This window comes from Nuphar pumila, chromosome 6 (genome assembly GCF_984573655.1).
Source record: "Nuphar pumila chromosome 6, dmNupPumi1.hap1.1, whole genome shotgun sequence".
NCBI lineage: Eukaryota > Viridiplantae > Streptophyta > Magnoliopsida > Nymphaeales > Nymphaeaceae > Nuphar > Nuphar pumila.
This window is the reverse complement of record NC_143254.1, coordinates 29,688,571-29,760,659: the sequence shown is the minus strand read 5'-3', so window position 1 is coordinate 29,760,659 and position 72,089 is coordinate 29,688,571. Positions and strand designations below refer to the sequence as shown.

The 72,089-nt window shown below is 38.8% G+C and overlaps 2 protein-coding genes across 2 annotated transcripts; both read left to right on the top strand.

Annotated features, from left to right (window-relative positions):
* Nucleotides 1-30,300: 30,300 nt before the first annotated feature.
* On the top strand, nucleotides 30,301-59,342 carry LOC149834520 (protein SUPPRESSOR OF FRI 4-like). The gene is made up of 7 exons (XM_090011460.1): nucleotides 30,301-30,719; nucleotides 42,470-42,570; nucleotides 46,604-46,730; nucleotides 47,132-47,556; nucleotides 57,862-58,019; nucleotides 58,138-58,191; nucleotides 58,962-59,342. The coding sequence occupies exons 1-7, from the start codon at nucleotides 30,529-30,531 to the stop codon at nucleotides 59,037-59,039; spliced, it is 1,134 nt and encodes a 377-aa protein (XP_089867586.1). The 5' UTR covers nucleotides 30,301-30,528; the 3' UTR covers nucleotides 59,040-59,342.
* A 9,430-nt stretch (nucleotides 59,343-68,772) lies between these two features.
* LOC149834519 (ethylene-responsive transcription factor 11-like) lies at nucleotides 68,773-69,974 on the top strand. The gene has a single exon (XM_090010166.1). It carries the CDS (start codon nucleotides 68,925-68,927, stop codon nucleotides 69,666-69,668), a length of 744 nt encoding a protein of 247 aa, XP_089866292.1. The 5' UTR covers nucleotides 68,773-68,924; the 3' UTR covers nucleotides 69,669-69,974.
* The last annotated feature ends 2,115 nt before the right edge of the window (nucleotides 69,975-72,089 follow it).

The window sequence follows — 72,089 nt, the reverse complement described above, 5'->3', positions numbered from 1 at the left end:
AAATTTATCGCTAAATGGATTTGCGATGAATTATTGTCGGATAACGTCTATCGCTAATCCACAGATTTCTTGTAGTGCTCATGAGTTTTTGAAAATTGAGAAATTGTCGATAAAAAAGTTTGTCACTATGCCTGGTAGTATAAAAACTCTGTGGGAAGACCGAGCCAACACAGCTAGGTCTCTGATCTTGTGACCAGTTTTTTATAAATATAGACCACATTTTGTAAAAAGTTAGTCTTATAAAAACAAAACCAAAAAAACTAAAACACCGAGAATACGAGTTTAGACATGTCAAGGTAGAGTGGCAACATGTGTAGATAGACTTCTCAACTGCAGCCTGTAGCTTATTTAATATTTATTAACTCATTTGATTTGGTATGTTGTTTGGACAATAAGCTAAACAAATATATGATGAAAAGAAAAAGCTTTTTGTATTTTAACAGAGGTGGCCATAAATCTGGTTGGCTGAGTCGAATAAGAACTAGGTTGGGTGTGTTCCCTATATGTAACTTGATACTCAATGTCAAAAATCTTGTATCCAAAAAAAAATCTTGCTGTATTTTACAATTTTGATTGATGTTAGTAAAGTAGATATGTAAAAGTGAATGTAGAAAGCTATGTCACAAACATACGGGTATAACTCGACTCGTGATTCGAGTGTAACACATGAGATCGAATTTTTTTTGAAAAGGATATTGTGATAAGGATTTTTTATTTTAATGAAAAACAAACTAATCTTTGATATTATTATATATAGAAATTTATTATATTAGAATATTACAAAATTATCAAAATAATACTAAAATTATTAAAATAATGTGCTAGGCCATCCTCAAGATCCGGTTTTAAAGGTACAAAACTTGAATCTAATGGGAGCCGCAGGCTAACAATAGACGAGTTCTATAGTCTGAGCTTGATAGAACCTGATGTTATTGGCTCTCTGAGACTAGGCTGGACGTATCTGGAGTGCAGACTTTCAGTGAACACGATGGAGCAATGGTCTATACATATGGTAAAAGTTTTAGGAGGTTATGGGAAAAGGCACATAGAAATTAAAAAAATCGGTAGGCTAAAAATGAATTTAAAAGACAATCGAGAGAAGATTTCTGTTCAGAACTGATATTGACTGAACCAAGGATTTGCTAGTCACCTAGGGACATGTATCAAGGTTAGAATAGGCTTCTATAGGTCAAGAAACAGTAAAATAAGTCATTGGAAGGGAAGAAATGTCAAAAAGTGAAAACATGATTCTTTATGCTCTTTTTGATCCATGTAAAATGAGTGTTGAGGGACATGTATCACCTGAGTACATGTATAGTTGCTTCATTTTACATGGCACTAGGAACTGAATCCTTCATTTTATCTTGCACGGGGATTTGGAATTGCCTTGGAAAATAATATATCTGCGGTTTATTTCCTTAAGATCTACTCGCAAATTAATCTGAAACAAAATGCTCTACAATTCACTGGCTGTTGTGCTATGTGCTGATGCGAGATGAATGCCAAACCTATTTATTCTGGCTTTGCTCACCCTTTCAAGAGCTGTTCAAGTCAACTTGGCTAGATTTGGTGGTGACCATTCAATCTAGCCCTGTCAATGGGGTCTTTTGTTAGGCCCCTGGGTTAGATCTAAAGGGCAAGAGGTGGAGATTAAATGGAGGCAGTGATTATCATTGCCCTGTGTCACGTGGACTCTCAAAAGGGTCAAAGCACCCATATCAATACAGTGCAACATGAGTGTGGGTGCGGGCGCAGCACGAACACAGCTCTGTGTGGGTCAACATGTGTCAGGTTCCTGTGGGTCCAATTTGGATTCTGCGAAAATTGTCTAGGTTAAAAGAAAACCTTAAAATAAAAAAAGAGATTATAACATATAGTTACATATTAATAACTATGTGACATCGAAATTGTTTTCAGTTTATTTATATATTTGTAAATGCATTTTATGACATATCGCAGCACCTTCACACCCTTGTTTTCTGAAATTGCTGTCATACCCGCTGCACCAGCACCCACCCGCACCCATCTGTAGTGGAGTCAACGGGCCTGGTTTACCTGGATCCAACCAGAACCAAACCCTATAGAGTCCGTGATAAATAAGAAGACCCGATTAAGACTCGAGTCCGGACCCGAAGGTCCGATTAATACATGGACCCGGGTATAATTTGTGAAATTTTATACTAGACCTGCACCCGACCCAAGTTCCGAGACCCCCCGCAAATTTTCAATGTAAAATTGACAAAAAAATATGGTTTTACTGGGTATGGTTCAAGTTTGGTTTATGTGGTTCTTATCGGGTTTGGTATGGTTTTTCTTATAGTGGACCTGATTGGACTCAGATCTAAACCCGATACTATACCCAAAAATATGGTCCAAGTCTGGTTTCATCTGGGTCATAACCAAACCCAACCCGTTGACAACCCTACACATGTGACAGGCAATGGCTTGGTGGTTCTATTGATTGAAGAAGAACCAGAGAACCTCTCAACTAGCTACTGAAATGAGGAGAAGAGGGAAGAAATGATATCTAATTTTGAGGTGGTGTCTCCTTCAAAATTGGTCAATGGTCTTGAACAAAGTTACAGTCTTTGAAGGAATCAACAGGCTGAATGATTTTATTCATCTACTAGTTTAGAAAGAGGACCTGATCTGGGTAAGGTTGTAGCTCCTCATGACTAAGTGTTTTTTCGACTAACATTATTGGACTTGATCATCTAGAATTGGATGTAGCCGTTGGCATTCATTGGCGTGGCCTTTGACTTTGTGACTTTTTTGCATGCTAGGAGCATACTATGAGGCTATGAGCAATGTAACAAGGGTAGTGTCAACGGGCCTGGTTTACCCGGACCCGACCTGAACCAAACCCTGTAGGGTCTGGGTATGGTGATAAATAAGAATACCCAATTAGGATCCGAGTCTGGATCCGAAGGTCCTATTAGTACACGGACCTGGGTATAGTTTGTAAAATTTTATACCAAACATTGACCTGACCGAGTTCCAAATAAGACCCACAATTTTTCAATGTAAAAATGATAAAAAATATGGTTTTACCTGGTATGGTCCAGGTTTGGTTCATGTAGTTTTTATCCGGTCCGGCTATAGTTTTTCTTATAGTAAACCTGATTAGACTCAGATTTGAACCCGATACCATACCCAAAAATCTAGTCCAAGTCTGATTCCACCTGGGTCCTAACCAACCCCGACCCGTGATATCCCTAAACAAGGGTGACACAAATTGTCTAGTTTAATACAACTAAATTTTGGTTAAAGCATATAATCATGACATTGTAGCAGGACCATATAACTGTCAGAGGTGCCACGGAGACGGGCAACAGATCTGAGAGGAACAAAGAAGAGAGATATAGAACATTCACCATTCAACATTACCAAAATATATCCAACAGAATATTGGATGAGAGAGGAACATAATTAAGACAACCACAATCTAGATGGTGATTGTGCACAGTTCAAAGTACAAGCATATCCAACCCCCCGTCTCTACTATGTAATTTAAGAGCCAGATACACATTAGACATAACCTGCTGGCGAAGCCTTCCAAAATCGAATTTGATGCCCCTGAAAAAGATGTCATTTCTTTCAGTCCAGATCACCCACCATGCTGAAACCAATCATATCCGCCACAATAATCTCCATTTTTTGTGTTGTAAAATCATGAGACCAAGCAAGAGGTCCTGAATAACGAAACTTGAACGAGTTTGAACAGACGGTGCACCCCAAGTTTGAAAAAATAGGTCTAGAACGACCTGGCAAAACCAAAATAGGTGAGTTGTGTCCTCTACTACCTTCTCGCAAAGAACACACATGCTGAGAAATTAAAGCCCCTGTTTCCTGACATTAATCTGGGTTTGAACACGATCCAAAGCCACTAGCCACGCCAAAGCTTTTAGCCTTGGAGCGAGCCCCTTACCCCATATACAATTAGTGAGAAACCAGTCCATCCCAGATGGCAACAAGGAATGGTAAACTTGCTTAGTTGAGAACCTATCTCCGCTCGCTATGGCCTAGTGAAGCCACGAGCGGCCATGGCCAGGCCTAAGATCCCTGCCACTGAAGGAGCGAAGTGTCTTCTGCCACTCCAACCAGAGAGATGAATGAAACACTGAACTGAGTGTCGAAAGAAGGGAGTCAAGTAGACTACCATATTTTTGCCAAACAAACGTAGCCCAAGGAGATGGAGATGTGGAAGCGATCCAGGCCCACTTCAAGACTAAAACGATGCTCCTCTTTCTCAGAGATGGAATCTTCAAGCCAACTCACTGCCTTATGAGAACGATATGCTGCCAAGAAACAAGTGGGTACTTTTTGTGAGACGCATTCCAAGACCAAAGGAAGTGCGAAAGCAAACAGTTAATCATTTGTTCTTCTATCGTTGGTATAATGAACATGCATATACGAAAATCTGGTAATCGAGCCAAAACATGGTGAATTAGCGTCAATCATTCCGCAAAAGATAAATATCGGGCCTTCCAAGACTGCAATCTCCCTTGCATCCGCTCTATATTAGACAACCAAGACGAAGTTCCCGATGGCTACAGCGAGTGCAACGATAGACCCAAGAAATTAATAGGAAGGTCAGATATCGGGCAATTGAAGATCCTTGCAACAGTCGATTGGAGAAGAGGGTCAGCATTTAGTAATACCAGAGCACACTTACTCTCGTTCAGGCGAAGGCCTGAAATTGCAACAAATACTTTAATAATGAAGCACAACCTGGACATTTGATTAGCATTCGCATGACCAAATATTATAATATCATCTGCATATTGAATTATGTGACCAACAAAACCAAGAATGCCCAAGGAATCCAAGAAGCCTGTTGTTCTTCCATTTTCATGAGAATAGGTATGTCGCGATATTAAAAAGAATAGGGGCTAGGAGACAACCCTGACGCACACCTATATCCAACTTGAATTCTTCCCCTCTCAGTTCGTTGATGCAAACCAATGACGCAGATTTTGTGACCAGCTCCTGAAACCATGCTATAAACCGGCTGCCAAACCCTATATTTGTTAGAGATTCAAACAAAAAATCCCATTCCAGACTATCATAAGCCTTGTGAAAAACCAATTTTAACAAGAAGTACGGTGCTCCAGTCGACTGTAAAGAGTGAAGAAGCTCAGTTGCACAAATAAAAGACCCTTGCACAGTTCGACCTGGAATAAAAGCCCTCTGGTTCAGAGAGACAAGTTGATCAATGATAGCGCACAACCGATTAACCAACACTTTAGATATAATGTGATACAGAGCACCCATCACCAAAATCGGCCTCAAGTTGGATATGTTTGACGCCCCTTGCCTCTTAGGAATCAAAGAGAAGACTGCCACATGGTATGGTTTAGGCAGCCTTGCATTACGATAGAATTCATCGAACAAGTGGAGCAGGTCAGCTTTAAATATTGACCAAAAAGCTTTGAAGAAGTCTACGTGGAAACCATCAAGGCCTGGGACCTTTCATCCCAAGAGGCCGCTAATAGCATTAGAAATCTAAACTTCGGTGAATCAAGACTGCAGAGAAACAAATTGGTTTCCCGCCAACCGCTTATAACCCATATCGCTGATGACCCCCTCAACACTTACATCGGTCGAATACAGCCTGAAGAAATAAGAAGTAATAGCTGGCAGTCAATTTTGCTGACCAAACTGGCATCCATCGATCTCAACCGAGAGGAACTGGTTCTTACTGTACTTATTTGATGCGTTCATATGAAAAAATCGTGCATTATCATCGCCATTAGCCAACCATGCAACTCTGGCCCTCAACTTCCATCTAAGCTCATCTCACGCTCTATATTCTGTAACGAGGGCAGAGAGGACGACAATACGCTCTTGCAATTGAAGCACTTGACCCTTTGGCACACCTACAAGATCGACCTGATGTTGGGCCAGAAAGGAGAGCTCAGCTTCCCACTGGCTGATGAACCTAAACTTGTTCAAGTTATTAAAGTTGAGTCATTCCTTAATACGTTGCCGAAGACGAAGAAGCTTTGCATGGATGCGGATGGCCGCCCAAGATCCTATAGCAGGTTGAGCCCACGATTGTCCAACCAGCTGTTGAAAGTCTGGCACACGAAGCCACCACTTCTCAAAGAAGAACCTACGACACGCTTTGAAGCCTGCGCTCCAAGAAACAATAAGTTGTCCATGATCGGACATGGTTCGTAGCAACAGGCATGCAGTGACATTTGAGACTGCGTGAAATATATTTAGTGAGAGAAATACACGATCAAGTATCTACAATCAAGAGCAATACCTCATATTTGACCACCAGAATTGCTCCCCCACATGAGGTACTGAGTAAAGCTGGTTTCGTCGAACAAACTCCTGAAACCCCCTAATGGAGGGGTTGAGAAGAACCGGTAGACTAGAATCCTGCGTGGATAACAGGCAATTGAAATCTCCTCCTAAACACTAAAGAGCTCCAAAAGTAACCAAAACTCGATCCAAGTCAGCCCAGAAAGTTGGTCGCGAGGCCGACACGACAGGGTCATACATAAAGGTGAAGACGACATCTTGTAGCGATAGCAGCAAGTTTGCAGAAAGAGAGATGAAATAATGACCAATATCCACTATTGTCACCTTAAGAGAAGCTTTCCAAAGAACCAGGATGCCTTCAGCAAACCCAACGGTTGTTTTAAAAGCATATGCCGCATCTCTTCATAAGTAAGACACCACTAATAACGAAATATCCTCCATTTTGGTTTCACATTGCAACGACGTTCAGACTTTTATATCTAATCCAATTAGCTAAAAATAAGCGCTTGCAAAAGCAATTTATGCCCCTAATATTCCAAATACACATCTTCATGATAAATAATCAGGAGCATCAATGGATGTACAACCCCCACCTTCAAGCTTTAATAGAGGTATAAATCTAGGGTTTGAGGAAAAAGATGGTTGAGAGAGTGAGAGGGGAAAAATTGAGTTAGGGGTCTCATTCTCTCCTTTTATAGATTTCCTTAGAATCTATCTCCTAAATAGACTCTATGGAAGTTATATGAAAACTTTAGCCTTGTAGGAAGCTTACAGACATAAAAATTCAACTAAATTTGTTTTTTCAACAGTCAATTTGATTGCCCTATGAATGTAGATCATCGTGGTTGTCTTAGATCTAATCATACGAGTATACATAAAAAAATAAATAATGCCCAAAAATATTGATTTTTGACCTACAATTGGGCATAGACTTCGATCGATGATAAAATGCTTAAATCAACACCAATTTGAGCATATAAATTATAAAATCCAGAAATTTTGAGAATTTTCCTCATTAATAAAAGGTGATTTTTTTTTGTAAAGAAACATGGTGATATCAAATTTGGAATGATTCGACGAATTGTTACTGGATCCAAACTGGACCATGTGGGTTCAATAAATTGGATTCAGTTTTGGAAAATTAGATTCAAACTCCAGGGAGATCCGAAAATCCAACCTGAATTGCAAGGGGATCGCAAAGGATTTGAACATCTTGTGATCTTTATTCGAGACCCGAAACACAATAAATGAAGTCTTGTAGGTATGTAAGAGGAGTTGGGAGAACCCACTTGGAAACGGGAAACCCCATAAAAAGGGAAACGCTGAGCAAGAGCTTATATAAATTAATTCAGATAAAATATGCAATGAAATAGAGTTTGGTGTTGTGGAGAGGCTCATTACCTCTTGGGGTTTGATGCAAGATCAAAACCCACTACATGCACATACACGTTGCTGAAAAAAAAATCATAGTTTCATTTTGACCAAAAATGACTTGAGTCTAGACATGCATAAAGGTATTAAAAAACACACCAAATTCTATGAAAAGAAGTATAGTGTAGTGGTGGGGTTCATTGCCCCTTTGAAGACCAACCCTGGTTCAAAACACCCGGTGCATATAGCTTTTTAGCACTTTGGCCTTTTGAACCTTTTTACAAAAAAAACTAAGATCTCTCCACTTTTCCATGATTTTAGAAGAGTCCTCACCACAAGAGTAGTAAGGGTACCACAAAAGAAAATAAAAGTGGTTGAAAAATCAAATGCTCCATTAAAGGGGAATGACAACATAGAAAATGTGAGTAAGAATTTTAGAAAAAAGAAAATCGTGCATGGGCTGGACGGTTTCCACCTTTTTTTTTCAAATTTTTTTGAAGACCTAACTAAGTGGAGATAAAGTAGGAGGAGGAAGCCGCCTTTGCAAAATCGTGAACCATGATTTGCTCCCTCTCTCTCATTCTCTATCTCTTTTTCTCTCTCTCTAAACCTCTAAAGCCTCCTTTTTTTTTGCTTGTTGAGTCCTTTCCTCTCCTTACGCGGGGCTTCAACCGAGAAGGAAGGAAGTAACGTCATCTGCAGGCACGATTCTTCGAATTAAGGTAAGGGATTAGATTTCTATACCTATGTTTGGTGCCTTGTAGCACAAATATACTGCAGCCCTTCGTGTTTCTCCTTGACGACACCATCTGCATTTGCTGGTGTTTGGCATCATGAGGCACGTGTATGTGTTGGACCCCATATTTGTGAGGCACATGTATGTGCTGGACCCCCTATTCATCTATACGACAATACATAGAGGTTCAGCCAGCAGCCTTCGCCATGGTTGACGCAAAGATCTCATGGTACTTCTACAAGTATGCATGTGGTTTTTGCACCAAGCTGCATACAACCATTAAAGGGGAAGGGCAACATAGAAAATGTGAGCAAGAATTTTAGAAAAAAGAAAATCGTGCATCGACTGGACGATTTTCAACTTTTTTTTTCAAATTTTTGTGAAGACCTAACTAAGTGGAGATAAAGTAGGGGGAGAAAACCTCCTTAGCAAAATCGTGAACCATGATTTGCTCCCTCTCCCTCTCTTTCTCTCTCTCTCTCTAAACCTCTAAAGCCTCCATTTTTTTTTGCTTGTTGAGTCCTTTCCTCCCCTTACGTGGGGCTTCAACCAAGAAGGAAGGAAGTAACATCATCTGCGGGCACGATTCTTCGAACTAAGGTAAGAAGATTAGATTTCTATGACTGTGTTTGGTGCCTTGTAGAACAAATATGCTGCAGCCCTTCATGTTTCTCCTTGACGACACCATCTGCATTTGCTGGTGTTTGGCATCATGAGGCACGTGTATGTGCTGGACCCCCTATTCGTGAGGCACGTGTATGTGTTGAACCTCCTATTCATCTATACGACGATACATAGAGGTTCAGCCAACAACCTTCGTCGTGGTTGATGCATAGATCTCGTGGTACTTCTACACGTATGCATGTGGTTTTTGCACCAAGTTGCATACAACCATTAAAATGTTATGGCGAAGGAGAGATTGGGTCGTTTCACAGTATCATGATTAATGGGTTGGTGCTTGCGATGACTGAATCCCATAACTGAGGATGTCGTTATGCCCTTAAGACGACTATTGCAGGTATCATCCCAATAATTATACCATGCCCGGTAGATCATGTAAGTGCCATTTATATTTAGTTCCTAAAAAATGAAAGTGTGAGATACGATTTTTGTTGTCTTTGACGCATCTCTTTAAATGAATCTAAACATGTTGTTCTGCCACACATGCTAGTATGTTTAGAGATACATATATATATTTAGTTTATAAAAGAAAATAAAAGAAATCGTGAGGTATATAAATATGATTTTCTTATCTTGCTGCATATTTTAAAATGAATCTCAACATGCTATTTTGTCGCATATACATTTAAAATAAAATTCTTGCATAGGCTGAGGTTAGCATGTATCAAGTTTTGTTTTCATATACTATTATAGTAACGTGATCTCCTTATACAAAAGAAGAACATTACTCTTGTGAAGACGCTTGTGTCTACATGATGTTCTTGGTAATACCTCAACGTGTGGTTGAAAAAATTGTTGTATAAAAAAAATGCATAGTCGTACACGGATAATGAATCATGGGGTCCATACAGTTATGCAAGCAACAACACTAGTGAGCTGTTAGTGCTCGTGCACCTTCTCGGTCATGCTTGTCACTCGTAGCAAACCTGTGTTGTTGGGTTGAATCGAGGTGACCAAGGAAGGAGAGCATCACTGGAACTGTAGAATCATTATCTAGATTTGATGCGTCACCTACACTAGATTTTTGAACGTCATGATTCGTAAGTAGGGTGTTGCGTGTTCTCCCCCAAACACGCACTGTAGCTATAGTGCATGTTCGGGGGTCTCGACTGAGCATTGCATGACGCTCAGTCGGGTGTATGGTGACACTGTACTGGCATACGATGGTGTACGGTATTACACTCGACTGAGCACCACGTGATGCTCAGTCGGTACCCCCGAACACACACTGTAGCTACAATGTGTGTTCGAGGGGTGCACATATAACTTGCCCCACATTAAATTATTAGAGAATGATGTGAAAAGTCTGGAAATGTTACAAACGGTTCCTACTTGTTCCTTATGAGGTTTACGTTAAGAAAAAAAATGGACTCACCCATTAGCAGACTATCAAAATGAGATCGGGCAGGGGTGGTTGGACCCCAGCCTCCATTTTTGGTACACTCATGACCACAGACCTAGTCGACCCTATTGGTTGACCTGCTCCCTGCCTGGTTTGGTTGGATTCTGATCCGAAGAAGGTTGGCCAAGCTCTAACGCGGCCTCCACGGCAAGTACTGTGGGCGTTGTTGGCCATGAGTGAACTGCAAGTCCTGAAAGTGTTGCGAAAGTGCAGCCAAGAAAATTTTAATTATGACGCAGAACCCCTGGAATCATTGCAGCCCAGTGACTTCCCATTTTCAGGTGGTAGTTGGGGCCGCACACATGCAAGTGTGGCAATTGGACTAATGGGTCTGGCTCCTCACCGACCGTGGGTGACTGGTAGGACAATACCTTGGTCACGTTACCTCATGGTGGCAGCCACGAAGCAATGACAAGTCAAAGGCTCCTTGCAACCCGAGTACGTGCTATGATTCCACGAGACTATGGCAAGAGCATTTATGAAAAGAAAATACATCACATGAGACATGGCACGTGGACAACATGATACATGGGGTACAAAGGTGTACACCCTAGCTCAGAAAGAAATAAATGAAAGTTTAATATATGCACATACAACTAAGTTGCGAGACTCTGGATATACCTGAAAGAGGGTATATGTTACCAGATTCTCAGGGCTCTGGGTACACCTGAAAGACGATGTATGGAGAAGGTAGAAGGTACAAGCTCTATGGGACAATTGTATTTTTGTGAGAGCTAGGTATGTCACCCGGTCCCCAGTCCATGGAATTAAGGGGCAGGACTACCAATGTGTCATAGGTGGTAGATCCAAGTCTTCTACAGAAGTTACATGGGTGCATCATAATTTTAGTTTTTAGCCACTGGAGAGTACTCTCTCAGTCACGGATCGTCTCCTTTGGATATCCGTACGGCTAGTCATAAAGGTTATTAAATTAAAAAATATAATAGACCCTCATATGATCTCGGTCTGATACGATGTCGAATGCCTGTGCGTACTAACAGGGTAAGTAAAAAGAGAAACATAAAGACCCTTTTTCTTTTAGATTTTGTTGAGTACACTCTTGTAGTTCCTCGCTTTAGAAATTTACAATCGCAAGTGATTCATATAAGAATGTGACTGTATCTGATACATTTCATTATGGTCTAGTAAAGTGGAAGTCGTGCTAGCATGCTTGTCTTAGTAAAAAAATTATTTCTAGCAAGTTGTAACACTTGTATTTTTATTTTCATGACATGTGATAAATATTGCATATATATGTCCACGGGACACTAAGCACATGCATATGAATATAATGCTTCTTACGCAGACGGGGTAGTTTGACCCTTTCTGATTTAACATTTTTAGGTAGAGAATAAATTGGAGCGATCATGGGTGTCACTGCGGGAGAGGCCATGAGATCTCAATCTTTAATGATCTTGCATTAGAACTCTGATAAATTGTAATTGTCTTTGCATTAATGAGTTGTAATAAATAGATCTGATGTATTGAATGTTCTTGAATGCTTCTCTGTGTTACCCTGTAACTCGCCAAACTTTTGGACTCGTTATTTCTGCTGTTTCAAAAAAAAAATCAAAATTTTTTGTCCAAATTGTTGGGGGCATTACATAAATAATCGATTATGCCCTCAAAATTAGAAACATCAAGGTCTAAGCCGATATAATATGTTATCTACGGATCGGTCAAAATGTTCACCAGACAATATTCGGGGCATCCTACACTTGGGTCCCCATTGGGTCTAAATAACATATTAGACTTAATTAAGTTTTAAATAAGTATTTAAACTTAAATTAAATTTAAATATCAATTTAAAAACTTAATATAATTTTAAATCACCATTAAGACCAAATTTTATTTTTATCTATTTAATAATCATAAAATATTCATAAAAAATTATCGGGTATTACACATAATGTCTCATCTAGAGATTGAGATAGGATGAATGTAAATAGGTGTGTGTATGTATGTGCATGAGGGATTGTAGTGAGGATGTCTTGTAAATTATGTGAATATTTTATTAATAAAATTATTTATTTTCTATTTCTTGTTCTTGGCTATGCAGTGTTTGATGTATTCATCCAAATGCATTGTGAAAAAGCATTTGGATTTATTTGTTTTAAGTGAGATTGTTATCTTTTATCTTTGTGTTTCGAAATTTGTGCCACTTCATGACAGCTAAGACAGCACAAAGGAAAATTTTAGGGCAGTATTTGAATTTGTATGGATCAAAAGCTTGCTCCTCAACTTTGGGGAATGTAGTTTTTCTGTCAACTATATTTTGTGGTAACAAAAGTGCATTGCCATTGGCTGTTAATCCAGTATTTTGTAACAGATCAAAGAACATAAATATTGTCTGCATTTTTGTGTTAGAAAGTCAGAGAATGACGAGATAAAATCAAAATTTATGATGTCAGAACTTCTGGTTGTAGTCTTGTAGATGTATTCACAAAGGGTTTATGAGAAGAAATACTCAGCTTTTTTAGAAGCAGGCTGTACATACTTGAACCCCGTGTACAACTTGAGGGGAAGTGTTGACCAAGTGGCCAGAGGCATCATTTATTTTACATGTTTGCTTCTTAGTTTCATGTCCCATGGCATCTTAGTTATTTTCCCTTTCATTTGATGTGTTAGAGTTGTGAGTACTTGTATAATATCTTTGTATTCTTGGGACACCACTGCAGAATGACATGGCTGTTAGATCTATTTTATTACATGTTTCCTTTGTAAAGTGCCCATTAGGGCATCTCTCATAAATAAAGCTAATGTGAAACACTTGGGACTTTGTGTGGCTTTTCCTCCTAGGGAAGCCATTCTCCTCTCTTCAAATTACTATGTCTGTATGTGTGCACTGGTGATATATGACCAAGGTGGGATCCTTTAAATTTCAATTGGTGTGTTTGTGTTAAATGTTTTTTAACTGTTATTTTATTGTTGTCTGCAACATGTAGGAGGCGTAGGCAAGGTTGCTTGCTCTTGTTGAAGGGGTCCTTGCTGCCAATATCTTTGACTGGGGAGCTCGTGCTTGTGTTGATCTTTATCACAAAGGAACAATTATTGAGATATACCGTATGAATCTCAACAAGATGTAGCGGTCTTGGAGGGTTAATTACTTCTTTTTTCTAGTTATGATGGTTCTTGGATGTGAAGTCTATTGTAAAACTGCTTGAAATGGAGGATTATCTTTTTCTACTATTTTTTCTTTGTTAGTGAATTTTATTTATTCAAGACAGGAATGTTAGGATCTGCCGAAAACAAGCCCCTACCACACAAAAGAGCTCTGCTCTTTGTGGAGAACTCTGGTGCAGATATAGTTTTAGGAATGCTTCCATTGGCACAAGAATTGCTATGGCGTGGAACTGAGGTATGTCATATAATAGGGAAAATGAGCATAAGATGAACGGTATGTTATATAGAAGCTAGAAGATCATGTTTACCCATGCGGACAAACAAAGTAAAACAAAATGGTAACAGGCAAAACATGTTTCCCTTTTTTTGTTTTTTTATAATGATAAGTTCATTATCAGTGGTAGTTCTCAGATTTTCCATCAACTGTGATCATTCTATGATGTTAGGATATCTTTGCCTTAACCAAGCATATACTGAACTATTTTATTTAAATTTAGAAAAGAAAAAGATTTCAAATTCTCACTCGAATACAGTCATGGAGTACTATTAGTGCATGCAGGGGCAGCTCAAGAGAAGTTGAGGCCCTAGGGGAACCCTTCAAATGAGGCCTTATTTTTTTCATTTCTCCTTCAAAATAGAAAGCCCTAAGCGGTGGCCTCAAATCTCAAAGAGGTCAGCCCAGAGTTACCTAATGCTTCTAAGATAGGTGGGAAAATCACTTCTCAGAAATTTGCTTCGAAAGTGCACTACTCGCTTTCAAAACTTGATGAGAACCTTGATTCCCCCACGCTTCTCCAATGTTTTCTACACACTTGTTCTCTTACTCAACTTTTCATGCTTTTTATGTGATTTCTCAAACTCTTCTCACTCACTTTCACGTGCTTTTGCTAAATTGGTAGTCATCATTTTTAAATTTTGTTACAAATTTAATTCTTATACTAAATAATCATGAAAATTAATATTAGTCACTTTTATTTTAGTTTTTATTTGTGTTTCATTTTGATTCTCATTCAATTCTTATATATATATATATATATATTATTCCTCGCTTCCCGCTTTCTATATATTTTAAAATGCATTGGCCAGCCGGCCCTAGTACATGTATAGTTGCTTCATTTTACATGGCACTAGGTACTGAATCCTTCATTTTTATCTTGCACGGGGATTTGGAATTGCCTTGGAAAATAATATATCTGCGGTTTATTTCCTTAAGATCTACTCGCAAATTAATCTGAAACAAAATGCTCTACAATTCACTGGCTGTTGTGCTATGTGCTGATGCGAGATGAATGCCAAACCTATTTATTCTGGCTTTGGTCACCCTTTCAAGAGCTGTTCAAGTCACCTTGGCTAGATTTGGTGGTGACCATTCAATCTAGCCCTGTCAATGGGGTCTTTTGTTAGGCTCCTGGCTTAGATCTAAAGGGCAAGAGGTGGAGAATAAATGGAGGCAGTGATTATCATTGCCCTGTGTCACGTGGACTCTCAAAAGAGTCAAAGCACCCATATCAATACAGTGCAACATGAGTGTGGGTGCGGGCGCAGCACGAACACAGCTCTGTGTGGGTCAACATCTGTCAGGTGCCAGTTGGTCCAATTTGGATTCGGCAAAAATTGTCTAGGTTAAAAGAAAACCTTAAAATAAAAAAAGAGATTATAACATATAGTTACATATTAATAACACTGTGACATCGAAATTGTTTTCAGTTTATTTATATATTTGTAAATGCATTTTATGACATATCGCAACACCTTCACACCCTTGTTTTCTGAAATTGCTGTCATACCCACTGCACCAGCACCCACATGCACCCATGTAGAGGTGTCAACGGGCCTGGTTTACCCAGATCCGACCAGAACCAAACCCTATAGAGTCCAGGTATGGTGATAAATAAGAAGACCCGATTAAGACTCGAGTCCGGACCCAAAGGTCTGATTAATACATGGACCCTGGTATAATTTATGAAATTTTATACTAGACCTGCACCCGACCCAAGTTCCGAGACCCACAAATTTTCAGTGTAAAATTGATAAAAAAATATGATTTTAACAGGTATATATTGTTCAAGTTTGGTTTATGTGGTTCTTATCGGGTTTGGTATGGTTTTTCTTATAGTGGACTTGATTGGACTCAGATCTAAACCCGATACTATACCCGAAAATCTGGTCCAAGTCTGGTTTCATCTGGGTCATAACCAAACCCGACCCGTTGACACCCCTACACATGTGAGAGGCATTGGCTTGGTGGTTCTATTGATTGAAGAAGAACCATAGAACCTCTCAACTAGCTACTGAAATGAGGAGAAGAGGGAAGCAATGATATCTAATTTGGAGGTGGTGTCTCCTTCAAAATTGGTCGATGATATGTCTTCAACAAAATCACAGTCTTTGAAGGAATCAATAGGCTGAATGATTTTATTCATCTACTAGTTTAGAGAGAGGACCTAATCTAGGTAAGGTTGTAGCTCCTCATGACTAAGTGGTTTTTCGACTAACATTATTGGACTTGATCATCTAGAATTGGATATAGCCGTTGGCATTCATTGGCGTGGCCTTTGGACTTTGTGACTTCTTTGCATGCTAGTGGCATACTATGAGCAATGTAACAAGGGTAGTGTCAACCACTGGCGGAGCCAGGGGTGGGCATGGGTGGGCAGTCGCCCACCCCAGAATCTGAAACCGAAAAAAAAAAATACTGTGCCTCCAGCGATATTTCCTAAAGAAACAAAGAATTTGATTTTAACTCTTGTATGCTAATGCCTACCGCTGTGTGTTTTAATTTGTCTGGTGTGTGACAAACAAAAAATAAGTGTATGTTTACTTTTAATCCAGCAATCTGTTTTGGATATTATCGTCCGTGGTGTGTTGTCATTTAGATGCAGTTTGTTTTAGGTGGCGAGCACTCGCCCAGGACAACAATCAGCAAGTGGTGCTGACACATTTATGTCTTCCCGTGGCAGCGGTATCACATACACCCTAAGCTTCCATCTAATCTGGACCCGCGTCTGTCACTTCCCGAGTTCGAATCTGCATTCAACCGGATTCTGGATTGTGCGTTTTAAGCTTTAGAAGCTGCTTTCGGAAAGCAGCGTAATGTTCTGGTTCCTTGCTGTTTATTTGAGCTGAATGTATGCAAGACTGATCTCAAATGATTTGAGTATATTGTGATAAATATTGTTGTTTTTTTTACATTGATAGTCAATAGATTTCAATATAATTCAAAGACTTATTTAAGTTTTATCTCTTCACCAACCAAATTTTTTTGGCCCCTCCATTGATCCGAAAAAATGGATCGTCCTTCAAGACCATAGCATTGTCCCCGAGACCCGAGGTCTGCCCACCCAAGGAAAAACTCCTGGCTCCGCCACTGGTGTCAACGGGCCTGGTTTACCGGGACCCACCTGAACCAAACCCTGTAGGGTCTGGGTATGGTGATAAATAAGAATACCCAATTAGGACCGGGGTCTGGACCCAAAGGTCCTACTAATACATGAAGGGTATAGTTTGTAAAATTTTAGACCAGACCCAGACCCACCCCGAGTTCCAATTAAGACCCACAATTTTTCAATGTAAAAATGATAAAAAAATATGGTTTTACCTGGTATGGTCCAGGTTTGGTTCATGTAGTTCTTATCGGGTAAAAATCTAATTCATATGGAATCAGGGCTGGGCTTTTACATTTTTTTTTAACTGGGCCGGAAGGCAGGACTGGGCTACAGCCCAGTTCTGCAACGCCTCCCCCCCCAGCTCCGCCTATGTCTGGATCCAACACAGAATTCTCAACACGCCCTCTCAAACTGTGTTCTATTTGATTAAAAAGATAGCTTTTGTTGGAAGATGGTACTGGCATTTGATGGTGGGATTTTTCATAATGTTGTTTTATGCTTGAAACAATTGTAGGCTACTATTTTTTCTTCTTTGGTGTTTGATAGGGATGTAAATGGTTTGGATTTGGGTCAGATTGTTACTAATACCAAATCCAATTAATTAGATACTGGATCCAAAAATACATGTAATTAGATTCAATATCTGTCAGATTTGGTCATGAAATCGTTGTATCAAATCCTAATTCGATTACTGATTGGATTCATGTTTCTTAACGGAATCCGACAAATCAGATTCAGAATAAGATTGGATATCAGATATATCTAGATGGGAACTAGCACTACAACAAAGCAGTAGATTAGCGACGACCACATTCCGTCGCTAATCCGTCGCTAACATGGTTAGCGATGGATTAGCGACAACGAGGCGACAGTATGCTTACGTCGCGAATATTTTGACGCTAACTGGCGACGGAATTATTCCATCGCTAATTGCGACGGAATAACGAGCGCTATATTCCGTCGCCAATCCGCTGGTACTAAACGGCGACCACGGCTTGGCGACGGATTTACTTCCGTCGCTATGCCGTCACTAGATTAATATAAATAGCGACGGATGGTTCCGTCGCTAATCCGTCGCAAACACGAAAAAAAATTAAAAAAAAATTATTTGAAAATTAAATACCGAGCAATTTCTATTTCCTGTACAATTTATATTTCCTGTAAATAAAAAACAAACCACACAAAAAATTTCATATAACAAGAATCTACAACAATTAATCGTTCCACCTTAAAATTAAGAAGTTTAATTATTTACAATTCAACAATTATAATTAGGAAACATAAAAAAAATAGAACTTCTTCAACACAGTCCTCTAATCATCGCCAAGATTTTGTGCGTCTTCTTGTTCATTGTCTTTATCTGTCCCTTCAGCTCCACTACACTGATTATCGCTAGCAGCCTACACAAGAAAAGAACAGTCAGTATTGATAAACAAAATATAATGAAATAAATTACACACTATATGTGATTCTATCATGTGCTCATGTGTGATCTAAGGCAATAAAAAAACTCTATATGTGATTCTATTATGCTCATATGTGCTCTAAGGCAGACAAAAAGTTATATATATATATATATGTGATTCTATCATGCTCATATGTGTGCTAAGGCAGTCAAAAAATTGAATATGTGATTATAGCATGTTCATATGTGTTCTAAGGCATCTAGAAAAACTCTATATGTGATTCTACCATGCTCAGATGTGCTTTAAGGCAGGCAAAAAACTATATATGTGATTCGATCATGCTCGTATGTGTGCTAAGGCAGTAAAAAAATTGAATATGTGAATATAGCATGCTCATATGTGCTCTAAGGCAGGCAAAGCAAAAAATTTTATATGTGATTCTATCATAAATGATATATAACATGTTCATATGTGTTCTAAGGCAGTAAAAAAACTCTATATGTTATTATAGCATGCTCATATGTGTGCTAAGGCAGTCAAAAAACTGAATATGTGATTATAATATGCTCATATGTGTTCTTAGGCAGTCAAAAAACTGAATATGTGATTATAGCATGCTCATATGTGTTCTAATGCAGTCAAAAAAACTTTATATGTGATTCTATCATGCTCATATGTGTTCTTAGGCAGGCAAAAAAACTTTATATGTGATTATAGCATGCTCATATGTGCTCTAATGCAATAAAAAAACTCTATATGTTATTATAGCATGCTCATATGTGCTCTAAGGCAGTCAAAAAACTGAATATGTGATTATAACATGCTCATATGTGTTCTTAGGCAGTCAAAAAACTGAATATGTGATTATAGCATGCTCATATGTGTTCTAATGCAGTAAAAAAAACTTTATATGTGATTCTATCATGCTCATATGTGCTCTAAGGCAGACAAAAAGTTATATATATATATATATATATATATATATATATATATATATATATATATATATATGCGATTCTATCATGCTCATATGTGTGCTAAGGCAGTCAAAAAATTGAATATGTGATTATAGCATGTTCATATGTGTTCTAAGGCATCTAGAAAAACTCTATATGTGATTCTACCATGCTCAGATGTGCTTTAAGGCAGGCAAAAAACTATATATGTGATTCGATCATGCTCGTATGTGTGCTAAGGCAGTCAAAAAATTGAATATGTGATTATAGCATGTTCATATGTGTTCTAAGGCATCTAGAAAACTCTATATGTGATTCTACCATGCTCATATGTGCTTTAAGGCAGACAAAAAACTATATATGTGATTCGATCATGCTCGTATGTGTGCTAAGGCAGTAAAAAAATTGAATATGTGATTATAGCATGCTCATATGTGCTCTAAGGCAGGCAAAGCAAAAAAATTTATATGTGATTCTATCATAAATGATATATAGCATGTTCATATGTGTTCTAAGGCAGTAAAAAAACTCTATATGTTATTATAGCATGCTCATATGTGTGCTAAGGCAGTCAAAAAAACTGAATATGTGATTATAATATGCTCATATGTGTTCTTAGGCAGTCAAAAAACTATATATGTGATTCTAGCATGCTCATATGTGTTCTAATGCAGTCAAAAAAACTTTATATGTGATTCTATCATGCTCATATGTGTTCTTAGGCAGGCAAAAAAACTTTATATGTGATTATAGCATGCTCATATGTGCTCTAATGCAATAAAAAAACTCTATATGTTATTATAGCATGCTCATATGTGCTCTAAGGCACTCAAAAAACCGAATATTTGATTATAACATGCTCATATGTGTTTTTAGGCAGACAAAAAGTTATATATGTGATTCGATTATGCTCATATGTGTTCTAAGGCAGACAAAAAACTGAATATGTGATTATACCTGAGAGGGACCTGGAATCGAAGATCCCCTATCCTGAACAGCAGCCTTGATCTCCTTTCGGAGAAAGGGGGCGACGGTGTATTGGAAGTAGTTATTCAGTGATTCATTAATGATCTCGCGTACATCATCACTAGAAAGAATAGTCGTCTGCTTGGAGCTTATGTCGACGCAAGAAGTCGGTGAGCCGTAACTGAAAGAACCAATAACTGGTGAAGTGTTCATATTACTCCCAAACCCGAACACGCGACCTTTTTTGGGTTCACCTGCTGCAGTCACCCATGTTGTAGGATCAAATGATGGATGTTGAGTAGCGTCATCGCCATATCGCTCTACCATCTGTTGCTCATATGCCTCCTACAAAATAATGTTTAAAGTATTCATTAATAATTAATGATAACATTATGATAACTTGCATATATATTGCAATGATTATTAATAGAATTAATACATACCGTTGTCGTTCTCGCCTTCTCTGATACGAAGACTCCCGTGGTCTTCCGTTTATGTGTTTCTACAAACACATCTTTATATGGTACACTGCCTCCTTTTTCTGCTTCCTACGAAGTTAAATGATAAAAGATTTAGTACACAAGTTTGCAACAATAGTTATAAAATTAATATTATATATTGATGAGTTACCATTTTCTTTAAGTGGCTCCCAAATGTCTTAGATCCACCTGTGTGTAGATGGGCTTCGAACATCTTCGATCGATTTTGTGCAGCCTTCGCAGAGCGATTTCTAAATGCATCTCTCGCCCACTTATCGCACATTTCATCCCAGTAATCTCTCCTGATAGTAATAGGACCATGGCCCTTCCACAGTAATGGATCATCTACTACGCCAGATGCTTTTTTTGCTCCAGTCTTCATAGTGTGCAGCATGTCTGCAAATCGATTGGCAGCCACCTTCTGCCACACCTTCCTTGCATCATTTTCTTCCACCGTAGTTGCGAAGCGATTCGAAGCCTACAAATATTTTCAGTCATTTTGTAGACATTGCTTAAATAAATTAACTATGAAACACATTAACTATGAGGAACAACTGTATACCATGAATAAGGACCACAATCTGTCTAACACCTCCTTTGAGTACTCTTTCTATTGAGCAACTGGTCCTGGTAGATGTTGAAGAAGTGAATTCCCAATCTCTCGTACTACTTCTTGTGACTCAAACCTTGTGCTGCACGTGAATTGTTACACAGTAAATATCAATATAAAATATTTAAAAGATATGCAATAATTGAAAACAAAATACTTACGGTCGATTATCGATATACACTATTCGAATGAGTCTTCTTGTGCCAGCCTGAGAAGACCCTGTTTCCTGTGTTGGCTCTTGACTTGTGTGATCAACTGGTGTAGGTGGGTCGTGTACAGGCGCAACATCATCTGTAAAAAAATACATTAGAAATTCTCAGAATGCGCATTTGAACTAATCAAGCATCCAATTAGTTATATGATATACCTATCACAGGAGCCCGTGAAGATGAAGGCTGAGCCTGGCTACTACTGGATGAGCGACCACTATAACCTCCACGAACCATATTCTAACAAATAACATATGTCATACAATACATTCAAATAATTCACATCAAGTATTACAATGCATTCAAGTCATTCACATCAAGCATTGCAATGCATTCAAATAATTCAAATCATTCACATCAAGTATTGCACTAATTCAAATCATTCGTTGCATAAATTATAATACATTCAGATAATTGAAATCATTCACATCAAGTATTACAATGCATTCGAATCATTCGTATCAAGTATTACAATACATTCAAATAAAATTTTTAATCATTCACACCAAGTATTGCAATACAACTCACATCAAGTATTACAATGCATTTAAATAGAGGTTTGTAGTATAAGATTTTGCTCACTAGTTTGAGAATTCTTCCTCGTCACTAGTTTAACTTTCTTCTTCTTCTTCTTCTTCATTGTTTGCCCATCCACTTGGTACATCATTTGGATCACATTCCTCTATGAATGTTTCATCGGCCAATGGAGATATGACATGCATATCATGCGCAACATCGTGACCATAAGCGAAGTCATAAACATCATCTGATTGATAGTAATCACTGTCTTCAGCTAACTCATCTTCCTGTAACTGATCATACTCGGGGTATAGTTTGGATTTCACCTTGCAAACTGCCCACCATTCATTTCTATCTGACTTTTTTATACTCGGATATGAAGTATAATAAACTTGTTGAGCTTGCGAGGCTAATATGAATGGTTCATATGTTCCAAACATGGATTTATGATTCACTTCCACAATGCCTGAAGCTTTGTCGAGTCTTGTTGCAGTTGGATCAAACCAATGACACTTGAATATCGTAACCCTGTTATTCATGCCTAAGTAAGTCAACTCCATTATTTCCTCTATAACACTGTAGTAATCATGTTCATTTTCACCGTAGCTGCTACCCTTGACACACACGCCACTATTTATCGTTGATTTGTTTATACCGTAGTCTTTTGTATGGAATCAATAACCATTTACGATATACCCGTTGTAGCATTGCACACCTTTGGTCGGACCATTTTCTAAATCACATATTCCTTGATCTTTAACATCACCATGGCGAACCTACGCACAGACATAAACAATGATTGTGATCACGATCAATTAAGTAACTTAGTGTTGTTTATAAGTACAAAATGTATGTTAGCTTCTTTACCAACTGTTTCAACCACTCCACAAACTTAGTTTCACTTTCTTTTTGTACTTCTGCATCAGTGAGATGTGAAACTTCGCTTTGCAACTCCAGATCAAATCGTCTGCAAACCACAAATACTTATATTACCGAGCCATGTATCCACATATAGAACATAAAAGGATTTATAATTGAGTTGCATATACATATACTTACTCGATGTATGGGTCGATCGCTGAGCAATTAAAAAGAATATAGATGTGTGTTGCATCTTGCTCTCGATTTGTCAATAGCCTTGATCGGCAACTACCAAATGCATGCCCAAGTGGTTGAAATATCGACAGCTTGCCAGCTACAGTTACTTATTCTCCATCATCGTTACGGGGCGGGCATGTGTAACGTGTTGGAATATGAGGTTCGAAGTACATAGATGAGAAATTTGAAATCTCTTCTAAAGTGTACGCCTCACAAATAGAGCCTTCTACTCTTGCTTTATTACGAACCTTTTTTTTTAGGTCGAACATGCATCTGACAAGAATATACATTTCAAATTTTAAATATCTGTCATTAAAGAGACAAATATAAAAAACATATACCTTTCAAATGGGTACATCCATCGATATTGCACAGGGCCACCAACCCTTAGTTCATATGGCAGATGTATGATCAAATGTTCCATAACATCGAAAAATGCTGGCAGAAATATCTTTTCTAACAGACAAACAGTGGTGATGACAGAGTCCTCGAGATTCTTTACATCTAATACAACGACCTCCGATGCGCACAATGTTCTGAAAAATCCGCTCAACTCAGACAATACCCCCATATAGGTTTGTCTAACATATCATGGAATGCTAGGGGTATCAATCGTTGCATAGAGATATGACAATCATGGCTCTTCAACCCATATAACTGTCCATCGTCAATCTTCACAGTCCGAGCAATGTTAGAGACATATCCATCTGGAAATCTCAGTTGTCTCAACCATTGACATACATGTTTTATTTGATTAGGTCCGAGCACGTACTTCGCCTTTGGTTTCAGTACTTTGCCATTATAATCTTTGAGTTCCAATTCTGGTCTTTTACATATTAATTTTAAATCCATACGGGCCTTCGAATTATCCTTCGTTTTTCCTTTAATATTCATTACTGTATTGAACACATTATCAAACACATTTTTCTCTACATGCATCACATCCAAATTATGTCGTATAAATAGGGTCGGCCAATACGGTAGTTCCCAAAAAATAGATTTTTTCGTCCAATTGTGATCCTTCTCAAATCCACGGAAGGGTGTAGGACTGCGGGCATCTGTTAATACATCTGGAAAGTATCACAATCTTCTTAGAATCTCTATGCTGGACAATCTTGAGGATAAACCTTCCGTTTCAGTTGTGCCTGCTTTAAATGCATTCTTTTGACGTCGGAACGGATGATCGCTGGGTAGAAATCGACGATGGCACTAAAACCAGCAAGGCTTCCTTCCATGCCTCAATCTAAAAGCTTTGGAATCCTCCATGCAGTACGGACAAGCCAACCTCCCATGTGTGCTCCAACCAGATAACATACCATATGCAGGGAAGTCACTGATTGTCCATAGAATAGCGGCCTTCATGTTGAAATTTTGTTTTTTGTGGGCAACATACGTGGTAACACCGTCATCCCACAGTACTTTTAATTCATCAATCAATGGCCTTAGATATACATCAAGATTTTGGCCAGGTGAGGTCGGACCAGGGATCAACAGAGACAAGAAAAGATTTGGACGTTTTATACACAAGCTTGGTGGAAGGTTGTATGGAGTTACAAATACTGGCCAACATGAGTATGGAGTTGATCTACCCCCAAATGGATTAAATTCATCTGTACATAGACCGAGTTTAACATTTCGCACTTCCATTCCGAAGTTCTGATGAGTACGATCAAAATGCTTCCAAGCTTCAGCGTCAACAGGATGCGTGATCTTGTTTTCATCGTGTCGAACTTTATTTGCATGCCATCTCATGTGTTTAACTGTCCTTGAAGACATATACAATCGATGCAATCTAGGAGTGATAGGAAAGTAGCGGAGCGACTTGTATGAAACTTCCTTTGATCTCGTGCTACAATTGCCTCTTGTCTTTGGCTTGAACTGAGGATGCCCACATGACGAGCATGATATGTTGTTTTCCTGCTCCTTGAAATACAACATGCAGTGATTTGGACAAACATCAATCTTTTTGTAACCCATACCTAGAGCGTTGACCATAACTTTCGCACGATAGAAATTTTGTGGCAATTTCTCATCTTTAGGCAACATACTCTTCACAATCATGCACAAACGGTCAAAACATGATTGACTCAAATTATACTCGGACTTCAAATTCATTAGTTGAAGAACTGCAGACAAGATAGTGTGACTCTCACAACCGTTCTAAAGTGGCTCATCAGCATCTCTAAGTAAATCATAAAATCTACTAGCTGCATCGTTTGGTGATTCTTCATCTATGGCAGTTCTTACATCACTAGAACTCATAGCAGAACCCAGTTCTGTTCCTGCGGCATCAAATATCAAATTCGTATATGGATTATCGTGCACCACATTCACCCGTGCATCAAAATCGTTTCTAAATTCTTCTCCATGAAACGTCCAGTTCTGATAATCACTCACAAAACCCTTCCTGTATAGGTGATGTCTAACGCCATGAGGTTCTACAAATCGATTATTCTTACAAATCTTGCAGGGACACCTAATCCGACTTGTGGGATCTACTGTACTGACACTTGTCGTTGCAAATTCAATAAAACTGTCAACACCATCCATATATTCATACGATAACTCATTGTCCACTATCCTACGGTACATCCATTCACGGTTTGCAGTCAATTTGTCGTATGATGTTGCGAATAGTATCCTAACCAGTTAAAAGAGAACCATCAGAATGCTATGATGAAGAAAATATCAAATTTATCATGCAATATATGATGTCATACAGTCACAAGAATTATGATGCATGCATTGATAACTTAATATTTTCATGTGCAAACTATTCATGACACGATACATTCATTTGAAGCATGCTTTCAGTATACAATTTCACATGGTAGACATAATCAAATTGAAAGTAACTACATGTAAGCATGGATACAATCACATCAAACATTGCAATACATCGAAATAATTCATATCAAACAAATCTCAAACATGTACCTGCAGCAAACACACTTCAATATCCCACTAACTACTACCATGCCTAGCATGGACTCCGTACTCCAAAAATAAGAACACTTCCATATTCATACATTAAAATCATGCTTAGCATGATCTCCGAACTCGAACAAAGCAGTCCTAGATATCAACAACTAAGTGAGTGTGTGAACAATAAAGTGTTACATTCAATAAATTAAATAACATGTGATGCGCTTGCATCACTTACTCACCACGGGTATTTACCCGATTTGCATTGTTTTTGTCACTTACTTACCATGGGTGGCGGGGCACAAGCGAGTTCCGTTGAGAAATCTGCACAAAAAAAATGATGTTTTAAAATGAAGTCACCATGAAAAAAAACTCACTCTAAACAAATGATTTATAAAGGTAACTATTTAGTTACAGGAGGTGAATCAAATACCATGAAAAAAAATGGTATCTCACTCTAAACAAATGATTTATAAAGGTAACTATTTAGTTACAGGAGGTTCATAGATTTTGAAAACATTCATAAACATGATTTGCGAATGTCGTATTATATATGCGAACGTACGTTGAAAAAACTAGTTAAAAGAGATTCACATATTTTAGGTGAAATTTGCAAAAATGATTTGCGACAATCATAGCATATTTGCATACATACGATGAGAAATATAGTTAAAAGAGGTTTGCAGATTTTTGATGACAATCACAAACATGATTTGCGACAATCGTACCATATTTACAGTCGTACCTCAAGAGTGTTTATTTAAAAAAGGTTCACATTTTGAACGACATTCACAAAAATGATTTGCGACGATCATACCATATTGGTGGACATACGTTTTGGAGTATATGTTAACACATTTTGGGTGATGCAAAAAACTATTTGGGAAGGTCATACCATATTTTCGAGCATACGTCAAGAGTGCTTAATTAAAGAAGGTTTACATATTTTGTGTAATGTTCACAAAAATAATTTACGATAATCATACTATATTTAATTGCAGAACAAAAATATCTTTAAAAAGTCGAGAATAAGAGGATTTTGGGAAATTGTTAAAACATTTCAGAGAGAATGCACCATTTTGAAACACTTTATTGACCCCCGGCTGGACACGGCAGGGGGTCGACCCCCTGCCGAACATCAAAAGGGGTTGACCCCCTGCCGGACAAGGCAGGGGGTTGACCCCTGGCCGGACACGGCAGGGGGTCGACCCCGGCCGGACACGGCAGGGGGTCGACCCCGGCCGGACACGGCAGGGGGTTGACCCCCTGCCGGACATCAAAAGGGGTTGACCCCCTGCCGGGGTTGACCCCCTGTCGGACACGGCGGGGGGTCGACCCCCGGCCGGACATGGCGGGGGGTCGACCCCCCCCCCCTCCCCCCCGGCCGGACACGGCAGGGGGTCGACCCCCTACCAGGGTTGACCCCCGGCCGGACACGGCAGGGGGTCGACCCCCTACCGGGGTCGACCGCCTGGCGGAGTCGACCCCCTGCCGGAAAACGCAGGGGGTCGACCCCCAATCCATTTAACGGTGAAATACCTGCGGTTGCTCCGGGCAGCGGCGGCGGCAGCGGAAGGTTGACGGAGATCGACTTCCGGCGAACGGTGGGGGCCGGCAGAGAGGTCGATGGGATGTATAGGGCGGCCGAAGGAAGAGGGCGGCAGGAGGGAGAGGGCGGCGGGCGGGAGCAGCGAAAGGAGAAAGGAAAAAGAGGGCTGGGATTAGGGGTAATGCGACATTTAGCGCCGGCTTATCACTAAGCCATCGTAATTCAAAAAACGAAAAGGCGACAGAAAATATTTCATCGCCTAGGTCGTCGCTATGTTGCGACGGAATTTTAGCCGTCGCAATTCCGTCGCTAACTGTCGTATTTATTGCGACAAAATATTCTCTCGCACAATCCGTCGCTACTTAGCGACGGAATATAATCTGTCGCTAGTTTCGTAAAATTCTACAAATATAGCGACGGATTCATTTCTCTCGTTAATCCGTCGCTAAGTAGCGACGATATAACTCCGTCGCTAAATTCCGTCGCTAATCAACTGTTTTTTTGTAGTGTAGAATGTCATTAGATTTTCTTGACCTTGTTCCTGTAAAATGTTAAGCTCAAAAACTAATGTTGTTACTTATACCAAATGATTTGACCTCAAATCCTTGGTGGCAATCAGACATGATATTAGGGATCCAATATTCTAACTCATTTTGCAATCGAAACAAGCTTTGAAATCCTCATTATGGTCCTAGAATCTTAGATCACCTCATATTAGAGGTTTAAGACTCTTAAGTAGGGATGTAAACGGTTTGAATGAAACTAAGGATGCACACGAGCCGAGTTTGAGTCAAGCCTGGGCTGTTTGAACTCGGCTCGGTTCAAAATGTTTTTGTCCAAGCTAGAAGCTAGCTGAACTTGTATGGCATTGTGCAGACTGGGCTTGTTTCTGAGCTCGAGCCAAGCCAAGCTTCAAAGATATTCCATAAAAGGATCTTGTAAATAAATTTTTTTTGAGAAGGTGGGTTTCAATCCCCAGCCTCTTTATCATTAACCAAGTGACCTACCACTAATTGAGAGCATGTCTTTTAACTAATGTGGCTGTGACCGAAAAAATTATATACAAACTATTTTTTTTTTAAGATTAACGTACAACGAAAAAAAGAAGAATACGAGTTTTGAACTCAATACCTTTTGAAGAAAATTCTAACAACCTACTCATTACAATAACAATGACCTTTGATTTTATTTGCAAACATATAATATATATATATATATATATATATATGTTTATCTGAGCCTTATCGAGCTTACTGAGCTTTATCAAGCTCAATAGGCCGATCAAGCTCAGCTCATTCACGCCTTTGAATGATGTACAAGATCGGCTCATTTAAAAGCACAGACGAGCTTCGGGCTGAGCCCGAGCTGGCCTGGTTCTTTGTGCAACCCTAGGTGAAACTCGATACCTGACCCGAATCCGAGTCCATTAAGTAGGTTTGGTAGCCAAATCTGGATCCTATTAACATTGGGATCCTGGTTTGTTATTAAGTTTTGCATTCCAACCCAAACCTGAATCCAACTAAAACCCAAATTCCACTAAAAACCCCACCTAATTAAGTGTAAATAACAAGTTTTAAGCTAGTCAGATCTATATTTGGTTTTATCTTTTTTCATCCAAACCCAAATCTGACTCCTAACTTGATTAAGTCGGACTTGATAATGCATAGATTTGAGCTGAATCTGAACCATTTTACCTCTCTACTCTTATTAAATCATTAGAATGCACAACATTTTCTTTAGTTTTAAGGTTTTCAAGTTCTCAAATTTTCTGACTAAACACAAGGTGTTCAAGTTTGGCTCATTTACCATTAAGGGCTTGTTTGGAATCTAGGAACTGAGATAGGAGTTAATGCATATTACCAAAAGTTGATCAAACTACCACCTTGTAGCTGTTTGGAAACTGGTAGCTGGGATGAAAGTTAATGCATTTGGGATGGAAAGTGACATTATATTTACACTAAAGCATATGAAATCGACAGGTATCAGCCTATCACCTTAGCAGACAACCATCCTTCCTGAAATGCTATTTTCCATTCCAGCTACTGGTTTCCAAACAGGTTTAGACTTGTGTTCGTGCTCATGTCTGGATAATCCTAGCCAAGAACCAGGTCTCTTAATGAGCTCACCTCCATTTAGTCATCAACTTAGACAAAATCTTAGCTAAGCCAACCCATAGTGAAATTACCTGGCCTTTCAATCTTCATTTGGACTTGGTTGCAAAGATCCAATTCACCAACTCGTGATCAAGTTGTGACCGCAGCACCATGGGTCCGGATCAATGGAATACCACCCACACAAGTCAACCCTCATCTCCATAATCTGCAGACCTAGCCAGACCCCAAAAAGTGGCAGCGGTCATGGTTTTTGACTTGGTCAATCCAAAACAAGAAACAAGATGGCATCCCAACATGCACTTTCATTGGCTCAACCCATCATTACTGTCGGCTCCAGCTAGAACCAAAGACTTAGCCCAGTCGGCTCAACCAACTCCGGCTTAGGCGAAGCTTGGGTTAGCTCATAACACAGTCAACTCAACCAACTCCTACCTAGGCTAGCCTAGTCAATGAGATTGGTCAACTCCAACTCTCATATGAGGAGGAGGAGTTTGAGAGCAGGAGGAGGAGGAGGAGGAGGACGACGACGAGAGGAAGAAGGGAAAAAATTTCTCACTTGGGTCGTGACCCAAAAGCGGAAGAAGACAGAAACCCTAAATTTTCATCTCCATTTTCTCTTTGTTTGAGGAGGAAGGAGAAGAGAGAAAGGGGGAAGAGGTAGGAGGTAGGGAAGGAGAAGAGGAGAAGAGGAGAAGAGAAAAGAGAGGAGTAGGAAGTAGGAAAGGATGGGGAAGAAGAAGAAGAGGGTGGAGAAGGTGTGGTGTTACTACTGCGATCGCGAGTTCGAGGACGAGAAGATCCTGGTACAGCATCAGAAGGCGAGGCATTTTAAGTGCCATGTCTGCCACAAGAAGCTCTCGACCTCCGGGGGGATGGCGATCCACGTCCTACAGGTCCACAAGGAGACCGTCACCAAGTATCGTGCTCTATCCCTATGCCTTTCCATATGATTTTTTTTCGTTTTTTTGGTAGTTTTTCATCTATTCCCTGATGCCCCATCTCTGTAGGCATGCGTATCCCTAGGGATTTTGTCGATTAGTGGTACGATTGCGGCTTATTGATGAATTGGGTTTTCCCTCTTTTGGGAGTTTGTTTTGGATCCGGTTGGTTGGTGTGCTTGATTTGAAGTGATGAATTTCTTTATTTTACTTATTTAGCGATTTTTTTCTTTATTTCTGTTATTGATGCTTAGTTTACAAAGAATTAACAAATCTTAACATGATTGGAAGTTTCTTTTATTAATAGGTGATCAAAGACAAGATTTATGTAAAAATTTCAGAAGAAACCGAATTGAAATTTCTGTTGATGTTTACTTTTTTGGAGATTGTGGTAGGATTTGTGGAGGTTATTTAAAGAGTGCCAATATTTGAAAATTTCGTGAGACATTCTCTGCCAAGACATTCTGCGATGATCTCCTAAAAGTCTTTTTCTTTTTTAAACTTCTGATACATGCTCGTTACTATGTAAATCTCATATCAGCATAGTTTTATTGAGAAGGGTACCTTTGGCTGCCGATGTATTTTTGTTACGCATGGTTTTTATGCATTTTTATGTTATTCTCTTTCAAAAATATGTATACATACGTTTTGCATTATTCTCATATGTTGTTTTTGCCAAAAGATAAAGCGCATGATAATAGGAAGGCCATAGTTTATTGTTGTTAACGGGGATTTAGAAAAGATATCTGATCATGACGCTTCCTAATGTTTTTCTTGTAAGGGTAGATTCTCTCTATTGCAGAATAATGCCATTCTTTTCCTCCTCATCCATGGCACAGTCCATGCATCACTAGATTTTCTTGACTGACTGGATATCAATTTGCACCTTTAGTGATAGGCTATGTTGTAAAATGTGTATGATAATTTGTATTTTAATTTCCAAAAAATAGTACTACGTTGTAATGTGTTGTCAATATGACAAGATTGTAAATTTGCATAACATAATCTTGAAAATTTAAAAAATAGAAAAAAAATCACATAATGGTGATTATGAATAAGGCTACCTAAGGCAGTAAATGTGCAATAGCGTAGAGTTGACAAACATAATCATAAGTAACTTAAGCACAATCTTAACATTCAAGCCTATCTGAATGGTCATAGTTCATGATGCATAAAACACATTTGGGTGGTAGACAAAAGCTACACGTTACATAACAATCAAGCAAATTTAAAACATATTAAGTATCTGATATTCTAATTCACTGTACATTAACTTCTTTTCAAAGTTTTCTAAACTATAACTGTGAACAACTTAACATTATACTACTTCCAAATTTTTTAATAAGTTGTTAGTATTTCTTTTTGAGTTACCCCATGATTCTTCATAAGCTCGGGAACATTCTCCAATTTTTGAAGTTGGCAGCCTTGATGATGGTCACATTGTTCAGACATTTCATATTCAGAGTCTGTTATGACTTCAGTGGTTGTGCCCTTCCACTATTCTTTTCTTGTAAGATAGCAATAATCTCTGGACGAACATTACTGAAATATTTGAAGAACTGCATCATTATATAGAGTTGCCTTGATTTACAACATGACATCTGCATTTATATATCCTCTTATGAATTGCAAATCCACAAAAATTATCACTAATCTCTTCCAAATCTCAACTGGTTCGCGATATCGCCTCATTGGGTCATTTTTTAAAATTAGGTTGCTTCTCCCTTCCATTAATAGATTTAACTGAAAAGCTCCAAAGCAATGAAATTTATATGATCATGCAAAAAACTAGAGTAATAAACCATTTATGCCCTCTTTTACCACTCATGAAAGTTCTTGGGGCTATTATCACTAATATTACTTTTGGATCTAACCAAGAAACCAGGATTTCTTACCTTAAAATGTAGATTAACAGAGGAGCAGAGTGGATATAATTTTTTTTGTTCACAACGAGTATAAATCAACCCCCTTTCCATGTTGATTTGGATTATAGAGAGAATAGGAAGGGAGAACTTCAAAAAAGCCCAAAACCCTAGCTCTAGAAAACCCTAAGTCACACTCTCAATGTGAGAAAAATGAAGTTGGGTGTGTTAAGAAAAAAAAAATCTAATGTACTTAAAGAATCTGACGAATTGTTAACAAAATTGTTCTGTCAAGAGTGTATTGCTGATATGTACCTTACACTATAGAATATAGGTAGGATACCTCTTAAAAGTTGTTTTAGGAGTGTATCATTTTTTTCCTAATTTTACAACTGTATTATAAATTTATAATGTATTGTATGATACATTACAACACTTACAGCATTGATTATAAGAGTTTGATAGGGTCTTATTTAGTAAGTGGTGGTCAATGGTCCTATTAGATCAAAAGCCTGGGAGCCATCAGCCACAGTACAATGGAGTCTAATTATGGCTAATTGAATCACTATATTGCAAGTCTGCTAGCTCAGTTGGAAACTGTGTACATCTGTTGGATAAACTATCATCACTCCCTGGATTACCAAGTATCAAGATTGTTCTTTTTGTCCATAATCTGGTTCTGGTACCAAAATACCTCTTTCTTTTTTTCCTTTTTAGGTGGATATGATTATCCCATCACATACTAAAAGCAGTGCTTCTGTATTACTGCAGTGAATGTGCAGGTTCTTGTACAATAACTGGTGAACGTTTAGAGTTATATTCAATTAACTGTAGCCATTAAGTCTTCAAGATTGAAACTGAACCATTTGGCTCTCTTAATTGCTATAAACGTTTTTTGTTTGCCAAGGGTTTCACTCAGGAGGTTAGTCTGCCTATGAGAACCACTTTGCTATTATTCGTATGATTGGCTTTGGTGGGGACTTAAATGGTTGTGGTGCCATGCGATACTGTCCTCTTCATACTAATTGATGTTTAATTTGATATGGCGGTTGAATGATGTTTGGTAATTTGGATCATAATGAATTGCATATTTGTTAACAGTACTCAGGTTTGATGAATTGCGGCTTTCTGCAAGTTCACATTAGTTTGGCAATGTAATCTTGTAACTGTAATAGGATCAGAATTGTTAAGTGCTTGTTGTATTTTGTTGTGTATTCTTAGTAGCTTTGAACTTTATGTTTCCTGGTTCTTTTATATTTCTTATTCGCCATGTCTGCATCTCTCCTGAGGCTTTATATGAGCCAAGACAAACTGAGCCCAAGCCTGAGCCTGAGCCTGTGTTTTTTATTATAGAAAAAAGGATAAAGCAAGATCGAGCTGAACCAATTTTCTTGCGAGTTTTTTGAAGAGACAGGTGGCAGGATTTGAATCAACCACCTCCCATTTCTAAGGCAAATACATTTTTAAAACAAAAGTATTTTCTGTTGTTAAAACATTCATCGAACGGGCATAGGCACACAAACACATTTGAGTAATTGACAGGTCCTGACCAGTTTTATCTCCCAACCATCCTAACCACTTTGAGGAGCATATTTGCCAGTGTTTTTTGCTTAATCTAAACATGTAGATGTGTTTATCATTGCTGTTTACTAAAATTCATGCTTTTGATTAAATTAATTTAACCAGAAAATTTTATATTTTTATCAAGTTTTAATGCAATATGCGATTTTGATCTATTATCATTCTAATGTCATATCTTAACATGAAAAATATCTCATCTAATGCAGGTTTTCTACTAATTAAGTTGATAGAATACATCTATGTTCAGAACTTCAGATAAAGCAAATATTGACAACTGTACTTTTTTAAATCGTGTGGGATATTTAGGACCTGCCAATATATATAATGTGATTATGGGGAATGTTCTATTCAGGTCCTATTTTCGCTAGTTTCCAAGTTAGGTCCTAGCAAAAAATGTGGCTGCAGGTGATTTGTGCTTGTTCTAAACTGATAGATGTGTTTATCATAGTTTACTTAGTAGAGATCATGCATTCAATTCGGCATTTTTCATGCACATATGTGTTTTTTAGTTGTCAAAAATGCTAGTCGGAGCCTAGGCAAAAGACCCTTAAATGGACTAGTCGAAGCCTAGGCAAGACCAAAAAAATAAAACATCAAGAAAAGATTTTTTTTTTTTACAATAAATAATTAAATTTAGTAACAAACATATGATTGTAACTATGGATGAAGTGTGTACGCAAAATTCATAAAATTCCATAATATTAAACATTCACCAAAGCTTCGGGTACACCATCTGGCTTCTCTCTCTCTCTCTCTATATATATATATATAGAGAGAGAGAGAGAGAGAGAGAGAGAGTTATCCTGCCCTTGTTTTGTTTGGTCACTCTCAGGCCCCTCTAAAAATCACAGTTTTTAGATGTTAGATGTGTTTATGATTGTTGCGGAATGGATAACATGTAATTGATTAAGCATCTTTATGCTCAGATGTGTATTTTAAAGAGGTAAAAAAATCATTGGTTGATATCGTACTAAAATTTTATGATAAAATGTTCACATTTTTTACATCAATTTTAAACAAAGCTTGTTTCTCAACAAAAAATTAGTGATAAACACATCTAATGGTTCAAATTGATCATAAAACACCTAAAACTTGATATTTGGAGGGTCTTAATGGTGACACAAAGAAAAAAGGGATAGGATGAACCCCGTTCTCATACATATATATGGGTTAATCTAACATTAAACTAGTTGTGTTTAACATTAAATGGATTCAACCTTATAAAAATGACTAAAAAACCATTAAAAGAATGACGTTTTTTAAAATGCATGCTTACTTTTATGTGCATTATAGGTCTTTTGAATTTGGAGAGAATTGAAAAATCAAACACCTTTTCCAAAAAAGTAACTTTACGAATCTATCAAAGTTATCTTTTTTATCTCTAAAAGTAATCATGTGTTTTTAAAAATGCCTTTTTAAAGGGTATTTTAGTCATTTTAATAAGGTTGAATCCATCTAATATTAAACTGAAGTAGTTTAATGTTAGATTAATCTTATATATAGATAACTAAAAAAGCATATTTTATATGTGTGTGTATTTGTGTGTCAAAAACAAAAAATAAAAAAGAAGGAAAAGAAATAAAAAAGGAGAAAAAGGAAGAAAAAGAAGAAGAAAAAAAAGAAGAGTGAAGGGGCAAGATGAGGAAGAAGAAAAAAAGAAAAAAATAAGAAGGAAAAAAAGAAGGGAGAAAAAGAAAAAAAAGGAAAAGGGGAAAAAGGAAGAAGAGGAAGAGACGCAGGAGGGGCGAAAGGAGGAGGAAGAAAAAAAAGAAGAAAAAAATAAAAAGGTAAAAAAGAAGAGCAAAAGAAGAAGAACAAATGAAGAGAACAAAAAAAAAAGCTTTTGGGGCGAGAGGAAGAAGAAAAAGAAATAAAGAAATAAAGGAAGGAGAAAAAAATTAAAAAAATGACAACCATGTCCCTGCAGCCTAGGCGGGGACAACCTAGGTAGTCTAGGTCGAAAAATAAGGCCCTACCGCCTAGACTCATAAGTCTAGGCGGTGGCCCTGCACCTAGCCCACCTAGGCGGAGCCTGTAAAAGTATCTCCGACAAGATACTAAGCACAAAGGCATAAAAATAATGGAATCACTTTATTGAGCACTTGGGCTTTGACTCAAAGCCATGAAGAAATACAAAGGGGAGAGCCCCTATTTATAACAACACAAAGGGGGCCTTGTGACCGTTGGAGGGGCCCAACGTCTATTTGAGTGGGCCCCCCAAGGTACCTTTTGGTACTTTAAATAAAAGAAATAAAAATAAAAAAGAAAGAAAAAATAAAATAAATTTACAATCACATTCATGCGTAAAACAGAGGAAAAGACTGAACTACCCATACGATTAAACAAATAAAAATATATATTTTATATATATAATAAGTAGATACATATACATATATATATTAATGTATGTGTATGTATTACCTTATATATATAAAATATATATATTACATTATATGATTAGTTGCAAAATTTAACACCCCCCCTCAAACTTAGGGCAGGATGACCGAGAGTTTGCTAAGAAGGAAGTTGAAACGCGGAGCACACAAGGCTTTAGTGAAGAAATCCACCAACTGATATTCGGACGTGACATATGGAAGGTCAATGATTCCTTTGAGGTACGCCTCCCGAACATAGTGACAATCCATCTCTATGTGTTTGGTCCGCTCATGAAAAGTGTGATTTTTAGCAATATAAATCGCACTTTTGTTGTCACAGCATAGCTTGGTAGGCCCTTCAATTGTGATCCCCATGTCTTCCAGCAACTGATGAATCCAAACAATTTCCATGGTAGTAGTCGCTATGGCACGATATTCGGCTTCAATTGATGATAGAGACACCTTTTGCTGCTTCTTGCATCTCCATGAGATCAATGAGTCTCCTAAGAATACACAAAAACCAGTGGTGGAGTGACAGTTATTTGGGTCACCTCCCCAATCAGAGTCAGTATAAACAATTAATTTTAACTCAGAAGAGGAAGACATAAAACTCCCTTATTAAGAGTGTGCTTTAGGTATCTTACGACACGTAAGATAGCACCCATGTGAACTGAAGTTGGTGCATGCTGAAACAGACTTGTCGTATGCACAACACATGAGATATCTGGTCTGGTAATACTTAGGTACATCAACGATCCTACTAGTTGCCTGTAGAGAGTAGGATCGGAGAGAAGAACACCATCATCAATCTTCATTTTAGCTCCTACTATAACAGGAGTTTCACAAATTTTATCGTCCGCAATACCTGACCTGTCAATAATCTCAGATGCAAGCTTAGTTTGAGACAAAAAATATCCTCTATGAGAGTATGCTACCTCAATACCCAAAAAATAAGTTAAGAAACCCAAGTCAGACATTTCAAACTTATCCTTTAAAATTGATTTTATGCTTTTAATCCTTTTAGAGTTATAAGCATGTCATCCACATATAGTAGCAGAATAACAATCCCTACATTAGATTTTCTAACAAACAAAGCAATATCAGTAAAGCAGGATGAAAAACCATTTTCTAACATTACAGAGTTAAACCTATCATACCAAGCCTTGGGGGCTTGTTTCAAACCATAAAGTGCTTTTCGAAGGCGAAACACTTTTCCTTTAGGAGACTCCATTCCAGGAGGAGCATCCATATATACTTCTTCGTTTAGATCTCCGTTTAAAAAAGCATTCTTAACATCCATCTGATAGATGTTCCACTTATTGATTGAGGCAACGGTTATAAGACATCGGACGATGACCATCCGAGCTACCGGGGCAAAGGTCTCCTCATAATCAATCCCATATTTTTGACCATATCCTTTTGCAACTAAACGGGCCTTGTATCTCTCAAGGGACCCATCACTCTTAGTCTTGACCTTAAACACCCATCTACACCCTATTGCTTTCTTGTCTTTAGGGAGGTCTTGAAACTCCCATGTCTTTGCTTTCCTTAGAGCTTCAAGTTCATTATTCATAGCGACTATCCATTCCGAACATTTTCGTGCTTCCTCAAAGTTCCTAGGTTCTATGTAAGAGTGAATGACGCTTAGACAAGCTCTATATTTAGGTGAAAAAGACTCATATGAGATGAACCTAGAAGGGGGTTTTCTTGGTCTTTCGGTCCTACGAAGGTTTTCCTCACTCTGAGGAGTAGTCTCATTATCATCATATCTTTCGAGGGCACTTCTGAAAGTATTCCTATCTCTATGAGAGTAGGTTATGGGATCTCTATGCGGTTTTTCATTGATATGTTGATGAAGCGTTGAGGGCTCAGAATGAGTTTCATTATTACTTAAGTCATTTTGATTAGATTCATCATCACTAGTATCATCATCTTCAGTCAATAAATCAAACAGAAATGAATAGTCTATATTCTCGTCATTAGATTCAAGTTTTTCGAAACCACTAATATTTTCCAAGAAGCTTACATTTCTGGAAACATATAGTTTATCACTTTTAATATCATAACAACGAAAGCCTTTTTGAGTTTCAGAATAACCAAAAAAGGCACAATGAATGGCTTTAGGGGAGAGTTTGTCATTTTTATCAGTAAGGACAAAACATTTACATCCAAAAACCCTTAACCTGCTATAATCAGGTTCTTTTTCGTATAATTTTTCAAATGGGGAAATCTTGTTCAGGTTTTTAGATGGAAGTCTATTTATGAGATAGACAGATGTAAGGGCTGCCTCAGCCCAAAGTTTTTTTCGGAATATTTTGTGAAATGAGCAAAGTTCGTGTTGTTTCAATAATATGCCTATGTTTTCGTTCAGCCAACCCATTTTGTTGGGGGGTTTTAGGACAAGACTTTTGATGGAGAATACCATGATTTTCAAGATAACTTTTGAATTCATTGGAAAGATATTCACCACCCGAATCGGTTCTAAGAATTTTTAAATTTCCATTGAATTGATTTAAAACCATCATATGAAATGTTTTTAAAGTTGAGAAAACTTCATGTTTATGTCTAAGAAAGTATATCCAACTAAATCTAGTGAAATCGTCCACAAAGATAACATAGTATGAGAAACCTCCCTTAGATATCACCGGAGCCGGACCCCATACATCGGAGTGAACAATTTCAAAAGATTTTGTTGTAAACATGGATCTTTGAGAAAAAGGAAGACTTTTCATTTTCCCAAGAATACATTCATTACAAACAAAATTTTCATTACAAAGATGCTTAATAAAAGGCAAATAAGAGATTTTAACAATGTTGCGATGACCCAATCTCTTATGCCATACATGAATATCTTTGTTTTGAGCAACATTACAAAATTGATTCTTGGGAATTTTGAGAAAATCAACATAGTAGAGGTCTCCTCTCCTAGAGCCTTCCCAATCAACTTCCCGGACTGGCGATCCTGTATCCAACATTTATTAGAAGAGAATTTTATATCGCAACTATAGTCCGAGAGTTGAGAAACGGAAAGTAAATTTAAGTTTAGTTTTGGTATAAGACGAATTTTTGGAATAAAGAAGTCTTGTTTTTCAAAATTGCCCATTCCTTTAATTTCAAGAGGTGTTCCATCCGCCGTTGAGACAAAAGATGGAAGAAATTTTTTAGAATAATCAGAAAGAAAACAAGGACTTGGAGTCATATGAAATGAAGCACCGGAATCTAGGAGCCAAGATGTCTTACCGAGAGAGGAGGAGGATGACATAGCGGCTTCAGAAATGCCTCCTTTGAGAAGAGGTTGAAGAGCATCCATAATTTGTTGAAGCGAAAGAGACTCATTTGATGAAGAAGGTCGTTCCTCTGGTTGGGATGCTAAAGCCGCGACAAGAAATTTCTTCCATTTGGGACAAATGGGTTTGATATGCCCCGATTCTTTACAAAAATGGCAAGTTAATTTGCTATAGTCTCTTTTGCCATATCGATCATTTCCTCCTTTTCCTTGATTTTTGAAGTGGGGGCGGTTTGTAGGTCTTCAAATTATTTCCGGGTCTTGACACAACATTAACCGCTTCATAATCATTTTGAGAAGATGTAGCAAGGATGCTAGGATTATTATTACTAATCCCCATACGGGTTTCCTCACCACTTAGCTTGGTGATAACATCTTCAATAGAGGGAGATTTGAAGGCGGATAGAAGAGAGGACCGAATTTGCTCAAATTCGGGTCTAAGACCATTTAGAAAGTTGAAGAATCGATCTTCCTCTAGTTGTTTGTGTCTTAATTCAATAGCTTCTCCGCTACATTTTGGTTCGAGCATAGCAAGCTCGTCCCAAATAGATGATAGTTCGGCAAAATATTCCCGAATAGACAAATCGTTTTGTTGAAGGGTCAAAGCTTTCTTTTGGAGATAATATTTGTGAGATAAGTCCCTTGAAGTATACATTTTCTCAAGGTACAACCAAGCTTCAGAGGCCCTTTTAAACTTAATGATGTTGACATTGATTTTGGTTTCAACGGATGAAAAAATCCAAGACAAGATTTTGAAGTTCTTCATCTCCCACTCATCATGCCTTTTGGAATATTCTTCTAGGGCCTTTTGTCTATCTTCACCTTCAAGAATCTTAATATCCCCTTTCTCTATGACAATAAGTTTGGGTTCGGGTTCCGATATGGAACCTTGAACGTAACCCCAAAGGCCTTTCTCTTTGATATGGGCTTCCATATTGCTGGCCCAAACATGGTAGTTCGAACCACTAAGTTTAAAACCAAGGGAGAAATGGGAGTCTTTTTCACCCATTAGAGAGGAAAGAAGATAGAAAATAATGCGCACCTTAAAGGATTTTCAACCCTTTCTTGACAAAAGTTGCTTCTAAAATATTGCCCGAAGGAGATGGTTTACTTCAAAACTTCACTAACTTGAGGGCACGTTTTTCGAGGCACTTCACAAGTGAAGAGATGCACAATCCTCCTTCTTCAACCTGGCTTTGATACCATGTAAAAGTATCTCCAACAAGATACTAAGATCAAGACCTTAATATTCTTGATAATAAACCTGGCACAAAAGCACGATAAGAACACTTTAGAGCACTTGTGCACAAAAGCACAACTCACAAAAACTCACAAATGCACAAAGGCATAAAAATAATGGGATCACTTTATTGAGCACTTGGGCTTTGACTCAAAGCCATGAAGAAATACAAAGGGGAGTGTCTCTATTTATAACAACACAAAGGGGGCCTTGGAGGGGCTCCACTCATAGACGTTGGAGCCCCTCCAACGGTCACAAATGTGACCGTTGGAGGGGCCCAACGTCTATTTGAGTGGCCCCCCCAAGGTACCTTTTGGTACTTTAAATAAAATAAAAAAAGAAAAAAAAGAAAAAATAAAATAAATTTACAATCACATTCATAAAGTGAATGTGCGTAAAACAGAGGAAAAGACTAAACTACCCCTACGACTAAACAAATAGAAATATATATTTTATATATATAATAAGTAGATACATATACATATATATATATTAATATATGTGTATGTATTACCTTATATATATATAAAATATATATATTACATTATATGATTAGTTACAAAATTTAACAGAGCCTAGGTGCAATTTTTGACAATTAGTTTTTTTTAGAGTTGTGAAAAATCAATGCCTCATATTATGCTCAAATTTGATGCTAGAAGATTCTATTTTTTTTGGTAATTTGATTCGATCCAAAACTTGTTCCTTGATAAATAAACAATTGTGAACACATCTACAGGTTCATATTCGACAAAAAACACAACCACATTTTTTGTCAGGATCTAACTTGGGACCTAACAAAAATGGGACCTGAGAACATTTCTCACTATGTCACAGGGACTCTTCAACTAGGTGCCGCACTCGCACCCGCATCCGCACTCAATGCAGTCAACGCACCAGGGTAATTTATGTCCAACTTTTGGACTTTATATATATATATATGTATATATATATATAATTTTTTATATTTTTGCCGCACCCCCACACCCAAGTTTTTTGAAAGTGCCGCACCCCCACACCCGCACCCACACCCACACCCACACCCATGTGACATAGATTTCTCATTATATATATATATGTATTCACTTATTAAATGAATGAGCCCAACCTTCTCTGGAGATGCTCAGCTTATTGACTACTCTGTGTGTGTGATGTTGTAGTTTTGATCATATTTTTCTTCTCTGTTTTGGTTAGCATTTCAAACATTCTCCTGCTCTTTGTTTGAATGACATTGTTTGATGTGCTTGTTTCTGTTATTAAAGTCCGGTCTGCCAGCTTTGTATGATCTTTTAGTATTTCTTTGTTATCTTATTTTTTTCTGCTTTCTTTAAACTGCTGAGCATCTACAAAACTTGTATCTGTTTTTTGACCAAATTGTTTCTTTCAGTGTCCCCAATGCTAAACCAGGACGAGAATCAACAGAAATAGAAATCTATGGCATGCAGGGAATTCCTGCTGATGTTTTAGCAGCCCACTATGGAGATGCAGGTGACTCTTTATTAATGTTCTACTTAATAAACTTACAGTAGGCTGCCAGCATCTTGATGTCCATGTCTTTAATTATTTTGAAGTCTATACTCTGCATTATGTCAAGTTTGATCTTGAAAGATATAATTCTTGACTTGGATAGTCTATTTCTTGCCAGAATCATGATACCCATGTCTTTATTTTATTTTGAAGATTATACTGTACATTATGTCATGTTTGGTCTTCAAAGATATAATTCTTGACTTGGATAGTCTATTTCTCCAATACTCTTGATCTTCATCTTGGTCAACCTTGTAATTTTTTCTCATCTCTCTCTGTCTGTCTGTCTATCTTGGTAGCACATGTTTGTGTGTGTATTTATGTTTATGTTCTTCAATTTTTTGGTGGTCCGTGCTGTGTCTTTTTCATTTCATGATTTGAGTCACATGTGCACATAAGGCTCTAGTCTATTTGGGAGTGTTGTTGGGAGGGGTGATGACGGGGAGATGAAATAGGCGGATTTCCCAACAACATCCTCAGGAGGATGTTGTTGAAATGGGCCCATTTATAACTCCATCACCCCTTCCAACACCAGCCCGATTTCTGTCTCCTCTCCCAAAACCACCATCCCCCATCTCTGCTCCCAACAATCCAAACAGAGCCTAATTGGCTTTAGCTTTATTTTTGGATACTGTTTCATATTTCTGTTTTTTTCACAATAATTATCTAAAATTTGTCAAGTGTATTTTATGTATTTTCACTAAAATGGTGAGAGGTATGCTTCTACTGCTTTGATAACTACTGATTTTGCAATTGGTAAAAACCTATGTCACATGGGTGCGGGTGTGGGTGCGACACGGGTGCGGCGCAATTTTAAAATTTTTGGACACGGGGATTCGACTATATATATTATTTTATTATATTTTATTTTTTTTTAAAAAGATATCATTTTATTTTAATTAAAAAGTGCACAGTCACAGCACTGTGCACAGGCACAGGCACAGCACTGTGCACAGTGCATAGGCACAGGCACATGCACATGCACATGCACATGCACATGCACAGTAAACAGGCACAGGCACTGTGCACTGTCTCTTTTTATATGAAAAAATCGTTTTTTTAGTTTTTTCAATAGACATTTTTGGACTCGGTCAAAGTTGACCGAGTCCAAAATGTGGACGGACTCGGCCTCGACTCGTTGTCCGAGTCCGACTCGGCGTTGATCGAGTCCAGGCCGAGTCCGAAGCCGCACCCGTGTCCGCACCCGTGTCGGGGCGTGTCGACTCGGGTGCGGCACCTCCCTAGCCGAGTCCGTGTGACATAGGTAAAAACTGGTTGTTTAATTGACCTACCCATGATATAACAAGGGTACGAAACATGCTATTGGATTTTTGGTGTTTTTTTCAAAATTTCAACCACCTAGACGTGTTCAGCATAATTGATTTATTAGAAATTGACACTTAGATCATGCATTTTGGATCAAAAAAATGGCATTTGGAGCCTCCAAAATTTATGAAAATTGTTGGCCGTTGATTTTTGAAACCTTGTAAGAACCTATCCATGCATGATAATCAAATGCTCCATGAAGTTATTCCTATAAAAACTACAGTCAGAATTTTGAAAAAATGCCGAAAATCCAATAGCATGTTTAATTTGGCACCATGCTCATTTAGTAGCTTCTCATTTCTCTATACAATGTGAGCTGGCGTGTGAACTACGTATTTTCAACTTTATTTTTTTTTGCAAATCCAACCCTGCATATGTGTTTGACATGATCAATTGCTAGGGAACGACTCTTTGATCATATATTTTCAATGAAAAAGTATGATTTTTGAATACTTGAATATTTCTGAAAATTCTAAGCCATTGATTTTCAAGGCTTAAAAGATCCTACTTATGTGTTGTAGTCGGACGATTTAAGAGCCGATCCCTGTAAAACCAAGCATACAGATCACATCCGTATGGTAAACTTTGAGGAAAAAACCAAAAGATGTGTTCAACATGCTTGATTTAGTAGGAATCGACCCTTGAATCATGTTTTTTGACGAAAAAGCATGTTTTTAACCGTCGGGAAAATCGGTCTTCATAGACATTTATTTTTGGATTGCCGGAAAACCTATATACAGGTCGGATTCGTGCTATACAAAAGCCGGTTTCCACTAAATAAAACATGTAGATCTATGGTGTTAGATGTCTGAAAAAAACCAAACAAGGGGATTCCATCAATTTCTAGGTCGATTGTACCTAAAATTGACTGTAGTAAATATTAACCTATATATATATATATATATATATATATATATATATATATATATATATATATATATATATATATGAGAATGAGGATTATCCTGCCCTCTTTTTTGTTAGGTCACCATTAAGACCCTCCAAAAATCACAGTTTTAGGTGTTTTATGCATGATCTGAACCGATAGATGTATTCATCATTGTTTACTCCATAGAGAACATGCATTTTATTAAGAATCTTTATTCTCATATGTGTACTTTAAAGAGAAAAAAATCGGTTGATATTGTGTTCGATTTTTATGATAAAATATTCGCATTTTTACATCAAATTAATTTGAAATGAGGCTTGTTTCTTAATAAATAAGCAATGCTAAACACATCTAAGTGTTCAGATCAGTGTTGTGAAAAGCGTTGAGGCGCTCCACCCAAAACTGAGGCGAGGCGTAAAGCGTAAGCCTCAACTTTTTTTTGAAAACTTTAAAAAATTATAAACAAATATCTGAAAATACAAATAAATAAAGAAATGCTTTATTGATGAAGTAACAACCAATAAGAAATAGAAAATCTCAAATAAGTACTAAAAAATATGAGATTAACATATAAAAGTAACTAAGAAACTGTTTACATAACTGAAAAACTAATTATATAATTGAAAAATATAATGTCCTATAAAACAACAACCAATAAGCAATAGCAAATCTCAAATAAGTACTAAAAAATATGAGATTAACCTATAAAAGTTAGAATATATGAAATTAACATATAAAAAGTAAAGAAACCATATAACATATAAAAGATAACATATAAGAGTAACTAAAAAACAGCTTTTTTAAAGTGCTGCATCGCCTCATCTTCACCCACACCCGCACCTATGTGACATAGCATTTTACATTAGTTACATTCAACTGATTGAAATGACCAAAATACCTTTAATAGTAATGACATTTAAAAAAAGATATGTGATCACTTTTTGGGTCAAAGAAGTAACTTTAGCTTTTCAAATTCAAATTTGCAAACTACACATTTAACTGTTTTGGAAAAAGGTGTTTTTACTTCCTCCTCGGGGGCCGAAATCCAAGACTCACATTACCCATAAAAATGACCATGCATTTAAAAAAATGCTTTTAAGGGTATTTTGGTCATTCCAGTTGAATGCAGCAAATGTAAATATTACTATTTTATTGTTAGATAAACCATTTATATTGTATATGTATATATGTACGACTGTATGTATATATGGATTTCTTTGTGACGATCACCAACTCTAATAGTCCATCAGACGATCACCAACTCTAACAGTCCATCTATCTTATTTGACCCCATTTGACTTATATTTGCATAAAGTACAAATACATTTTTAGAACACTCAAGTAAATAACGAACTACCAGTGGGTCACATATAGATGGATCTAGTACCTAACTTGTAAATGTCTCTCAATTTAGACCGCTTCATTTTCAGCATGTGGAACCCTGTTCTCAGTCATAGGTACTTGCTTATCTTATCTGCAGTTAAACATTATAAATTTGATTAATCATTGTATCTCGTGTTTTTTTTCTTTTTTTGGATATGATGTCTTATTCACACAAGCTTTGACATGCTTAAGTACATTTTGTGATGAATGTACAGTTCTTTATATAATTCTTACAACACTCATCTTCATTGCTTAGTAAGTGTTATTTGGTTTATGATTTTTAAGTTCAGTAGATCTATTTAGGTGATTGTTTGCTTTTTACATGAGGCTTACTGAAAATTTAACAATGGATGATTTAATATAATTGTAATACTAACATGCAACATTTGTTGGCAGATGAAGAGGTTCAAGGAAAGGTGGCAAAGGTAGAGGTTCCTACTCCTGGATTGGTTGGTAATCTGATACCAGGGTCAGTAGGTGTTGGATTGCCTTCACAACCAGCTTATGCTGTTGGCTTGCCAAAGTATGGCTTCCCTCCTTAGATGTTTTTATATCCTAGTTCTTTCTTTAATAGTTATTTGGGGAAGGAACTGCATTTCTGTGTAGATAGACAGTTTTATGAGTATGTCCTTTTTGCTACAATCCTAGCATATGCACTTGCTAGATGGCTAATCTGATATTTGAGGTTGGGATAATTGGTGCTTCATTTCAGATATTGCTGACTGGGCATCAAAATATAATTATGATAAAATTGTTAGCCAATCATTGTCATGAAATATTAGACACAAGTGCAGTTGTTATTCAATGGTAATTTTAGCCGTTTGGTTACTTTTCTTTTTTATTTTAAATGAAATTGTTTTTTAGGGCATAAAGATGCTGCATCATCCATTAACTGACAGCTATTTTTTCTTATTTTTTTTCCAGTTACAATCCTGCATCTGTAACTTTACCAGCTCCGGCCTGGTCTGCTCCTGTACGTCCAGAACCTTGGTTTGCCCCAAATTCAGCAGTTTCTCTGCCTCCTGCTGTTTCTGTTTCCCCAATACAAGTTCAACCCTTGTTTCCCATACAAAATATTAGGCTTCCCCTTCCGGTCACAGCTGCTCCATTATTTCAAGCACCATTCCCAATCAGCCCACCTGGTCTCCCTTCGACAGCTCCACCTATTTCTCAACCATTATTTCCAATAACTGCTAGTAATAGTATTCCTAGCCAAAGTGCACCGTTTGTGGCAACTGTAGCTCCTACTGTTCTATCAAGCTCTCCTGCTGAAATTATGAGCCCAGGAGTTGCAAACTACTTGTCTAGTTCGTTCATGGGGAGTAGTTATAGTGCTCCTAGTGTCCAAGGTTTGGATGCTTTCCTCTACTGGTTGAATAATGTATATGATTTGGCACGCTAGCTGACTTGGTTTCTGTTAACTTGAAATAATTGTTCCTATTGTGGAAGCAGGTTCTTTTTTCCTTAAACTGCCCTAGTAATAATTAAGGATTTCCTCTTTAATGAAATGTTCTGATGCTTTTGTTAATGTTTGATTATGATTGAAGCTATTTTGGATATAAACTTACGTATGTTTTGATTTGTATTCATTTTTGTGATGGATTTCAGTATCATTTACAAGAAAAAACTGCAATCACTAAAGAATGTCTGCTTTGAGATTCTGACTTTATTGTCCTAAGAATGTCTGCTTTGAGAACTAAAATGGATTTCAGTATCATTTTTCTATGATATTCTGACTTTATTGTCCTAAAATGGGAAAAAGAAATGACAATTAGTTCTTTTCTGTTCATAGTCTTGTCAGAAGACTGACTCTTCTTCCAGTTATTTACTATGTATATTTACAGTTGTAATGGAGACATTGATCAGTTCTCTTCTCCATTTGGTGACACAAGTGGCTATCATACATGGACCTTTCTTGGTGGTCTTCTTTTCCACCTGCTCCAGATGCATGATGTCGTGGATGGAAAAATTGGCAGTAATAATTATTAGTGACGATATTATGGAGGAAATCTACAATTTGAAGGATTCTACATGAACTTTCCTTGGTGGTCTTCTTTTCCACCTGCTCCAGATGCATGATGTGGTGGATGAAAAAGCTGACAGTAATAACTCTTAGTGACTATTGTGGAGGAAATGTACAATTTGAATGATTCTGCTACCATCAATAACTTTAGGCTTCAATCACAGAAAAAGCAATAAGTAGATGATACGGTGATTCTTCCACTTTAAGCTGTCCTGTAGGTCTTTGAATATATTGTGGTTTCCAAATAAATGGTTTCATTAGGTTTTTGTATTTTCAAATCAATGTTGTTGAGCGTGTATTTACATTTAGAAGAAAAATAGGTAGGGTATTTAGTTATTTTATAGTAAATACCATAAATGAGCCCTTTCATAAAGTTTAAGAAAATATTCAAAATTAGAGAAAAGGAAACATTGGTTAAATATAAGAATAAGTTACTAAATATTTTTTATGAACGTGTCTAAATAAGTTACCGAAAGAACATATTGACTTGGTCATCACTCAAAAAGACCTATTAGGCTATCAGTCATTCTATGACCAGTCAATTGTGGCTCATAGGGTTGGTAAACTATCCAACTTTCTTGTTTGGGCTCTATGTCACATGGGTGCTGGTGCGGGGGCGCGACACTTTCAAAAACCTTGGGTGCGGGGGTTCGGCAGGGCAAAAATGTGTATATATATAATTTTGAAGTTTTAACAATTAACATTTAATAGTTAACATTGTCATAATATCATTCATCATGCATGCAATATATCAACCTAAATATCAATCAAATAAGTAAAGCAATTACATAAACCAACCTAAATATCAATCAAATAAGTAAAACAGAAAAAAACTAAATTACATACCAAAGTATAATGGATCTTAATAATTTTCTTCTTCATCATCAAATGCATCATTAGAAGGAATACTAGGCTCAGTTAAATCCATGTTTGTTATGTTGAAATCATGCTCTCCCTCGAAGTCATACTCTTCTGAGTTTACATCCCAAAATTTGGATGCTCCTTGTCTGCGTTACAAACCCAATTTGAAAATATTAAATACAATACAAGTATATTTAAATGAAGAACTAAGAAATAATCAAATAACTAAGAGAGCAAATTAGTATCTGTATTCATCATTGGTTCGCTAAAGTAATCGAAGATTTGAATGAACATATACTAAATCCTCTGCACGCTTGCTGCTGAGTTTGTTTATCTTTATGTTGTGGATTTGAGAATATGTGCTCCAATTTCTTTCACAAAAATATGAACTAACAGGCTCCGATAACAATCTTAGTGCAAGACGTTGGAGAAGAGGTGTGTCTGATCCAAATGTTGACCACCATGTGATAGAATCTATATTACTCTCTTCTCTCGCGAATAATGCCGGTGCATATAATCTCGAAGATGAAAATTTTTCAAACTCTTTTGCGACTTGATGTAGAAGATATGCTTCTGGAAAAAGTCTTGTCATACACATATTTCTATGTCTCGATAGCTCTGGGTCTAAATTTAGAGGGACACGACCGATACCACCAACCCGCCACTTATTTGCATAATATTTTGGATTAAGAGAATGTGCATTGCAATGCAAAGGAGTGTTGCTCTTATCCAATGTTCTGACTAAAATTGAATGAATATGATTAAAAATTTTTGAATCATCCAATGCAGGATTTTTTTCTTCATGCTTGAAAACTATAACTTGTATTTTTTCAATCATATTATCCCACATTTTATAAACTTTTTGAAGCATGAACTCATCCTTATCAACTTATTTTAACATTTCCTAAATAGGTTGCGTAAATTGAATGAAGTATACTATTCTGTCCCCAAATTCATCATCAAGAATAAATTTTTTAATTTCTTGAGCCTTGATATCATCATCAGCATAGAATGTTCAATTTTCATCGGTCACCATGTTAATCAAAGCATTCTTCACTCTTTTAATCCTCTTCACCATCACAATGATGAACACAAAACATGTTTCAACGTCCTTCAACAATTTCAGGTCAGAATACCTATTAAATATAACATTAACACGATGGTGGTTAACAACAAAATTTCTAATGCTTTTGACATTTCTTTCTAAATCTTCAATCCATGAACATAAAACATATGCTTGTGAATTTTCTTCTTCTTTGGGGTTACAGAGGCTCTTTAAAGCTGTGTGCTACACAGGGAGTCCAAAAAATATGACAGTACTCACTCTCCAAACTCAACGCTGCACTTTTACAAACTGGAGCGTTGTCTGTAATGATTTGTATCACTTTTTGATCACCCACTTCTTTTATGACTTCTATAAACAATACCTTCAAATACTCTGCATTTTTATATTCCCTAGATGCATCAACTGCTTTTAAGAATATTTGGCCACTAAGCGAACAAACATGAAATTGATCAGTGGACGCCTTTGAATATCTTTCCATCCATCAGACACAATAAAAACTCCATTTTGCTCCCATGAATATTTTTTAATCTCTAGCAACCTCTCCACATTTGCCCTCTCTTCTGCAAGAAGTGTGGTTTGTATTTTTTCTGAACTTTGAGGCACATAGTCACTCAAATTACAATTTGCCAAGGATGTTATTAAATCCTTCCAATAAAGATTTCTAGACGCATTAAATGAGAGTGAACTAAAATAAAAATACCTCTCAACTTTTCTATCCAATTCTTCTCTTCCATATGTATTGAATGCTGCTTGTATCATTCCTCTACCTCCTACATTTGATTTTTTTTTTCATCATCTTCTTGGTAGCTTGCAAATGACACACTAATTGCACAAGAATCGGCCATTGTCTTTTTCTTCTCATATTGTTCTTGTATTTTCTTGTATTGTCTTCGCATTGCCTCATCAACTTTTCTGTATCCTGAAATGTCATGTCCTGGTATCTTCAACAAATGAGCCTTCACTCTTGTGTAAGACCCAACAAAATCTCTTTCGCAAAGCTTTCATCGAAGTCTCTTGTTTTCACCACCTCCTTCTTCAGTTTTTGCAAGTTTATCTACATGTACCCATAGTGACCCTACATCATCAATCTCACTACAACTATCAACAAAACTGACAACAGAACTCACATGTTGGGATGAGGATGACACAAGTCCTTTCCCGTTATCCGTCATTTTTATCCTGAAAACAGAAAAAAATACATTCAAAATTTCATATCAATTATACAAACATTATCTTGATATATATATATATATATATATATATATATATATATATATATATATATATATATATATATATATATATATATCATGACCAAGGAGGGGGGATTTCCCCCTCCCCTGCCAAAAACAGGAAGGGACTCAGCCCCTCCCTTAAAATAAGAGGGAGTAGGGACAGGGGCTCGACCCCCTCCCCTACCGAAAACAGAGGGAGCAGGGGGGCTCAACCCCTCCACTGCCGACCCAACAAGAGAGCGAGAGGGGGGAGGGGTTCGACCCCTCTCCTGCCGACCCAATAAGAGAGCGAGAGGGGGGGCTCATCTTCTCCTTTGTTGAAAACAAGGAGGGGCTCGACCCCTCCCCTGCCGAAAATAGAGGGAGCAGGGGGGCTCAGCCCCTTCGCTGCCGACCCAACAAGAGAGCGAGAGGGGGGAGGGGCTCGGCCCCTCCCCTGTCGAAAACAGAGGGAGCAAAGAGGGCTCAACCCCTCCCCTGCCGACCCAACAAGAGAGCGAGAAGGGAAGGGGGGGGGGACTCGGCCCCCCTCCCCTGTCGAAATCAAAGGGAGCAGGGGGGGCTTGGCCCCTCCCCTGCCGACCCAACAAGAGTGAGAGGGTGCAGGGGGGGGGGGGGCTCGGCCCCTCCATTGCCGACACAAGAAGAGAGCGAGAGGGAGCCAGAGGGTACGTACCTGTGACGAGGGAGAGGAGGAGCCTAGGAGGTGGCATCGGGGCGTCGGGAGGAGAGAGCTCGAGCTGAGTGGCGCCGGAGAGGAGAGGAGAGGAGAGGAGAGGAGAGGAGAGGAGAGATTAGGGCATTTTTTTTGCCCTAATCCTTCTTTTCATCGGGTTTATTTTTTATTTTTTTTTAAGTTTGAAACGTGGATGAAAATGATCCTGGGTGCCGCACGCTCACCCGCATTGCGTCTTGTCGACGCTGGTGCGGCACCTGCTTTGTCGAGTCCCTGTGACATATTGGGCTCCATGTAACATGGGTTCTTAAAAAATGCCTTGCTTCATACTTTTGGTCTATGTCACACCGACACTCCATTGCACCTGCCGTACCCATGTCGATGCTGCAGGACATGGGTACGGGTACCGGATGCATTGCGGGGGTACACACTGGGTGGTGTTCAATCCCGCACCGGGTCAGGTCCAATCCCGACCTGACCCAAACACTATTTTTTTTTGCGTGTTGACCTGAGAGAGAGAGAGAGAGAGAGAGAGAGAGAGAGAGAGAGAGAGAGAGAGAGAGAGAGAGAGAGAGAGAGAGGCCTTCCTCTTTTATAAGATATTGATCCTAATATAGTGGATCCATATATAATCCAGACCTAGACCCAGATCCAAACTATCTCTCTCTCTTTATATATAGCTGTGTCCCCGTGCCTGCATTTTTTGAATTTGCAGGGTACGGTATCCGTACCCATGTGACAGCTTTTGGTCCTGGATGCTGGTGGTTCCGCCACCTGTAGGCAGACTATAATTTATAGAGTATGTTGCATGTCTTTACAGATATGTCACCACTTTATGTTTTCTCTTTATATGTCTTAGTACAACTCTTCATTTCTAGTGTTTAGGGCTGGCAAACGAACTGAGCATCTCGTGACTCGGCTCGGTTCGGCTCATCACAAACTCGTTCCTGATTGTTTCGTATAGTTGGCAAGCCCAGCCATGAGCAGCTTGTTTAGCTTAAATGAGTCGAGCCCGAACACAGGGACTGGCTCAGTTTGGCTTGGGAGATCTCATATAGAAATATATTTTTATGTATAATATACTTCTTAAGTGTGATAAACAAAAAGAAGAATGCATAAACTATGTATAAAAAGAGAAGGATGCATGAAAAACCTATACATAAAATATGAAGTGTAATATGCAATATATATATTTCAAGTATAATATAAAAGTGCATATATTCCATGTATAAATAACATGAAATGTTTTTACACGAGCCAGCTCGTCTTCGGCTCGTCTCATTCAGGGAGGAGCAGAGCTCGAGCTTAGCTCGGCTAAACATGAACATGAGCCGAGCCATGAGCTCGATCCACTGGTAAATGAGCCGAGCCCGAACGTGCCCTGTTCGATTCTTTCGGCCGTTTACCAGCCCTACTAGTGTGTGTGTGTGTGTGTGTGTTTGCATGTGCATGCTGTATTAATGCCCATTGATAAGTATTTTTTTTTTTTTATGATGAAAGCATAGCAGGGTTCTGTTTCTTTAAATTATATGCATCTAGTACCTTTATAAAGGACTAAAAAGATGCTCCCCTCCTTATACACAAAAGGCATTACAACAATTCATATTAGGACCTGGACAGGAAACACGGTTACCTAATAGATAGTATTTGAAATCGACTTCGGGCCCGTTTGGATCTATGTTTATTTATTGTTTGCATATATAAATTTAAACACATTTTATAAAGAAGAATCTTGCCTTTTAATTAAGTGAATGTTTGGATCACCAAAAATTTAAATTATAATGAAGAAGAAAATAAGATTAGTGAGTATTGGTGATGGTGGTGGATGGCGGGGCAACGAAAGTGGTGGTAGTGGTGGTCGTTACAGTGGTGGAAATGGTGATGGCGGTGATGACTAGAGTTGCCAGTCGAGGAAGCGGGAAGCGAGGCACTTTCAAAATTTTAGGAAGCGGAAAGCGTGAGACGACTTAGAAGCGAACAAGGAATCATCTCGGAAGCGAGGGGAAGTGCAAAAAGAGAAAAAAATAAAAATAAAATCGCTTGCCATTTTTTTTTGCGCTTCCCAGCACGTTTCGAAAGCGCGATGTTTTGTGCTTCCGAAATGCGCTTCGGGGAAGCATGCTTCCCCACTCCCAAGGGCGCTTCCGGTAACTCTGGTGATGACAATGCTGATAATAGTGATGGCAATGGTGATGATGGTGGTGGTGGTAGTGATTAATGTTGTTAGATTCACTAGGTGAATCAGTTTTAAAGAAACCCTTGAATCAAATCGTTTGTGAACCGACAATTTGTCACCATCAGATGATGTATTTATTAAACAATAAAAAATATTAAAACAATGTTCGAAACGCGAGGGCTAAGGTATATAAGGAGGTTTATGACAAGTTGAATACCAAAGAAGGCGAGAAGGATATTTATAGGCTTGCAAAGATGAGAGATAGGAAATCGAGGGATTTGGGTATGGTTAGATGTATCAAAGATGAAACGCAAAGAGTTTTTGTCAAAGATGAGGAGATTAAGGAGAGATGGAAAGATTATTTTGATAAGCTATTTAATGATAGTCATGCTCAAGATCTTGGAGACTTCTCCATTCCTTTTCATGAGATAAATCGTGACTTCATGCACAAGATTCAAAAGAAAGAAATTGCAGAGGCTTTGAAGAAAATGAAATCAAGAAGGGCAGTTGGCCCAGATGGTATACCTATCAAGGCTTGAAAATGCTTGGGAGAGAAAGGTATAGACTGGTTGACAAATCTTTTTAACTTGATTTGGCGAACAAATAAGATGCCTTATGAGTGGAGGAAGAGTACTTTGGTGCCTTTATATAAGAATAAGGGTGATATACAAGATTGCACAAACTATCGTGGTATAAAACTCATGAGTCATACTATGAAACTTTGGGAGATGGTGATTGAGTCTAGGTTGAGGAAGGTTGTCATGATATCAGAGAATCAATTTGGTTTTATGCCTGGAAGATTAACTATGGAAGTTATACACCTCCTTAGACAACTTATTGAAAGATATAGAGAGAGGAACAAAGATTTGCATATGGTTTTTATTGATTTAGAGAAGGCATACGATAGAGTACCTAGGGATGTTCTCTGGTGGACAATGATGAAGAAAGGTGTTTCTCTCAAGTACATTAGTATAATTAAAGATATGTATGAAGGAGTAGTAACCAATGTCCGCACTTGTGGAGGGGTGACAACCAATTTTTCGATAACGGTTGGGTTACATCAAGGATCTGCTTTAAGCCCTTTCCTATTTGCGATAGTGATGGATGAGCTTACGAGATCAATTCAAGAAAATGTACCGTGGTGTATGTTGTTTGCTGATGATATTGTTTTGATTGATTAGTCTAGAGCTGAGGTTAATGCTAAGTTAAATTTATGGAGACAAACATTGGAAGCTAGAGGTTTTAAGTTGAGTAAGAGTAAGACTGAATATATGGAATGTCGGTTTAGTAAGCAACGAAGTAGTGATGGGAGTGTAGTGAAGCTTGGTGAGCAAGAAATACCGGTGAATGATTATTTCAAATATTTGGGATCCATCGTTCAAAAGTATGAAGAAATTGATGGAGATGTAAATCATAGGATAAAGGTTGGGTGGATGAAATGGAAAAGTGCAACTGGAGTGCTGTGCGATCGTAGAATGCCATTTCGGTTGAAGGGAAAGTTTTATAGGACGACTATTAGACCCGCTTTACTATATGGTACGGAATGTTGGGCTGCCAAGAGACATCATATTCAAAAAATGAGTGTAGCTGAGATGCAGATGCTTAGATGGATGTGTGGAAATACAATAAAAGATAAGATTCAGAACGAGGAGATACGTAAGAAGGTAGGTGTTGCACCCATTGAAAATAAGATGCGAGAGAATCGTTTACGGTGGTTTGGACATATTCGGCGAAGGCCTAATGATGTTCCAGTTAGAAGGTTGGAGAAATGGGAAAATATATTAGTTAAAAGAGGTCGGGGTAGGCCTAGGAAGACTTTGATGGAGATGATAGGAAAGGATATGAATGCTTTGAACCTCACCGAGGACATGGCATTGGATAGAAATGATTGGAGGAAAAGGATTCATGTGGAAGACCCAAAATGAATTTCTTTTTTGGTTCATATCGCTGACCCCAATTGTTTTGGGATGAAGGCGTAGTTGTTGTTGTTGTTTTTAATCACTCAAAAATATTTAAAAAATTGAATTAAAATGAAAGATGAATCAGACCCTTCTGAATTGGCTAACAGATTCAATCTGAATTGGCCGATGCGGTCCGATTTTGAAAACATTGGTAATGGTGATGGTGGTGGTGGTGGAGGATGATTGTGGAATGAAAGAAAATAAGTAGTTATAAAAAAGCTCTCTTTATCTTTGAAAAAGGGTGAAATTTTAGAAGTCTTTAAAAAAATAAAATAAAAGATCCTATCCCCAAAACTTGCTATTTAAAATAAATGTAAATGGCAAGGGGCAATTTCTAAAGTGATCTAAACAGGGGTTAGAGTCTAAAGAAAGTATCACCTCAAAAATTGCATTTATTGCCAAATAATAAGAAAAATTAGTAAAACGTTTCTGGTTCTGAAATTCCTTCATTTCGTTTTAAAATTTTTTACTCTTTTTTTTTCTCTGGTGAGTTTTATAATTCTGTTGCATTAGCATCATGTTTATTTTATATGTTGAAGGCAGATACCCACTGGTTAATTTTGGATATGTGAATTGAAATTTGGTGCTATCCCTTTCCTAACCGTGTATTTTATTAGTAGTTACAGAATGAGGTCTCTTTCAAACCTGCTGTTGATGAAACTCTCCTGCATTCTTTATACTTATTAAAGAAATCAGTATTAGTTGCCCTTCCATGCTATCACTTCAGTTGTTTCTTCATGCATCAATGTTTTTGTATAGTAATAGTAAAAATGATCGCACTTCATCATTATTGCTAAATACCATGATAATCAAAAGCTTCTCAGGTAATGACAAAGTTACTTTAATTTGAAAGAAAATATTTTATGTTTATTATAATATTCAGCAGAAATGTTGCTAATTTATGTTCATTTTCAGTTATTTATTAAATCTCCAATTTGTTTTAGATTACTGACTTGCTGAAAACAGATGCACAGTGTTACACCTTTTTTTTCCTTGTTTATAATGGTCGGTTTTCTTTTTTCTTCCTTCTGGCCACTCAGCCACTGTAACAAGATAGGTGAAAGAGTAAGCACCTGAGCGGTATTCTCCTTCACTTGGCTTCTAGTATCAGGAGTTAATGTTCTGCTGTAAAGGAATTAGTAAAGCTGAAGTGTGGAAATCAGGTGTCCTGATTGCGGTCCAACCTTGAACAATTTCGGAAATGTTATATGATATGAAATTTTATATCTTACAGTTATCACTAAAGTGCATCTTTTTGTTCTTTAGTTTCACCATATGTCCTTGACAATCCGTGTATGAAACTGAGTGAAATTCTGTTGTCATCTCTGCCATTTAAACTAAGTCTGCATATTCACAGTTGTATTATGTTGCGCCTTCAGAAACTGAAGCAGTAATGTTTATGTATTAAAGTGATAGAAACACATCATGTTATTCTTTTAAATTGATCATCTGCTTCCTCTGCCAGCTGCATTTGATAATGAATGTTGATAGCGGTTCTTTTGGAAGTCAGTTGCTGCTATGTACACTGATCTATGTATTATGATCATTTTAGTTTATTTTTGCTGCTCTTTTGTTTCTCCTATGCACTTTTTTGTTTTCCTTGCCTCACATTGTGATCTTACCCCTTCTAACATTGTTTACATGTGATTTCCATAGGTGGTATTTCTTCCTCCAATTCCCACATGTATGCTTCGGGTCCTAATACTGGTGGTCCTTCAATTGGTCCTCCACCTGTGATATCTAACAAAGTTCCAGCTTCTCAACCTGCCACTAACGAGGTCTACTTAGTTTGGGATGATGAGGCAATGTCAATGGTTAGTAGGTTAAATTTTTTTAATGTACTATATTTGTTTTTGGAGGATGTAAAAGCATGATATGAGGTTAGTTCTAACATTCAATGTGTCGCCCTGGAATTTGTTAAATTTCTTGCAGGAGGAAAGGAGAATGTCCTTATCAAAGTATCAGGTGCATGATGAGACAACACAGGTAAGTTATACTGTCTCACTTGATATATGATTCCAATGGTTGCACAAGTTGCTGTGCACATCCAAGTAGGTTGGTTGCTTTCTCTCTGTTTCTATGTTTCTGGCTCCAATTTGTCATATTGTAAAGGATTGACAGTTTGATCCTAGAGCCACATATTCGTGCTAGTTTTGCCTCGAGGTGAAAGGTAGTTCTGTGATACTCATGAATAACAACACTATATGGAGGCATGGGTCTTATCAAAGCCTTCATTAAAAGAAAGATTGGATTTCAGATTAAAATTTTTTCTCTAAGCTTCAGGTTTTTTATTTTTTCCTGCTGCAACTTTTCCTTTTTTCCCTGAGGTTTTGGATTTCATATGGTGGACCGAGGGAGGCACAAACTAAAAATTGATACATGTAAGAGAATCGACCAACATGTTTGATATTTTAAAGGTTCTTTAAGCTAATAGCATCAGGCCAGTATAAAAATATGCAAATTGCTTATACATCTTTTCTTTTCTAATCTATTCCATGAGACTTTTGAATGCCGATTTTTATTCAATCTCCCTATGCTTCATAACAAGTGGAACGAGAATATGGCCTCCAGGCTTTTGTCAATTCATAGCATTTCTTGTTATCTTTTTTGGTCACTCGTGCAATCAGACATTGCCACAGGTCAGCTTTTCATTCAGCTTAGATGTTTTATATCTTTTGCAAAAAAGCTAATAGATTTTGCTTAGACTTGTGCTTGTTCTCCATTCTTATGTTCGGAATGGTGATTTGTTCTTTCAGATGAACTCCATTGACGCAGCTATTGACAAAAGGATACTAGAGAGCAAACTTGCTGGGCGTATGACATTTGAAATTTGAGGCTATGGAATCTCCTCTGAATTTCTTTCCACAGTTTCGGGATGTGAGGTATTTCGTAGAGTGAAAAATTCTTGCACATGCCTGACATTTTTTTGGCGTCAATTATGAGGGTGGGTGGGGAGATATTGGGTTATAGTGATCTTGTCTTGTATACAATGACAATGTTAGGTTTCATTCTTCCTAATGGTATACTATGGAGGGAATGTCGTTCTTTGTTTTGAGCTGTTCTTATAATGTCATCAGCTTATTTTGTATTCCTTAATTTTTTTTTTTTTTGTAGTTGGGAGTTTGCTTCTATTTCAAGTGTTAGCTGGTTACAAATGACTCCATGATCTTCAAACCATGAATCGTTGGGCCTTGTGCTCTTGTCTGGGACTTGTGTTGACCCAGAGCTGGATGTTGTGCATAATATGAAGATACTATGAATTACACTAGAGGGGGCCTTGATCCCGCATCTCACATGGATATTCCATTTTGGCCCATGTCTTGTCCCCTTATAGACTAGTCATATAAAACTTCATAAAAGTGGTCATATCGCTGTATCGGCAGTCGTATCCATGTGACATAAGTTGGCTATAAAAAGGAGAGAGAGAGAGAGAGAGGTCAGATAAAATGTGTCATCAGTCGTTCATCAACTAAATTCGGTGGGCTTTGGGACTATTGCGAGAACATCCTTTCTTAACTCACATACAGTCTTTAAAGTGCAGAAAGACTATGACAGAGTAGGTTTTGAGTAGGGATGCAAGTGGATCGGATTAAGGGTGTCAATGGGCTGAGTATGACCTGATCCTGACCTGTATTGGATCTGTTAGGGTCAGGGTTTGGTAACAAAGGAAGGGGTCCGATTAACTATTCAGGTTGGACTCCATGAAGTCTGAACAGGCTGGGTATGGTTTATGAAATTTTATACCAAACCTGAATCTGACCTGTTTCGATTAAGATCTGCAATTTCAATGTAAACAACTTAAAAAACATTATTTTACGAAGTCTGGTTTGTGTAACCTTTATTGGATCTGGGTATGGTTTCTTAAGAAAGATCTTGTCAGATCTGATACCCCAGATCCATTACCAACACCTCCTAGTTGGATCTGGGTATGGACTCACCCATTTTGGCAATTGTCAGACCTGTTGACACCCCTAGGTTGCATCCGGGTTGGAGGTTTTGCAATTTTTGGCGGTTTCAGATCAAATTCCAAGCCGAATCTCTGTGTATTTAGCTGTTCAGGATCCCAACCGTTTTCATCCTGAGTTTTGAGCCATTAGGCTTGGTTTGTCGAAGGTTGTTAGAGTAAGCCACACACCAAGTCAGGTTGTTGGCTGATCAAAATAAAAAAAGGTGATCATTCAAAAGTTATCGTGCGAGTGTGTAACTTCACACAGCTGGGCCTGGGTGTGTGCTTACTCTGGTCTCAATGGGGTTCTGTCTCGGAGCAAATCCGACCTACTTTCTAGAAATGGGCTTGGTTGGCCCCCAAGTCCAGTATGTTAATCTAGGACCTAGCCAGTACTGAACAACGAACTACCATTGCTCATACCAGCAGAACTGAGCTCTTTGGGAAAATTACCAGTGTGCCCACTGTAGCCAAATGAATAGAAGAAGAATTTTACTGGCAAGTGACAATCTATACCCATAAGGCAAAAGGGAGACAAGGAAAAGAAAACTGAAAAGCCAATCTTGATGCCTTTACGAAAACGTATAACACGTTTCACCAAAGATTTCAAACACAAGCTACACCCTTTTTGCTGTCATTCAGGTCGTGGTTTAGTGAGGGCATATTTTCACTTGGACCAACATGCTCATATCGCCCAACTCATTCATTCTCGAATCCTATTTTTTGCAAGCCTTGAATCTAAACAAAACTCGACCAATATAACAAACACGATCATCCGAATTTAGAAAAGCAGCAGCTAACTATTTTCATGCTAATTCCTGAAAAATGCGATTGCTCAATGTTGATCATCCTCTGCAGGACCCCACAAAGCATCAGGCCCAAACACTTCAGCGTGGATCCTCATCATAATTTATATGAACAATTTATGTTAGATCCAGTTAGGCTTAAGTTTAGCTCCGACGACCTTCGTCTTGCTTCCACCTTTCTCCTATGCTCTGCTTTTTCATATAGGAGAGAGCAGGAAACGACGACGTTCACATCCCCTTTTTGCTTGTGCAGACTCGTGAAACACGGGTGTGATTCGATTCAAAATCTCACGGGTGGAGAGATTTTGATCCTCATGAGAATCAAAATCACTTCACTATTCAAATCTCATGTTTGGTTGAGCATGAGATTTGAATAGTAATGAGAATCACTCTCTCATTTGAATGAGAGTGTTTCTCTTGTGATGGAAACAAACGTCCCCTTAGAGGATAATCATTTGCTAGTCTAAAGTGTACAATCTAGTTGAAAAATCATAAACTCAAGTTGTATCCACTCAACCTGACCTCATGGATGTCTTTAACATGTTTTGTTTGCTAGGAAACACGCTTGAGAGAGAGAGAGAGAGAGAGAGAGAGAGAGAGAGAGAGAGAGAGAGAGAGAGAGAGAGAGAGAGAGAGAGAAAGCCTAGGTGTGTTAGAAGCATAAATAATGCGGCAATCACCACGTTTCCGCTTAAAAGGAAGGAGATTAATGAGCTTCTCGTTAGTGGGAAGCAAGCATTCCCTACAATAAGAAGTGTTTTCCCTATAGGCTTCCCAATCACTTCCTAGGGGTGCCATTGGGTTGGGTTCGACCTGGACCCAACCCCTACCATGCCCTATATGGTCAGGGTTTGGTGATAAGCAAGAAGGTCCGATTAGAATCTGGGTCAGACCTCAAGGATCCAATTAATATATGGAGCTGAGTATGGTTTGTGAAATTTCATACCAGACCCGGGCCTGACCCGAGTTCTGACTAAGATCCACAAATTTTCAATGTAAAAAAAGGTAAAAATATTATTTTACTGGGTATGGTCCAGGTCTGGTTCGTGGAATCCTTATAGGATCCGGGTATGGTTTATCTTATAGTGAGTCCAATTAGACCGCTGTCCGGACCCGATACCATCATCTCAGATCAGATATGAGTTTGGTTTCACCTGAGTCTGAACCAAACCCAACCCGTTGACACCCCTATCATTTCCACTTTGCTTCTTAATTGCTTTGAATCACTCCATATTCTTTTAATGTTATTTTTTAGAGTTTTTCCATAATAGCCTCTCTTATTAGGCAAATTCAAAGACTCTTTCCTTATCTCATTTCTCCAGATCATTCTTCTCTTATTGCCATTTGCCAGCCATCCGTAAGTTTACTGTACATCACGACATAAGAGTCCCACAAGTTTTTTTTAGGACTATTGATGCTCTAGATGATGAGATCTAGACCATACAAAATAGACGACCCAAATTAATCCAAAAACCATGTGTTTGGGAGGCCGTTCATCCTATGAATGAACAATGAGAGGCAGCTATGATGACCCGATACACACTTAGGGGTGTCAGCAGGTCGGATTTTGTCCGGACCCATGTGGAACCAGACCCAAACCTGACTTGAAATGATAGCACTGGATCCGGACCTTAGCCTAATTGGACCCACCATATGAACCAGACCCAGTAAAAGAATAAGTTTTTTTTTTTTTATCATTTTTACAATAAAAAATTAAGGATCTTAATCAGAACTTGGGTTGGACTGGGTCTAGTATTAAATTTCACAAACCATACCCGGCTTCATATATTAATCGGACCCTTCGGGTCTGACCCAGATTCTAATCAGGCCTTCATATATATAGAAAACTCATTTTTTGGGAAACCATTTCAAAAACCAGAAACCTAGCATTTCTGAAACTTGTGGGAAACTTATATATATGCATGGGAGGCTCGTTTCACATTATATGTGAAAGTTGGTTAATTACCTTATGTGGAAAAGTCGTTTCTCTTATTTAAGGAACATGCATATTTTCGTTAAACAAGATTTTTTTTTTCAAAAAAATTGAAATACATGTGTTATTCAAAATTTTAGTTATCTATTTAGAAAATTAATTTTTGCATATATATTTTATGTTAATAATGTAATTTATTGGATGAAATTGAAGAAGTTCAAAAATTAATGTAACTGGATTATTTTTCTTAATTCTATCTAAACATATGTTGTATTTAAATACTTTATTTATAATATCTAATATTTATTAAAAGTGTGCTGACTATACACTCGTTCATATAAAATCTAACTAAATTTATAGTAGTTTTATAGTTGTAGCCAATCATGTGTTTTATTAAAAATAAATTATTAATTCTTATTATTTATCATAATGTGCCTAAAGGAAGTAAAGTTTGTATATACTTTATGCATATTCTCAATATTTGCACTTTTGCTTCGCACACACACTGTCATGTTTTTCGTTTCACATGCCGTTTCTGCCCGTTTTCGTAGGAACCTTTTGTTTGAAAGGCAAGCTGAGGTTAGGCAGACCCCCACCAGTCATTATTCAACGTATCACTGGGTTTTGAACCTGCAATGTCCCACCACAAGGAGACGTGCACTGACAGCTCGTACCAACCAGGTGGAGCCCCCCGTTGGTATTTTTGGTAGCAACCTTGATTCAGCTCGTCAAGCCAAAACTAGGTTAAGTCATATGCCCTCTTCCCCTATTTTCTTCCAAACATAACCAAAAACCGCAACCACTCTTGCATGAACTCGCCCTTGCATGAATTGGTGTTCGAGTTATTTATTTAAACAAATGTTTGCAACTAGGGCTGGTAAACGAACAAAGCAGCTCGTCACTCGGCTTAGTTTGGCTTGTCACAAACTCGTTCGTGATCAGTTCGTATAGTTGGAGAGCCAAGCCATGTGCAGCTCATTTAGCTTAAACAAGTCGAGCCCGAACACAAGGTGCTCAGCTCGGCTTGGCTGGATAGTGCTCCTATAGATAATATATATTTTATGGATAATATATATTTTGTGTAATATTTTAAAAAAAAAGCAGCATAAAATATAAAAAAAAGGATGAATGAAAAATATACACATAAAATATTGACTCTTAAGTGTAATTTATAAAAGGTTATATATATTTTCAAGTACAATATATAAAAATATATACACTATGTATAAATAGCATGGAATGTTTTTACATGAGCCAGCTCATGTTTGGCTCGTCTCATTCGTGGATGAGCCGAGCTCGAGCTCAGCTCGGCTAAACATGAACACGAGCCGAGCCACGAGCTCAATCCACTAGTAAATGAGCCGAGCCCGAACATGCCCTGTTCGGTTGGCTCATTTACCAGCCCTAGCTGCAACGTCCTTTTAGTGGTTCGATAGGAGTAGTTAACTCTTGCGACCACCACTAGGGCATATCTTTTTGAGCTATTGGGGGCATAGGCAAAGTTTAGTTGACCAGAAAGTAGGGATGTAAACCGTTCGGGTGCAACTACATACCCGACCTAAATCTGAGTCTATTAAGCAGGTTTGGTAGGTAAATTTGGATCCTAATAATAATTGAATCTGGGTTTGGTATTAAGTTTTTTCATTCAAATCCGAACCTGAATCAGACTAGAAACCTGACTCGATTAAGTGTAAATACCAGGTTTTAAGCTGGTCAAATCCGAGTTTGGTTTTATCTTTTTCCATCCGAATCCGAATACGAATACAATTAAACCATTCCCGATTAAGTCAGACTTGGTAGTGCCTAGATCCGACCCGAATCCAAACTGTTTACATCCCTATCAGAAATGTATACCAGATCCATCCGCTAGCAGAGCAACCAAAATAGAATTTGGATTCGATCGTGAATCTCTGTATTGAACCGACTGCTTCAATGTGATTGGACCTTGGATTTTGATCCTTTTGAAACATGGCATAAAACTTTGAGCTGTAGGCGTTCATCTCCTCTATTCTATTTCTCTACGTACCCTCTCATATATAATCTTCTCGGCTAGGTTCTGGATCTGTGGCTTGATCCATCTAAGAATTGGACTTGCCATCTTCTACCGAATATAAATAAAAGAACATATCTAGATTCAAGACAACCAGAACCCACATTAGTTTCTCACCTGACCCTCTGTGCATCTCAGTCCAATATGTGCAATCCTACTCCATCCCATTTTTTAGGTATTCGGTTCAATACAGGTGTAGGAGGAATGCAATAAATATATAACCCACACCATACATTTCAGAAAAGGGGGAATGAAAACGGAGTGTCCAACTTTGCACTATCAAACGTTTGCGGTGAATGAGCCCCAAAGGGGTTTGGTGAAGTGGGAAGTGGGCTTGGCCCACTAGATGGGGGGTGATCAGGGTTCTATTATCATAAGTGCCAAATCTCTTATATTATAATAAGGGCAAGCGACAAAAATAAAGGGGTAATTAGCCCTTGCTTTATCCTTTTTACTCATGAGCCAAAGCTGGCGATTCCTTAGGGGTACTAAGGTGTGGGCCATGAGTTTACACAGTTGGAAAAGTGATCGTAAGTAGGACAAACATTAGGTCTTTGATCTCAAGGATCTTCTTTCGTCGTTCATGATAAAAAAAAAAAAAAAAAAAATTGTATTTGGTGAATCGAGAAACTTCGTTGGTGCAAGGTATTCTTAAGTGTTCATTTTTCTCTTGCACCTTGTCTAAAGTTTATATAAATGAAGGGATACTTTTCTTTTTTTTTTTATTGGATTTATAACCTGAAGAAATTGCACCTGGTACTATAAGACCTTGATCGCGTTGGCTCAACCTGCCATACCTATGATCATCGTGCCCACAGCGTAAAACTCTGAGGCTAAGACCCCTACTCCCGAGCCTATGCTATGTGTTGGCTTGCAACGAGGGGGTGACACCCATGAAAATCAAACCATGACTAGGCCCTACCCACCACGCCAACCCCTTTTTGGGGATACTTAATCATGAAGGCTCTCAATTTTTCATGTACCAAAATTTATTTAACTAGATAAGGTGGGTTGGAAATCATTGAAAGAGCCAAAGCCCAAGGACAGGTGGCAGCCAACTCGGTAGGGTGGGTCCCTACCTCAAAAACACATGGCATCAACCTGGTGAAAGATAAGCTGACACTCAAGGACATGTGGGACCCTTATCACGATCTCCAATTAGATTGCTTCCCGAAAGTGGGTCGGTTGTAAAGCAGGACGAGAAGACCAGAGCGATCGTCACTGATAGGAGAGTCCACAAGGGGAGTGGGGAGGCTCATACCGATCCAGATCCGTAGTTTTTTCTCGGGTCTGGACCAGATTCGTGGTCCGTGTGGGAGAACAAGAAGGATACGGGAGACCTGGGAAAGATCCTGTCAAAATGATTCTTACTCGACCTTTTATTTTTTATTTCGTGTCTGAAACCATAGGCTGCACCCAGATCCAACACTAATTCAAACCAGACGTCAGGTATTCGTTCTGCCAATTTCACACCCATGCGTAGGGATGGCAGTGGGGCGGGGCGGGGCGGGGGACAAGGTCTCCACCCCCGCCCTGCCTCAAGATTTTATCCTCCACCCCTGCCTTCATCTCCGTTTCATGTCCTCCATCCCCGGTTCAAACGGGGATGAGGCGGGGCGGGGATATTGTGGGGAAAAGTGGTCGGGGTGGGGATGAGGCGGGGATTGTGGCAGGGCGGGAAAAAGTGCACGTCCATCCCGGCCTCCACCCCCGGACGGGGATGGATTTAATTAACCTTCGTCCCCGCCTCCATCTCTGTTTCATACCCTTCATCCCCGGTCCAAACGGGGTGAGGCGGGGCGGGGCCCCGCTTTCCCCGGGTCCACTGCCATCCCTACCCATGCGGCTGAAGGCCACGTGGTAAGCGGGGGTCCTGTGCCAAACTGAAGGCCCAGGTTCGAATCCCTCTGCCACATGCGGCTTAAGAGATATTTGGTAGGGGTCTCCCTAACCCTAGCTTGCCTTTAAAAAAAAAATTTTTGAGGCCCAAATTGGACATGTATCTCAACTCAGAAAACTAAGACTATGAGAAGGTGGTCCCACCCATAGTTGCTAGAAACGGATATGAGTACTGGTAGTCTGGTACCGGTACGTGAGGGCTTAAAAAGTTTTAGGTACGGTTTTATTTGAAACTCATGTTGATAAGATTTTGAAAAATATCGGTGCAAGTTTCTTATAAATATTGATGCAGTTTCTAAGGGAAATAGAAACGAGTTTATGAAAAGTTGATAAGAAATATATATTTTGATAAAGATATAAACTAAAATAGTTAAGTATAAATATATAATCAATCATTATTGTATAATAAATTATAATATTTAAAAGTCTTAATAAAAAATGATATTGTTTATATGCAAAAGATATTAATAGAAACTAGCTTGATATTCATTTGTAATAGAACACAAACGTGTTTCCATGTAAGTTGATGGTACACATTTCTCAGATAATAGAAATGAGTTTCTTTAATGTTTGATACTTCTGCTTACGGTTTCTGAAACGAGCTACTACTACTGGTACAGTCAGAAGTATCAAGTACCAATGCAATTATGGTTCAACCCGCATCCGATCCATTAGAGTCCCAAATGCCAAAAGGTATTTTTGGAAAACCGGGAGGCACATTTATACAAATAAAATAAAATAAAAAAAAGGCGGCACACGTGCGGTCTCACTTTCATGGCTCAATTCAGGTGGGCAATAAACTAAGCCCCACTAATTACAGAGAAGCACGTTTGGAGGTTTACACGTCTTCAAAATCCAAAACCAGATTTGGATGGATTCCCTCTTCCTTACAGTTTTGGATAAGGGGCATCATATCAATTCAAAAGGAGCTGTCCAAATAAACAAAGCATTAATTAAGCTACCAAATTTGAAACCATCAGATTCAGACCAAAGAGGTTCAATCCTAGCCCACTAGCCCCAGTCCAGTCGACGGTCCGATTAGAACGCTCTCGAGAGAATGAAGCATCGCAAAGCCTGCCGCGAGTCAGACGCACACACCCCAAGACTCTCAAAAAGGGTAAAACGGACAATTTCATGACCTACGTATTCCCGATTCCCGACTCAGAAGGGTGAAAAGATCGGGTGCAATATGATTGCACAAATATATATTTGTGCATTAAGCACCTGATTACCCTCCATCTTGGGACAGGCCTGTTAATTGTGGGGGCCCAAGGGGGCGATCAGATTCCTAATGCACAAAATTTGTGCCATGTGATTGCACCCGATCAGGACTCGGAAGATGGAAGGAAAACAAAAAAACAAAAAAGGAGCTGGCAGGCAAGGGTGTAACGTGTCGATCTGCGATTGATTGGCGTATGCGTGAGGGAAGGGAGGACGGTGGGAGGAACCGAGGGTGGCGTGGCCCCCGTCATTGTCGGGTCACGTAGAACGCTTCAACAGTCTCTCTCTCTCTCTCTCTCTCTCTCTCTGTGGAGAGAGAGAGAGAGAGAGAGAGAGGCCAAAACCTAACGGCGAGAGGGAGACGGAGTGAGCGGTCCACCCACAAGACGACGTCCATCCCATCTAACGGCTCTCTTGTAGTTGTAGCCGCCCTCCCGGAGCGCCATCCACATGTCCTTCCGCTCCTCTTTTCTCTGTCCACGTCGTCCGCGGCACCATTTTAACATGGTGCCGCCACGCTAGAGGCGGGGGTGGGGCGGCGGCAGAGAGAAAGCAAAAAAAAAACAAGGGGGGAAAGAAAACAAGAGAGGCAGCATTGACTACTGCGCCCCTCCTAAGAAGCCGCTCCTTCCTTCACCACCACCCCTACGGCCCTACCCCTCTATAAAACTTTTACCACCCCCCACGCCTTCCTTCACCCCCCACGCCTTCCTTCACCCTCCCGCCGCTTCTCTCCCTCTCTCTCTAAAACCAGAAGGAATCGCTTTCGCTCTCTCCCTAAAGAGAGGATCCTCTATATCCTCTTTTGTATTTTTCTGTTTTCTTTGTTGTTTGGTTGTCTCTGTTTTTCAGAGAGATTTCGATATGGCGCCGAGATCGAAGGTTGGGGGTGGAGGAGGAGTGGCGGGAGCGGTTCTGCAGAAGGAGGTACATTACAGAGGGGTGAGGAAGAGGCCGTGGGGGAGATACGCGGCCGAGATCAGGGACCCCGGAAAGAAGAGCAGAGTCTGGCTCGGCACGTTTGACACAGCGGAGGAGGCCGCACGAGCCTACGACGCGGCGGCCAGGGAGTTCCGGGGATCGAAGGCGAAGACGAACTTTCCCGCGGCCTACGCCGTGCCACTCCCGATCTTACCCTGCGTCGGCGACGCCGGAGATGGGAGCAACAACCGGAGCCCTAGCGAGAGCAGCACGGTGGAGTCGACGAGCCGCGACGGGGCCAGATCGGGCGGATCTGGCGCCGAGAAGGAGGTGGCTCGGCTGCCTAAGCAGTCTTTCGATCTCGATCTAGACCTCCGCTACCACGGCGTCTCTTTGCCTGCCGGCTCCGCCGCCTCCGTCGGGTGCTTCTTCCCTTTCCACCACCCGCGCACTGTCCCCGTCGCCCACCCGCTCTACTTCTTCAACGCGCTCGTCCGAACCGAGAAGCCTCCCGTCGTTGCCTTCGACCCGCGCTCCGTCCGCCTCGATGCCGACGCCTTCCACTTCGGCGCCTCCGTCGGTGGAGCCGTACACAGCGACTCCGACTCGTCGTCCGTCGTCCTCGACCTCCCCCGGCGACCCCCCCTCGATCTTGACCTGAACCTCCCTCCGTCAGAGACCGCCTAACCTGGCCAGACTTTTTCCGATCTTGGGCGATCTGAACGTTGCCGCGGCCATCTCTTCTCTCGAGTCCTCCCGGCTGTTTTTCTTTGTTCATTTTTGCTCTTTTCTTCTTTTCCCTTAACGATCGCATCCGTATTCGGTGCATCTTCCCCTTTCCCGTGAGATTATGTACATAGACAACCAAACCTCTTCGATTTTCCTGTTTTTTTTTTATGAGAAATATGTATATTTCTCCATCCTAATGTAATCGGAAAAGCATCGATCTGCGTTAAAGATCATATTATATATATCCAAAGAAAAGACTCAAAAGACTTCGACTTCTCGCTCTTAATTTTTTCCTCCTTTGGAATTTTCGGCTACCGGTATCTTTTACCGGCGATGTTTTCATTTTCTTTATTGTTTATCATTTCTTAATTTTAATAGTGAAAAATTAGAGGGCATGGGGTGGGTCGGCGTCTGTGACCGTGGGCTGTCCGACGCGGGGGGTGCAATGGCAATTAATCTGCTTTCGATATTCATGATAGCCTCACACGTGTCTTCTCCTGCTTGGCCACTCCCGTGGTACGTGGGAGGAGAGGGAGAGGGGCCCACGTAGGAATATATGGATGACCTGTCCGTCTGGGGAGGCGCGCGGCAGCCTCTTTCGGCGTGACCGGACCCAGCGTGGGTGTGTCTCTCCCCTCGGGGTATAGATGGGGGGGTGGGATGGGATATCATGCATTCCATGTGTGCATGCATGCGAGCGAGGGCATCATAGACATGAGGACACGGTGGGGAGGGGGTGACGGTGGATGACGTTGAGGTGACAGTGTGGGTCCCAGAGTCAGAAATATAAAAGCAACCGGTAAGAGTTGGGGGACGTGGGACGGCTGACTCGTGACGACGGTAGATTCGAGGAACCGTTTTATCTCTTTATTTATTTATTTGTTTATTCCTGGTCGGTCGCAAGACCTTTTCATTTACTGAGATAGATTTATTATTGCTTCTCAGTTTTTTACTTTCTACAGAACTAGATCATTTAAATGAGGATTTTTCCCCGTTGCTTGTGGGCTTTTTCCTTTGCCTGTTTATGCTTCAGGGAACCGAGTTTTTAAGTGCCCTGGCCCGGGTCCCCCCTATTTGGATTTTGGTGGGCTTTGCCCTTTTTTTTTTATTATTAGGGTTTTAGAAAGCTTCCCCTCGTTTATCTGACCTACCCGGGCCCGGGTTACGGAGACTCTCTCTCTCTCTCTCTCTCTCTGAGTTTGACTGTCCGATAATTTTACCAAGTCAGTTAGATGGCTTGTTTTGATTGGCAAGCAGGGGTAAACGGACGTCACCGTAGTTAGAGAGGGCTGCAGCTATCAGGCAAGCAGTAGGGGTTTCACTCCAGGAAGCCTAGCATAGCGCCTGAAGGTGAAGGAATTCTAGCCCTCCCGTTTTATTTCACCCGGACGGCGATGTTGTCTCTGATACTAGAAACAGCTTTTTTCAGGGAAAATATATATAGAATGGGTTAGGTCTATCATCAAGGTTTTGCAAACGAGTTTGGAGGTTTGTCCTTCCAAATTCTGTTCTAAGTGTTGTTACGACGAGGAACCCTTACTGAAGCAAGAAAAATCTTGAGTGTGGCCTCATGATCACTCTACGAGTGGCCCGGCTCTAAAAGACACTGACATACTTGTGCACCAACAGAGTTTGATCCGGTGACCAAGCCAACGACCCCATGGCGTTAGAATCTGTTCTAAGTTCAAAGGAGCTAAGTTACAAGCAACCAGATTATCATCTTTATCCACCGAATTGCATAGAAAGTCACCCATGTATGGTATGAGTTAATCTCATTTCTTGCCCATTATCGGAGCAGAACCAGAACTAGTGATCTAGCCCAAGTAATTTACAAAAAAAATCGTTGCTCGTATAGCGATTTTCTATATATTATATATGTAAGACAATCGTTGCACATGTTAACAATTTTCCGTGGCCGAGTACATTACAAAGTACTCGAGCCAACAATGCCTCGCTCATGTGGCTATTATAAGTAGTGGTGGAATCAGTTCAAACTCTTTCTAAGGTCCAGCATTACTACCCAAATTGGACCGTGATGAATCTTGGTGGATGTTCTTTATGGGCTACTGATGTAAATCGAATACCCGATTCACAAAGAAATTCTATGTTATCCTACTTCTACGAACCGAATTCAAAAGAGAATAAGAAAGCAACAGAAAATATGAATAAATCAACTCATAAAAAAAAATGATCAATAATCCAATCCATCGTTGAGAAACCCCTGTAATGATTATTCATAGAGGAAGATGAGAAACCCTAAGCCTATTTCGGATGTGAGATAGATCAATTACATTGAAATATCAAAATCTAAATTAAACTAAAATCAAAACCTTAAACTAGAATTAGACCAAAATATATCTCTTGGACTCGGACAGTACA

What these genes read in the sequence shown, in the direction of transcription:
- LOC149834519 (XM_090010166.1), top strand. Translation starts at nt 68,925, where the DNA reads ATGGCGCCGAGATCGAAGGTTGGGGGTGGAGGAGGAGTGGCGGGAGCG.
- LOC149834520 (XM_090011460.1), top strand. Translation starts at nt 30,529, where the DNA reads ATGGGGAAGAAGAAGAAGAGGGTGGAGAAGGTGTGGTGTTACTACTGC. An exon ending in AGCCCACTATGGAGATGCAG is followed by an intron (nt 42,571 to 46,603) that starts GTGACTCTTTAT and finishes ATTTGTTGGCAG; the next exon opens with ATGAAGAGGTTCAAGGAAAG. An exon ending in TATGCTGTTGGCTTGCCAAA is followed by an intron (nt 46,731 to 47,131) that starts GTATGGCTTCCC and finishes TTTTTTTTCCAG; the next exon opens with TTACAATCCTGCATCTGTAA.